This window comes from Rhyacophila brunnea, unplaced genomic scaffold (assembly GCF_057557595.1).
Source record: "Rhyacophila brunnea isolate RB1 unplaced genomic scaffold, BYU_Rbru_1.0 scaffold_21, whole genome shotgun sequence".
NCBI classification, from domain to species: domain Eukaryota; kingdom Metazoa; phylum Arthropoda; class Insecta; order Trichoptera; family Rhyacophilidae; genus Rhyacophila; species Rhyacophila brunnea.
In genome coordinates this window covers 54708-126796 of record NW_028232871.1, presented here as the reverse complement: position 1 = coordinate 126796, position 72089 = coordinate 54708, and the positions used below count along the sequence as shown (strand labels likewise).

General features: G+C 36.2%; 3 protein-coding genes across 6 annotated transcripts; 1 reads left to right on the top strand and 2 right to left on the bottom strand.

The window, feature by feature from the left end:
* Positions 1 to 20005: 20005 nt before the first annotated feature.
* On the bottom strand, positions 20006 to 22141 carry LOC147070574 (uncharacterized). Of its 4 annotated transcripts, none has more exons than XM_085948837.1 (4): positions 22000 to 22141; positions 20745 to 20862; positions 20513 to 20656; positions 20006 to 20277 (listed from the first exon to the last, which is right to left on the bottom strand). In XM_085948837.1, the coding sequence occupies exons 1-4, from the start codon at positions 22008 to 22010 to the stop codon at positions 20230 to 20232; spliced, it is 321 nt and encodes a 106-aa protein (XP_085804963.1). In that variant the 5' UTR covers positions 22011 to 22141; the 3' UTR covers positions 20006 to 20229. The 4 variants fall into 4 exon arrangements, with proteins under 4 accessions (XP_085804963.1, XP_085804965.1, XP_085804964.1 ...); XM_085948839.1 differs by having other exon boundaries at positions 20751 to 20862; XM_085948838.1 differs by having other exon boundaries at positions 20092 to 20277; positions 22022 to 22137.
* A 715-nt stretch (positions 22142 to 22856) lies between these two features.
* ball (nucleosomal histone kinase 1) lies at positions 22857 to 46472 on the top strand. Its single transcript, XM_085948699.1, has 6 exons — positions 22857 to 23242; positions 23828 to 23897; positions 27240 to 27436; positions 30821 to 31037; positions 32100 to 32279; positions 42043 to 46472. Exons 1-6 carry the CDS (start codon positions 23018 to 23020, stop codon positions 42771 to 42773), a joined length of 1620 nt encoding a protein of 539 aa, XP_085804825.1. The 5' UTR covers positions 22857 to 23017; the 3' UTR covers positions 42774 to 46472.
* A 6500-nt stretch (positions 46473 to 52972) lies between these two features.
* LOC147070572 (uncharacterized) lies at positions 52973 to 68411 on the bottom strand. The gene is made up of 5 exons (XM_085948870.1): positions 68334 to 68411; positions 63979 to 64097; positions 57749 to 57898; positions 55894 to 56071; positions 52973 to 53522 (listed from the first exon to the last, which is right to left on the bottom strand). The coding sequence occupies exons 2-5, from the start codon at positions 64057 to 64059 to the stop codon at positions 53422 to 53424; spliced, it is 510 nt and encodes a 169-aa protein (XP_085804996.1). The 5' UTR covers positions 64060 to 64097; positions 68334 to 68411; the 3' UTR covers positions 52973 to 53421.
* Between the last annotated feature and the right edge of the window lie 3678 nt (positions 68412 to 72089).

Here is a 72089-nt window from a genome sequence, read left to right as displayed (position 1 = left end):
AGAGGTTCATCGCGGCTCTCCAGAATGCGATGTTTACTCAACGGGACAGCTTCTGGAAGGGTATGCAAGGGTTAGTGGATTATGCGACCAATCCTCAAAACATCATGACAGCGATGGACCTGAACAAAAAATCGAAAAGGGTTTTGGACAACGCAAAATAAAATTTGCGTGGACATGACTCAGACCCTCACCGGGAAACGCGCCGAGATTATACAAGCTCGGCGCCGGGTGATTTTGTTCTCAGTGAAGGATACCTTCACTCGGGAGGCACTATCAAGGATTCCTCTGAGCTCAGAGGCCCTCGAACTCACATTATGGCCGGTGTATTCCCAAGGGGCGACGTCCTGTGGGAAGGGAGTTCTCCAGGGTAGGTAGGGGGTCCACCAAGGGTCCGTACTCCAAGCGGAGGTGACCACATCTGGACGACCAACAAAATTGGGGGCCGCCTAAGAGACTTTATGGGAGTCCGGATGGCCCCCAACATTGACAAAAATGATAGCTGGAGCCCGCATACCTTTTGTGCGGAAACCACCATTGGTAAGTCCTTCTTTACTTTTACGGAAAGAATTATTTCAAACGCGACAATCAGCAGAGGTCACTCTCCAGATCGAGGAGTTAAAGAACTCGAAGAGTTAAAGAAGTAGAGGCGGGTCCAACCACCAGTTTTCTCTCAATCCTGTTTCTGACCAAGAAACAAGACAGGACCCTAGGCCCTGTTTTTAACCGAAAGCGTTTGTCCTACAGCCAAAGCCATTTAAACTAATAAATTCACCATTACAAGGTTCAGCCTTCTTACAAAAATAAGACTGGCTAGTAATAATAGATCTAAGCCTGGCGTACCTCCAGGTACCCATAGCTTTTCAGCATCGTCGATTCGTTCGACTAGCCTACCGAGGGGAGCTCCTACAATCCACGTGTCTCCCGTTCGTGCTGTCAGCTGCTCCAATTATGTTTGCGTCCCTGACCAATTGGGTCACCGAACGCCTACGAAAGAATAGCTGAGAATATTCATTTACCTAGACGACTTCTTAGTAGCCAAATAATCTCGGTTCAGGTGGAATACAGGATAACCGTCCTACAATCTTTAGGGTAGATAATAAATATAAAAAGATCCTTTCTGATCCCAAGCCAACAATGACGGTTCCTGGACATCACGTGGGACACACACAGCAATCGGAGGTTCCTGTCGCCGGAGAAGTGTGTAGCACTCCGTCAGCATCTGCTAACGCAAGCACAAAAAGGCAGATGGTCCCTCAGACAATCACATATCCAATCCCTTCTGGGGCGACTCAACTTTGCATCCTACCTTGGTTGCATTGCCGACGGTTACAATGCTCCAGTCATCAATATTGTCGAGGTCTTATCCTCGCCAATTGGCGACAATCCCACCATAGGCTCAGCAGGACATCATGTGGTGGCTCCAGGCGATAGGATCCTCAGAATTGACACACATAATAACATTCAATCACTTCCTGACGACAGACGCAGCCGACACAGGCTGGGGAGCCCAACTGAATGAACATTACCTATCAGGTACTTGGAAACAAGACCAGTTGGCATGGCATGGCATTCCAACAGGAAGTAAATGTTTGCAGTTCTCTCTGCAATTCCATCTCGGGTACAAGCAATCAAAGGATCAGATCTGCTTCTACAGACAGACAACAAAACAGTGGTGGCTTACACCAACAACGAGGGCGGCACAAAGTCTGTCACCTTCCTAAACCTTTACCGACAGTATTTACCAGTCGAGCCAATATCACGCTTACTGCGCAATACCTCCGCAGAAAGTACAACTGCGTGGCAGATCATCTCTCCCGCAGACAACTCATTCCCGAATGACACCTCATCAACACCGCAACGATCCCCCTGTTTCAAAGATGGGGAGTTCCTGAGGTGGATTTATTCGCAAGAGAAACAGCACATGTCGTTGCAACGTACGTCTCACGAGACGTTACAGATAGTGGCGCTCTGTTTCACGACGCCTTCAGCTGAGTCAGCCGAGTATGGGACTTCAGACTGGCCTTGATATTTACACCACCAAACTTACTTCCACGAGTCCTAGCGCACCTGAACTCAGCAAAAGAGAAGTACTTACTAGTGGCACCGAGCTGGAAACAATGCTTTTGGGAAGCGGACTTACGACGGTGGGCGATAGTACATCCTTATACAATATCACTCACCTACATACGACACTAGTAGATACGGATGAACCTAATGGATCATAATAGCCCTTAAGCTACTTGCACAACAAGGAGGGTTTGTCGTACAATACCATCCTGGTGAATAAGTCAGCCATAGCCACATTTTGTAAACCGATGATCATTGGAGATAATATCAGCAGCAACGTGGTAGTACAACACAATATGTTAAAGGCAATCAGTGACGTCCTGTGGGGGTAGGCAGATTGATCGTCGCTTGGGGGCGGCAGTTACTCGAAGAGCGGCAAATCGAGGAGAATCATTTGGAATATATAGCAATAGCTACATTATTTCTATAGCTTTTATAGCTACTATTTAGTGTTGACAACGCGACTGGCGCATTTGCATTAGTTGGCCATTAGATATAATTAACATGATATTTAAATGTGGTAATTAATTAGTAATTCTGGTCAGCAGTAAATGTGATAACTTAGTAATAACGAAAATATCTTTTCATTAACAAATTCAGCTCACTGGTTTTTTCGGGTTCGCGATTTCTGGTTTACTGCCGTTGCCCTTCGACGTCCTCGATGACCAGAAACGACACGGGCAGATTTGCGAATAATTAATCTGATATTTTGTTAGTAATGGATCCATAGCCCATTTCTTAGATACTGCACTCATGAAGGGATGATAAAAATACTGTATAAAAAATGGGGCGGCATTTTAGCGCTGCCTAGGGGCGGCATTTTGTCTAGGGACGTCACTGAAGGCAATTTCAGTACATAAATCCAAACCCGTCAAACCACCGGTTTGGGATCCAAGACGAGTGGTAGATCATCTTAAGAAAACAACACCGGTGGAGTACAACCTATACGAAACGTCTCGCAGAACAGTTACTCGGCTGCTTCTCACATCGGGACGAAGGGTTCATGACCTCACATCAGTGGCGAAGGGTGGAGGTAGGCTGTTAAGATTCGCTATAAATAGTGCATACTAAACTTTTTTAGTCATATGTATTTTTTTTTAATGAACTAAGACTACAATTTACAGATGGTGTTAGTTAGTTTTTAAAAATCGATTAAGCCATGCCTAAACGAAACCATAACAGTTTTGGTCTAATTTGGGGAATACGACATAATTGTGCACACTTTTTCATTCATACTTATTTGTTTTCGTTGGATTAAAAATACATATTACACATATTGTTGGTTATTTTTTTTTAATTCATTAAGCCCTGACTAAACCAAACTATCTAATATATAAAAATTAATATTTGTGTGTTTGTTTGTTCGTATTTAATGCGCGGCCATACCGTTCATCCGATTGCGATAAAACTTTGTAAACTTATTGCTTGCACTTGCGGAAAGAGTATAGGCTATACTAATATATAAAAATGAATGTCTGTCTGTCTGTCCCGTATGCGTTCCTATACCATTCATCCGATTGCAATGAAATTTTGGTAAGTGGTTGTATGCATACCCATAAAGGTTTCTGAATTAGAAAAATCATCATCTTCTTCTTCTTCATTATATTTTCTTTTATTCGTATGGTTCCTATACCATTCATCCGATTGCAATGAAATTTTGGTAAGTGGTTGTATGCACACCCATAAAGGTTTCTGAATTAGAAAAATTATCATCTTCTTCTTCTTCTTCATTCTATCTTCTTTTATTCGTATGGTCCCTATACCATTCATCCGATTGCGATGAAACCTTCATCAGTTGTGGTAACACCCGCAATGGTTTTTGAATTAGTACAACCATCTTCTTCTTCTTCTTCTTCTTCTATTCTATATTCTTCTATTCGTATGCGTTCCTATTCCATTCATCCGATTGCAATAAAATTTTCGTCAGTAATTATGCCAATACCCGCAAAGGTTTCTGAATTAGTACAACTATCTTCTTTTTCTTCTTCATTCTATCTTCTTTTATTCGTATGGTCCCTATACCATTCATCCGATTGCAATGAAACCTTCATCAGTTGTTGTGGTAACACCCGCAATGGTTTTTTTAATTAGTACAACCATCTTCTTCTATTCTATATTCTTCTATTCGTATGCGTTCCTATTCCATTCATCCGATTGCAATAAAATTTTCGTTAGTAATTGTGCCTACACCCGCGAAGGTTTCTGAATTAGTACAACCATCTTCTTCTTCTTCTTCTTCATTCTATCTTCTTTTATTCGTATGGTCCCTATACCATTCATCCAATTGCGATGAAACCTTCATCAGTTGTTGTGGTAACACCCGCAATGGTTTTTAAATTAGTACAACCATCTTCTTCTTCTTCTATTTTATATTCTTCTATTCGTATGCGTTCCTATTCCATTCATCCGATTGCAATAAAATTTTCGTCAGTAATTGTGCCAACAGCCGCAAAGGTTTCTGAATTAGTACAACTATCTTCTTCTTCTTCTTCTTCTTCATTCTATCTTCTTTTATTCGTATGGTCCCTATACCATTCATCCGATTGCAATGAAACCTTCATCAGTTGTTGTGGTAACACCCGCAATGGTTTTTTAATTAGTACAACCATCTTCTTCTATTCTATATTCTTCTATTCGTATGCGTTCCTATTTCATTCATCCGATTGCAATAAAATTTTCGTTAGTAATTGTGCCTACACCCGCGAAGGTTTCTGAATTAGTACAACCATCTTCTTCTTCTTCTTCTTCTTCTTCTTCTTCTTCTTCTTCTTCTATTCTATATTCTTCTATTCGTATGCGTTTCTATTCCATTCATCCGATTGCAACAAATTTTTCGTCAGTAATTGTGCCAACACCCGCGAAGGTTTCTGAATTGGTACAACCATCTTCTTCTTCTATTCTATCTTCTATTCGTATGCGTTCCTATACCATTCATCCGATTGCAATGAAATTTTGATCAACTGTTGTGCTCACGCCGCAAAGGTCTCTGAATTGTTACAACTATTTTCTTTTTCTTCTATTCTATCTTCTTCTATTTGTATGCGTTCTTATACCATTCATCCGATTGCGATGAAATTTTGACCAGTTGTTGTGCCCTTGCCCGCAAAGGTTTCTGAATTACTACAATCATCTTTTTCTTCTTCTATTTGTATGCGTTCCTAAACCATTCATCCGATTGCAATGAAACTTGTGTGAGTTGTTGTGCCCTTGCCCGTAAAGGTTTCTGAATTACAACAATCATCTTTTTCTTCTTCTATTTGTATGCGTTCTTATGCCATTCATCCGATTGTGATGAAATTTTGACCAGTTGTTGTGCGCAAGCCCGCGAAGGTTTTTGAATTAGTACAACCATCTTCTTCTTCTTCTATTCTATATTCTTCTATTCGTATGCGTTCCTATTCCATTCATCCGATTGCAATAAAATTTTCGTCAGTAATTGTGCCAACACCCGCAAAGGTTTCTGAATTAGTACAACTATCTTCTTCTTCTTCTTCTTCTTCATTCTATCTTCTTTTATTCGTATGGTCCCTATACCATTCATTCGATTGCAATGAAACCTTCATCAGTTGTTGTGGTAACACCCGCAATGGTTTTTTAATTAGTACAACCATCTTCTTCTATTCTATATTCTTCTATTCGTATGCGTTCCTATTTCATTCATCCGATTGCAATAAAATTTTCGTTAGTAATTGTGCCTACACCCGCGAAGGTTTCTGAATTAGTACAACCATCTTCTTCTTCTTCATTCTATCTTCTTTTATTCGTATGGTCCCTATACCATTTATCCGATTGCGATGAAACCTTCGTCAGTTGTTGTGGTAACACCCGCAATGGTTTTTGAATTAGTACAACTATCTTCTTCTTCTTCTATTCTATATTCTTCTATTCGTATGCGTTTCTATTCCATTCATCCGATTGCAACAAATTTTTCGTCAGTAATTGTGCCAACACCCGCGAAGGTTTCTGAATTGGTACAACCATCTTCTTCTTCTATTCTATCTTCTATTCGTATGCGTTCCTATACCATTCATCCGATTGCAATGAAATTTTGATCAACTGTTGTGCTCACGCCGCAAAGGTCTCTGAATTGTTACAACTATTTTCTTTTTCTTCTATTCTATCTACTTCTATTTGTATGCGTTCTTATACCATTCATCCGATTGCGATGAAATTTTGACCAGTTGTTGTGAGCACGCCCGCGAAGAGTTCTGAATTAGTACAATCATTTTCTTCTTCTTCTATTCGTATGCGTTCCTAAACCATTCATCCGATTGCAATGAAACTTTGGTGAGTTGTTGTGCCCTTGCCCGTAAAGGTTTCTGAATTACTACAATCATCTTTTTCTTCTTCTATTTGTATGCGTTCTTATGCCATTCATCCGATTGTGATGAAATTTTGACCAGTTGTTGTGCGCAAGCCCGCGAAGGTTTTTGAATTAGTACAACCATCTTCTTCTTCTTCTATTCTATATTCTTCTATTCGTATGCGTTCCTATTCCATTCATCCGATTGCAATAAAATTTTCGTCAGTAATTGTGCCAACACCCGCAAAGGTTTCTGAATTAGTACAACTATCTTCTTCTTCTTCTTCTTCTTCATTCTATCTTCTTTTATTCGTATGGTCCCTATACCATTCATCCGATTGCAATGAAACCTTCATCAGTTGTTGTGGTAACACCCGCAATGGTTTTTTAATTAGTACAACCATCTTCTTCTATTCTATATTCTTCTATTCGTATGCGTTCCTATTTCATTCATCCGATTGCAATAAAATTTTCGTTAGTAATTGTGCCTACACCCGCGAAGGTTTCTGAATTAGTACAACCATCTTCTTCTTCTTCATTCTATCTTCTTTTATTCGTATGGTCCCTATACCATTTATCCGATTGCGATGAAACCTTCGTCAGTTGTTGTGGTAACACCCGCAATGGTTTTTGAATTAGTACAACTATCTTCTTCTTCTTCTATTCTATATTCTTCTATTCGTATGCGTTTCTATTCCATTCATCCGATTGCAACAAATTTTTCGTCAGTAATTGTGCCAACACCCGCGAAGGTTTCTGAATTGGTACAACCATCTTCTTCTTCTATTCTATCTTCTATTCGTATGCGTTCCTATACCATTCATCCGATTGCAATGAAATTTTGATCAACTGTTGTGCTCACGCCGCAAAGGTCTCTGAATTGTTACAACTATTTTCTTTTTCTTCTATTCTATCTACTTCTATTTGTATGCGTTCTTATACCATTCATCCGATTGCGATGAAATTTTGACCAGTTGTTGTGAGCACGCCCGCGAAGAGTTCTGAATTAGTACAATCATTTTCTTCTTCTTCTATTCGTATGCGTTCCTAAACCATTCATCCGATTGCAATGAAACTTTGGTGAGTTGTTGTGCCCTTGCCCGTAAAGGTTTCTGAATTACTACAATCATCTTTTTCTTCTTCTATTTGTATGCGTTCTTATGCCATTCATCCGATTGTGATGAAATTTTGACCAGTTGTTGTGCGCAAGCCCGCGAAGGTTTTTGAATTAGTACAACCATCTTCTTCTTCTTCTATTCTATATTCTTCTATTCGTATGCGTTCCTATTCCATTCATCCGATTGCAATAAAATTTTCGTCAGTAATTGTGCCAACACCCGCAAAGGTTTCTGAATTAGTACAACTATCTTCTTCTTCTTCTTCTTCTTCATTCTATCTTCTTTTATTCGTATGGTCCCTATACCATTCATCCGATTGCAATGAAACCTTCATCAGTTGTTGTGGTAACACCCGCAATGGTTTTTTAATTAGTACAACCATCTTCTTCTATTCTATATTCTTCTATTCGTATGCGTTCCTATTTCATTCATCCGATTGCAATAAAATTTTCGTTAGTAATTGTGCCTACACCCGCGAAGGTTTCTGAATTAGTACAACCATCTTCTTCTTCTTCATTCTATCTTCTTTTATTCGTATGGTCCCTATACCATTTATCCGATTGCGATGAAACCTTCGTCAGTTGTTGTGGTAACACCCGCAATGGTTTTTGAATTAGTACAACTATCTTCTTCTTCTTCTATTCTATATTCTTCTATTCGTATGCGTTTCTATTCCATTCATCCGATTGCAACAAATTTTTCGTCAGTAATTGTGCCAACACCCGCGAAGGTTTCTGAATTGGTACAACCATCTTCTTCTTCTATTCTATCTTCTATTCGTATGCGTTCCTATACCATTCATCCGATTGCAATGAAATTTTGATCAACTGTTGTGCTCACGCCGCAAAGGTCTCTGAATTGTTACAACTATTTTCTTTTTCTTCTATTCTATCTACTTCTATTTGTATGCGTTCTTATACCATTCATCCGATTGCGATGAAATTTTGACCAGTTGTTGTGAGCACGCCCGCGAAGAGTTCTGAATTAGTACAACCATTTTCTTCTTCTTCTATTCGTATGCGTTCCTATACCATTCATCCGATTGCAATGAAACTTTGGTGAGTTGTTGTGCCCTTGCCCGTAAAGGTTTCTGAATTACTACAATCATCTTTTTCTTCTTCTATTTGTATGCGTTCTTATGCCATTCATCCGATTGTGATGAAATTTTGACCAGTTGTTGTGCGCAAGCCCGCGAATGTTTTTGAATTAGTACAACCATCTTCTTCTATTCTTCTATTCGTATGCGTTCCTATACCATTAATCCGATTGCAATGAAACTTTGGTGAGTTGTCATGCGCATGCCCACGAAGGTTTCTGAATTAGAAAATCATCTTCTTCTACTATTCGTATGCGTTCCTATACCATTCATCCGATTGCGATGAAACTTTTGTCAGTTGTGTGCGGTTTCTAAATTATTATTATATAACATACAAAGTTTGTTGTTTGTTTGTTCCATCCAATTTTGATTTTTTTTTTATTACATATTTATAACATTAATAACGTTTTCATATTTTGGATTCGATTTTAATTTAGTGTTCTTGTGTTTGACCTTTACTCCTATTATAATTATTTTCATATTGCCATATTGTATTACACAGATATTTTAATATTAAAGAAATAATAACCTCTTATTATTTTTCAAATATCTAAGATAAATATAACCACGAAGCGACCCCGTGCGAAGCCAGGTACTTCAGCTAGTAATAAATAAAAAATATTATTCTATTTATAAAATATTCAAAGTTATGTATGATTTAATTGAATAATTTTAGATATTTTATAAATAGACATGTATTTTTTGACTATTATCTATTATGGCTTGGTTTCTCAGGGTTTAATTGAATTTTGAAAACTAACCAACACTATCTGTAAATTGTAATCTTATTTCAATGAAAACAAATATGTATGTCTGAAAAAGTTTAATGTGCACTATTTATGGCGGATCTTAACAGCCTACCTCCACCCTTCGCCACTGCCTCACACTACTCAGTAATAGTTGACAATGGATTAGTGGATAAAGGTGACCACATATATATAATATGGCCAATGTTAGGCGCAAAGACAGATACCGCCAAGCATCGTCAATTGCAATAGAAGCTAAGCACTTCCACGTGTCAGAACATCGACCCAGTAATCTGGCTACGGAAACTCGTCTGCGTGTCAAACCCAAGGAGAGAGGAAGGTGGGAATATTTCGTAATTATTTATATCTTCAAGAGGACCACCAAAACCAGCCACCAGGGTAGTTATAGGGAATTGGATAAGGTCAGTACTGTTAGAAGCAGGGGTCCAAGAACTACCAGGCAGTGTCCGATCAGCGGAGGCATCCTTAAACTGTAAAAATACCCGATAGATAATATCTTAGACAGAGGTAACTGGCGTAGTGAGTCGACATTTCACGACTACTACCAGAGAACATTATTTTGGACACACCACCATCATCGGAAAGGATCCCATTAACTTCTCTATTCAACCCTATACATTGAACGGCACGATGGTCTATACCTCGTCAATGAATCATTGTCACATACAGGAATTTGGCATACCGAACACCAGGTGATAACAAACAGATATCGCAAGGACTTCAAAGTCAATTACGAATAATGAAAGAAGTTTTACCTACCAATAAAACTCTGGAAAAAACTCGACTACAAATCGCAGTCCTCAGTTCCCAATGAATACGACAAAATATTCATCAGAATCATCAACGACTTGCGCTACAAAGAATGTTCCAGGGTTTTTGCAAGGCGGTTTCATAGGCCCTAGCCGAATTCAAATTAGCAATACCCGATGCGGGTAGAAGAATAGTTTTCAATAAGGCATATTCTCTCAGCCGGCACAATTTTCATTTGACTAGCATCAAGTAGAGTAGTTTGCGTGCCAAAGTCCTTAAAAAACCTCGATAGTAAATGCGAGGTATCCATAAAGGCATCTAGAAAAAAACCTCTTATTATTCATGTTGACTTTGAAGTCCAGGTAACTTCTACCTGGTTCCTTGAGCCATATTAAAATGATAAAGGAGATAAAGAAGAAAACTCCCTACATAAAAAAGGGACGCGCGGCTATGACCAGTAAATATAAAGGGAAGAATGACCAACGACAAGAAAAAGGAAAATAAATTAGTAGAATAGGTATAACCTCACGCGAAAAAGGAAGAGCAAACCCTATCTCACGGACTTCAAAGTCAACATGAATAATAAGAGTTTTATTGGCAGTCGGAAGCCAACAGCGGTGGAGTGAGGTTGTACAACTTCGCTTGCGTATTCGTGTCGCTATTCGCCTGGTTACTCGCGAACGGTTATAAATACGGGATACAACAAAAATATTATTGTTTGTAAATGAATTTGACAATAAACTCAACATGTGTGGTCCCATGTGATTTTGACAATCAGTGCCAGTGCTTGAGAAAAAGTGAAAAATATTTATTGTTGCACGGATAGTGCACTTTGTGCGGGGAGTGCGTCAAACGCTGTGAAGCGAGGGGTTGTCCACACTGTTTTTTGTTCACACTGTTGCGCGAATTCCAAGACCGCGTGAACGGCAAAAACAATAAAATGGAAAACACCACAATGGAATTGAATGAAACCAAAAAATCGAAGAAGAAAAGAAACGATGATGAAGAGGAAGTGGTTGGAGAAAAAGAAGAAGAATGGCAGACGGTGACCTCTGGAAAAAAAACCCAGAAGAGACTCTGGGGTCACTCCAAAGGGAAACCAAAACATCGTCATGATAGCGACGGGAAGTAAAATTCCATTAAAGTTAAAAATAGCGCAGATGCTGCATAAGGCAGGAGTAAAAGTACAGAAAATTTACAATAAAAATTTAAAGACGTACATCCAAGTAGAAGACGAAAAAGAAGCAGATAAAGTGAAACAAGCTGGAGAACTCAAAGATCTCGGTTTTGTGACCAAAGAGAATGACTCCTGCTCTTATGGAGTAATAAGAAAAGTCGATATTGATATGGACCTCCAAGAACTGCAAATGGAAATCAAAAGTGATGCAAAAGTAATCAACCTTAAGAGGTTGACAAGAAAAGGTGATACAGGAGAGCTGACAAAGACCTCGTCAGTCAGTATTAAATTTGGGGAGAAAATATTGCCGAGAACAATTTACATATATGGAATCTCTTTTGCTGTAGAACCGTATGTATTCAGGGTTATGCAATGCTACAAATGCTGGCGATATGGACATATCGCGAACAATTGCGGACGTACAGTAGAAACGTGCCCTAAGTGTGGTGAAAACCACAAAACCTGCGAAAAAAATGAGGAAATTACGTGCATCAATTGCAAAGGTAACCACGCGGCAAACAGCCAAAAATGCCCAAAGTGGCAAGAGGAAAAGAATTGCAAAGAAGCAATGAAAAAAATGAGCATACCTTTCAAGGAAGCAAAAAAAAATATGTTAAATAATAGCTATGCTGACATATTAAAACAAAAAAAAATCGTAGGAAGAGATGAAAGCGAAACAATTCAAAAAACTAAGGAAATCAAAAAGAAAGAAGAAGCGGTGGTAGAAGCTTCAGGCTCAACAATAATAGCTACAGGTAGTGGCGTAAAGCCTACAAAAAATAAGAAAAATTCAAAGGGGAAGACAGAGGTTAACGCGATGGGAGAAATTATGAAAGTCTTGCTGAAAGGGGGAGACTGGCAGCAGATCATTAAACAACTAATAATTAAAGCAGTGGACTGGGTATGCAAACAATTCAAAGAAGGACACTTAAAGGAAATTCTAGGAGAGGTTCTGGAGCAAAATGTATAGTAAAAAACAAATTAGGATTTTACAATGGAATGCCAGAAGTATGAAGCAAAAAAAGGATGATATAGAACTCTACTTAATAAGACAAAAAATTTCAATAGCATTAATCTCAGAGACTTGGCTGAGGTCTGAATTAGACTATCTGAAATTCAATGATTACACGATGTATAGAAAAGACAGAGGGGATGGTTACGGAGGAATAGCGATTCTGGTGCATAAAACACTGGCGTCTAAAGAAAAGACCCTACAAGGCCTTCCAACTGAACTGGAGGCATGTCAAGTCGAAATCAGAGGGACACAAAAACTAAAAACAGTGACAGCAATATATTGTAAACCCAATGTTACCATTCGGAAAAACGCATGGAGCAGGCTCTTCGATCAAATGGGAGAGGGATCAATTATGGGTGGAGATTTCAATGCACACCACCCAATGTGGGATCATATACTTCGAGACGCAAGAGGAGAGGATGTCGCTGACGTATGCCTTGACTCTGACTTAGTAGCGATTAACAATGGACAAAGTACCAGGGTCGCCCCTCCAAATCAGAGAGGAGCGGCACCGGATATAACATTTATCTCCAACGAGCTGGTACTGGAAACCGATTGGAAAATAGACTCCGATACGATGGGCAGTGACCACTTACCCATTATCATCGAGTTTGTGGAAAATCAATGCCAAACAGAAATCATCCCAAGAAGAAATTACCCTAAAGCAAACTGGGAACAATATCGAGAAATAATCTCAAATGACATAGACAGACTTACAGAACCTACCAGAGATGCACAAGTAGAGTATGATAAATTGGAGGCAATATTGAATAATGGGGCAAATTCAAGCATTCCGAGACTCAAAGTATGCAGTCACCCAAACTTTAGACCAAAACCATGGTGGAACTCCGAACTATCAAAGGCAATCGCTGAGAGAAGGCTTGCCTATACTCGCTTCAAAAAAATCAGTTCCACAGAAAACTACCTAGAACTAAAGAAAAAGCAAGCCACGACTCGAAAAGTAATCCTAAAAGCCAAAAGAGAAAGTTGGAAAACATTTTGTGACTCCGTCAACTCGGAAACTTCCTACTCAGAAATGTGGAGAAAAATGAGTTGGATGAAGGGCAAATCGGGAAACAAATTCAATAATCAACTGGATGAAAGCATGGCGTCACTCCTCCTTCAACAACTAGCAAGTAAAAGTGACGAAATGAAGGAAGAAATCGCAGAACAGGAAACATATAATCCTAATGATACAATGAATGAAATTCTTACAGTGGCGAAACTAAGATCAGTAACCAAAAATAAAGACACTGCCCCCGGCATGGACGAAGTTTCATATTCCATGATCGCTCAGCTGCCAGAGATCGGAAAAAATAAACTAGTGGAGATATTCAACTTAATCATGGAAACCGGCAAAGTCCCTAGGCAATGGAAGGAAACGATGATTATCCCAATCTTAAAACCAGGGCGAGACCCTACCCTAGTGTCGTCAGTCAGACCAATTGCACTCATATCATGCATGTGCAAAACGTTCAACCAGATGATTGCAAGAAGAATCGAATGGTTTGCAGAGAAAAAACAACTATTTCATCACAATACTACGGGATTCAGAAGGCAAAAGTCGACTCTGGAGAACATAGGCAACCTAGTACTAGACATCAATGCAGCACAGGTCAAAAACGAAGTAACCCTGACAACATTCCTGGACATCCAGGATGCGTATAATAATGTGCATGTGAAAGAAGTGTCAAGGGTGTTGAATGAATGGGGAATCGGTGGGAAGATCACTAAATATCTTAAGCAGTATTTAAATGAAAGAAAAATCACCATGTGCATTAATAATGAAAAGAAGAGTACGGTATGCTCAAGAGGCCTTCCGCAAGGAGACCCCCTATCCCCATTACTATTCAACATTCTTACAACTGACATATTAAAGTTAATGACGAGGGTCAACATTGTACAATATGCAGATGATTTCGCACTTTTTTGTTCGGGAAAAAGAGTAGATGAATGTCAAAGGTTAATGCAGAAGAGTCTTGACGAAATGAAATTATTATTGGAAACGCGAGGCCTCAAAGTAGCTCCCAGCAAAACTAAGGTGGTTCTTTTTGCCAGAGGCAAGAGACAAAACCAGCTTAACTTAAAAATCGACGGCACTATAATAGAAAGAGTAGACACTTATAAATTTTTAGGTATGAACCTGGACTATAGACTAACGTGGAAGCATCATATTAGTCATTGCGCGAATAGCCTGACACAACCTCTGAACATACTCAAAGTACTCGCGGGAGGTGGGTGGGGCGTACACCCCATTCATATGAGAAGGTTATACACGGCACTCATTAGAAGCCGATTAGATTACGGGAGCATGTTTTACCACTCCGCCGCCGAAACTAATTCGGTGAGGCTAGACCGCATCCAGTCCAAAGCATTAAGAATATGTGGAGGATTTATCAGGACAACACCCATTCACGTGCTCCAAGCGGAACTCAGCGTACCTCCACTGAATGTCAGGAGATGGGCACTGGCTACCAAGACATGGATGAAGTGGAAATCTATAATAGATAACCCCATATTGGCAAAGGTGAAACTCCTATACAAGCTTGTTGAAAGCAATACATACTATGAGAAAAGAAAGCTCCCTCTACTGGTAGGAATCCTAAAAGCCACAGAAAGTTGGGAGGTATTAAATACAAAATGCCTAGGTATGTATTCGCTGAGGAGGCCAGTTGGTACCTACGACCTCAGCGCTGTTATCCAACTAGAGGTCAAAGGAATAGACAAACCAAAACGGAGCATAGTATCCGATAAAGGAAGAGAGCGTGTCGAAAAAATGCTGACAGAGAGGTACTCAGGATGGAGCCACCTTTATACAGATGGATCCAAAGATCAGAATAGAGCAGGAGCAGCTCTTGTGATACCAGAAGTAGGTATAAACAAGAGCTGGAAGCTAAACCCAGCAATACCAATAATGACGGCGGAACTCATCGCGATAAACGAAGCAATTAAATACACTTTAAGCGATGATTTCTCGGCGCAATCCGCTGTCATTTTAACAGACTCTAAAAGCGCTTTACAACATCTTGCCGCAGCAACTCACTCACATAACAGTAAAACCATAGCATACCACATCCTTGACCAGATCGACGCCAAGAAAAATAGAGGAGGAGATCTATGCCTTCAATGGATCCCATCGCACATGGGCATTGAGGGAAATGAAAGGGCAGATGAGCTGGCAAAGGTAGCCGGCCATTCAGGGGTACCATATCAGTGGATACCAGAAAACCTGGACTGGAATGAGGCTATAAAGAAAATGTGCCATAGTATGTGGATAGATTTTCACCATACGGCATCATTAGAAAAGGGGAAATGGAGTAAGTCGATTCTACCAACACCACGAGAGGTGCCCTGGTTTGTAGAGTCTTCTTTGACGAGGAATGAGCTTAAGTTAATACTGAGGCTAAAAACAGGGCACACCATGGGCAAAAGATTTGATGTCCTCATGGGAAGAAGCGAATCGCAGCTCTGCGATGAATGTCATGTTTTAGAGGACATTGTACATATAGCACTGCAATGCCCCAAATATGAAGTTCACAGAGTACAGCTGCGAATTGCAGATATCTATGAGAATGTCGACGAATTGAAGGGTGTCCTGGCGGTGGGTAAGACGGAAGAGTTAGGCAAAATTGTAAAGTTATTTAACAGAATAGGAATGAGGACCTGATCGACAGATCCCCTTCTAGAAGAGAAGAGGCGATATGACAGCGAGTCGCAGTCAAAGCCTCGGTAAAATCACAAAAAAAAAAGAGTTTTATTGGTAGGTAAAACTCTTTTCATTACATACTTCATATAAATACAATTTTTTGTTTGGTATTCTTAAAAATATATTCAACTCTGAAATGAAATATAAAATCTATGTAAATAATGAATGTCATTAACTAGCACTAATGGTTTTTACTTTGAAAAACACATCGAATATTTTGGGTTCATAATAATATTATGAATACGGCCCTGGATTTTTCACAATAAACAACCATTTGACGTTTGATGTAGAAGTTGTGAATTATTATTGTAGAAGATCTTTTAGGAAAAACTATCAATTCATAAATAATTAATAGTATGCATATTGTTCCGAAATGCTGTTACTCATTTGTATTCTTCCATTAATAAACACCTTTTTAGCCGAACAATAACGTAGAATAATACAACACTCATTTGTCACTAAACTTGAAAAAATGTAATATTATTATTATTAATATGTACATGCGAAAAGATACGCTTTGCTTACACTTACCCAAACCAAAGCGAATATTCGCGGCGAATATTCGCAGCGAATTATTCGCCAATCAAGCTCGTATTGGCTTACGGGACAGAGCACGCTTGCGCGACCGCCTTGCGTCTTGAGTGCGAATTTGCAGCGAATATTCGCTGCGATTTTCGGGAACTCTGTCGACAGCGAATTTATTCGCGGCGGACAATTTCGCCAAGGGAATTAGTAAAATCAAAATGGCGAAGACATTGAGCAGCTGATCGAGTTGGTCCGGAAATATCCAATCCTTTATGATTTCTCTGACAGTGACTACAAAACATAAGAAAGAAAGATAAGATATGGGATGAAATTGGCAGGGAAATTGTTGAAAATGGTATGAAGGTCGTCATAATAATATTATGTAGGTATCTTTGTCTAACCAAAGTATGTAAAGTTTTTTGACAGGATGAATACGCTATTATAAATAAATAACTTTAATCTAAGGTCCCGATATTTAAAAAATACATATTATTAATTTGCGTCATGCACAGCCTTTAATAACAGAAACTTTGATTGTTAGTGCACTGACAGTTCTAACTTATTGCGATCGTTTGACGTTTTGGTTTCGACTTTCGAGCAGTCATATCAATAATGTTATAATTAGGTATCATTTACAATACCTACTTCAATCATATTCGGTATCGGTCACGTAAATACCCATTTTATATTCGTTGATAATATTTTTTTAGGTTAGATAGGTAGTCTTTAAGATTATTTTTTTGCTTCTAACATTATGCAGCATAGCATTTCTATTGTAGCTAAAGATATAATATACATATAGGTAGATAAGTAGGTACTCCATGTCGTCATTGTGGTATTTTGTAAGGTTTTAGACCAAAAACCTTACATACTACTTACTATCGGGTTATTTACAGTAGGACATACCTAGGTTGTGTTTGTTTTTTGATCTCAAGAGACCTCAATCCAGTGTTGCCATATTTTGAAAGTGGAATTATAGTACAGAGCCTCCAAAATTATAGTATTTGGGGATAAAATATAGTACGCGTTGTCATCTCTTGAAAATGAAAATTTTCCCAATTTTTCATAGTCGGCTCGTTTTTTTTAGAAAAAATATTTCTTCGCGGGCCGCAGGTTCCCAATTTTTCATGGTCGGCTCGTTTTTTTTAAGAAAGATATTTCGTCGCGGGCTGCAGGTTCCCAAATTTTCATGGTCGGCTTGTTTTTTTTAGGAAAAATATTTCGCCGCGGGCCGCAGGTTCCCAAATTTTCATGGTCGGCCTGTTTTTTTTAGGAAAAATATTTCGCCGCGGGCCGCAGGTTCCCAAATTTTCATGGTCGGCTTGTTTTTTTAGGAAAAATATTTCGCCGCGGGCCGCACGTTCCCAAATTTTCATGGTCGGCTTGTTTTTTTTAGGAAAAATATTTCGTCGCGGGCCGCAGATTTCCAAATTTTCGAAGACCACTCGATTGCGAAATGGCAAATGCAGAATTATAGTACTTTTATATAAAATTATAGTATTTTGGCCGTACTATACCTATTTTATATCGTACATAGTACGCGGACCAAAATTATAGTACAAATACTATAATTATAGTACGGTTGGCAACACTGCCTCAATCACAAAAACGATATTATGTACCTATATACCTACTAGGTATATATTTCCTTCATTATGTATAGGTATATTGAGCTAATAAACTGGTTTTGCCCAGTGCCGACCGCGAACCAAGATAATATCTACATGTTCCATGTACCTACCTAATATAACCAATGTTTTCTGTTTCACATTAATTTGTATACCTACAAACATTTTAAACTTAATTGAGATGTTATTAAACTTCTGTTCATGTAATATTATGTAGGTAGGTATATCTTGGTCTGCATTAGGCAATAAGATTAATAATTTTATGTGCATGTAAATATAAAGGTCATGTACCTCCTCTAAGTACATAATATTATATTATCATCATGGATACCTACCTGAATGATGTTGGAGATATACTAATGCTTTGTGATGAATTTAATTTTAGCAAAGATCTTCAACCTTTCAACGTAGGTACAAAGCACCAGAAGAAATTAAAAATGAAACCCCTGGCATTAACAGGAATAAAATAATATTTCATCATAAACATCAGTCGGGGTCATTCCACTGCTAGATGAAAGCCTCTTCTAGCTCCTTCCACTATTTTCGGTCTCTAGTTCTTCGCTGCTACATACTTTTATTGTACTTCACGTGAACAAAGAGATCAACTAAGTGAAGTGTCAATCAACAAAAGTGGCATTTGTGCACAATGTTAATGAATTTTCCAAAACATTAAGTGTGATAATATAATATACAAGGATGAATAAGGCGTGGGCGAGGGCCAAGGTCCATTTTATGATTCCTCTATTGATGTACCTATTTTTATTAAGAAAAATGTTTGCCGTAGAATGGGGTGAATACTGAATAGACCCTTTTTAAAATTTCTATTTTTCTGCTACACATTATTCGGACAAACATGAATGACTTAAAACCTGTTTCTATGGACATAATCATACTCTAAAATATTTTTCAACTACCATTTATTATCAAACAGCCAATTTTGTGTGATGTCTCTTTCTATCCAGCGTTGGGGTGATTATAGACATGGCGGGTGGATAGAATCGAATAATGGTAATTTCCTAATGTTAAAAATGTAATTAAGTACCTACTGTACATTACAAATTTATGTAGGTACATTTAAGTATGTAAATCAAAATCAAAAATATAAATTTAAATGTTATACAACACAGTATCATGTAAGTATTTAAAAAAACATATACTTACATGAACATCTATTTATCCAAGAATTATTTGATACTTGAATCTGTATTTTATTTACCATATTCGATGGATGTATGTGGTGTATTTTGTAAAATATTTGGTATGTATTTATTATTTAACTAAGCGTATTTAATTTGCTACGTGACCTGTAGCTCTTTTATAATCACAAATTATTGTTGAATGTTCCGAAAATGAGTTTATGTGCCGAAACAGCTGTCAAGGTAAATGACTCAGTTAAAGTAGAATTAACAAAAATAACTATATTTCAAAACCATTATAATCCATCTACCATGTAAACACCATTTCAAGTAATAAAGAAATAAAAAGTCACCTAATTAAATAATATTATACTAGAAAAAATATACTATCTATATACCCACTTAATTTTCATTTAAAGTTGTAAAACGCCCGGTTACTAAATAGAGGAAGGACAGAGTCTTCTGGCACGACCGAATCACATTGGAACGGTGTTATTGTCATTTGAAAGTAACAATACTGACACCTAAATGAGTCGCCTGCACTGCCAGAATCATCTGAACCCTGTCTACCTATCTATATACAATTTATTGTTATTTTTTTTCATATTTGTCCATTTTATTACAATATCGTGTTACTTTTAAAGCTCATTGTAATTCTAATAATTATATAAATATTTTTCTTGTATTCTGTGCAAAAATGATTATTAAAACTTTCTTAACCTAAACCAAGTATTTTTTATTGAATGATCCTGCAAAAATATTCAAGTACAGTTAAGTGACATATTTTGTTTCGGTGTATAAGCCATAAATAAATATACATAAATTATATTTAATATATACATGTATACTGTATGTATAGCCACGGTTGGTCTTGCACTTGTTGCTGTAGCTATGCGATCTGGTGTGGTCCATTATCCAAAAACACTCAATCACATCCCTGGTCAAACAGCGGGCAGCCGTGTAGTGAGTCTGGCTGGCCTATGGTGGCACTAGAATGATTTCAATATACACAGTCTGTTAATTTGAATATGTTTTCGACTGAAAGTTGTAAAAATATTAGAAATCAGGATTTAAATAATTAAAAAACTGTTTCATTAAATATCATATTCATACCTATGCAAAATTTTGATTCCTTTGAAGTACCTATACAAAATACGGATGAATATAAACCAAACAAAAATATTTGTTACTGGTACTGCCATAGTAAAGTAAAGTTTAACATACTTCCCTAATAGAACAAAATTCCCAATTCTTGTCGTTCTGTAGATGTTTCATTTCAGTTTTTACCAACGATCCATTAAATATGAATTGGTCATAAACACTCAAAGGAAATCTGGCACTCACTGCCAGAATGTCCATGTCAGATACCTGCATAAAAATAAATGTCATGTTATGATATTATACGTAATGAATATGAATGTATCAGAAACAACATAGATTTTATTACGAATTTTACATTTACAGAAAATTTCCTGCGCTCATTTTTGAAAGTCTCCAAGTATGACGGGTATATTCGCACATGGGTGCAGTTAATGCACCCAATGATTTTCGGGAAACCTGCCCTTTCTTGAAGTCTGAAATTAAAAAATATTTTTACCGACACAAAATAATATTCCCGTTAAATTCTTATTGAGTAGTGATACACCCCTGTTACAGGCGGGCTTCTCCCGGTGTAAAATAATCATTTAGTAGCTCAAGTCGAAACGTAACCCTGACCTCTAGAAACGGCTTCATAAAACATCTAATCTGATTCCTTGCTCAACCACGTAAGTATTTTTTTATTTATAAGTAAGGGCCTTCGTCCGGTGTGTGAAAATCACATATTGGGCGGAGGTGTAATTAAGATAAATTTAATTTAATTTAAAAAGTATAAATGATGATGGATGAAAGCGATAATTTTAAGACTAAATATAAGTATTTAAATATAATAAATTTTGCCGCGCTTGTCGGCAACGTCCAAATTTCGACGCGCCTGCGCCAGGGTCAGGCTCGTGATTCGCCGAATCAAAGATCACGCGATAAAATTTGGCCAATCACGAGAGTCCTTTTTGCTGGAATGGCGTGGGTACGCGAAGTTTGAAAAAGAAAAAAGAGAGTAAGCGTCCCCTTTCCGAGAGGATAGGACCTGCGAAACTTATTGTTAAAACAAAATATGTAAACGTTTAAAGAAAATGTAAAATATAAGAAGACCACGGTACGAGCACGAAAGACCGTGTTTTATTTATACTCCAACCGTTTGAATTTTTCTTTTTTTTGTGAATCCGGGGTTCGATGGACTCCTGAGCTAGCCGCTGGAACCCCGGGGATCTCAGTAGGTAATTTACTTGTTGTGTCTATGCGCAGTTACTCTAGTTACATGACATGTACATTGTAATATTGTATAAATTGATCAGAGGGTATCAACACAACACTAAAGACTGTCAGCGCTGTATGGCGACTGTATGTAAGTATTACTAAGCACTGCTATTATAGCATCGGACACGTTTCCTATGCATCTGCTTACTGATGCCTGGCTCATTGCGCAGAAGACTTGGCCTACCCGTTTTTGGTACGCTCCCTCTGCGTAGAAACGCAAAATAGTCAAAACCTACAATTCAAATAACGGAGACATGTTATTTCAATAGCATATTACCTTCAAATCCTGTTAACCCTTCATGGTAAATGCTTATTTATAATATGTGCAGTTATGAAACTGAGTAAATCTATCTTACCTATGAGCCATGGCAATCTTACCCTGTCATAAAGTAAGGTTATATTAAATGTCGATGTAATTTGTCGCACGCCATCTCATTATATCTTCAGCGTGTAATAAGCATTCAGAAGACGTGTACATTTTGTCAACACACAACTGTCACTTTGACATTCGTATATGTATTTAGTCTATGACTGCATCCAATGCTGCCACCTTGTTTCAGATAATTAAAATACACTTTACGCAAAGTGGGTAAAAGTTGTAGCAATTCTGAAAGCGCTATAGTGTACGTATATTTTTCATATTTAATTCATAAAAATTATAGAATATTTGGCGTAAAATATTAATATTATTTACAATTTTTAATTAAGTCTGGCGCGTAAATAAAATTATTTAGTCTATGGCTGCGTCGCTGACGCTTTGGTGTGGGGCCAAGCGCGAAATTCGCATCAAATCCAAGCGGTAGCGACAGCGACAGCGAGGGCGTTGTGAATTCGCTGCGAATATTCGCTTTGGTTTGGGGGAGGCTTAAAACGTCGACGAAAATATCTTTCAAGATCGAGAGAATAACAATATTATATCCGCCATGTTGTTTTACGACACGAACTTGAAGCTAGCAGCTTCCAGTAATACCAACTGTCTTTCTCCGATTCGTATTTTTCGTACGTAAATGATAGCATGTTTCCGTCTTCAATCTCTTTGGCCCGAACAAAAAAAAAATGATATTATTATTTGAGTTTTTCAGATAATAAGTTAAATAAAATAAATACTAATTTACCTAGCTAAACAGGTATAAACGTACCTACAAATAATAATAATAGGCGCTATCGAATTTATTCATAGATCATTATTTATTGTTATTCCTCGGGCAACATCAGTAAATTTGAAAGCAACTGGAGAAACATCGTCTTGTTGATACGTTGGTGAAAAACAAAACCACATAACCAAACAATAATTTGTAACTTTACAGTTTCGTTTGTTTCTCTAGTGATAAATTTCAAAATAGTCTCTGTAGTCATTCAGCATTTTATTTTAGAATGGCACCCAAATCAAAAAAACCACCCGCGCCCCGTAAGAAGGGGGCGAACGGTTACAAGCTTCCTGAACCGATACCGGACGGCGAGGTTTTACAAGACATGACGAAGAAGAAGTGGAGAATTGGACCCTCAATCGGCATGGGAGGCTTTGGGGAGATATATTCTGCGTGCGAGCATGATTCCACTCCCAAAAAGACAGCATTGTATCCGTACGTTATAAAGATCGTGAGTTTTATTTTCAGCATTTTTTTTACTTCTTCTAACACTTTTTACTTAATTGCAAAATAAATAATATATTACACTATTTTACGTGGTTTTTGTGGTAGTGGCGTTTTGACATCTAAAAGCAAACCAAAACTTAACCACGGTCTATTGTATAGAAGTGGTTTGGTTGTGGTCATAATATGTAATAGTTGGATCAAGTTCGGTGTATTTGGCCGCCTTGACAATTAATAATTGACACGACCTGGATTTTCACGGGGAGTTTTAGCTACAAACACATATTATAGTGTTTATGCTTTGGTTCCAGGACAAGTCGAACATGTTTGGTTAATCTTAATAACAGTTGTTTTTTTTTCTGAAACAAATTTTGTTAATACAACCCTCCACTCCGTGGATGCCCATATAATGTTATTGGGATCGGACGTTGTCAAATAAAAAAGTTGTTCTTGGAAATGTTTACACATTTAAGGGCGCAAGCGGTAGGACCATGTTACACCTTCACTTTGATATATTTAGGTTTCGTCTATATTTCTTCAATGTTTTTGGTTTCGCACCATGTCATTTGTATAAACATTATTGTTTTTGCAGGAACCTCACGGAAACGGTCCACTTTTTGTAGAGATGCACTTCTACATGAGAAATGCTAAGAAAGATGATGGTTAGTTTTTAAATCCATGTTATTCTACAATTTTGACTTGTGAATGTTGAAAAATGTTTGTTCAATATTGAGTGGTGTGCGAGTGAATGGTGTGCGAGGTGGAGGTGATGAGCATTGCCAACATAGCGTTTTTCATGCCAGATCTAGCATTTTTCGACACCGCAAACAGCTTAAAGTGTCAAATAAGCTGAAATATTACAACAATTTGCTCTAAAATCAACATGCTGGCTTGTTGTACCTTACAATAGTCAATTTACCAATAAATTATATTTAACATCCAATATTTAAATGATGATCAAGTATCATACCTAATTATTTTTTTGATTGTATGATTAGGATTTTATTATTTGCGAAATATAACAATTAATAAAATTCTCCTTCGATATATTTTGTTCTCGCTCGTTCAATGCTTAAAATTATGACTTATCTATCATCTAGCTTATTTTCTCATCCGTCTGGCATATTTTTGTGAATGAAAGTTGGCAACACTGCAGGTTGATACAAGCAAGTTCAGGGGACAGGATTATATTCTTTGGGCTGCATGTATGAGATTCCCAAATTCTTTATAAGCTATTTAACCGATTTTCCATCGAATAGCTTATAACACTGTTTGTGACATAAGCGATCTGACGTCACGCGCCATTAAAAATGGCTGCCTCAGCTGTCACTTTCAAATGTCATTCTAATTTTGCATTCATTGCAACAAACGTTTGGTTGAGGCCTGTTCGTTTTGTAGATTCTGTAAAACATTTGCGAACTTTAAAAACAGTTCCTAGTCGTGCTGTTTACAAAATACGTATAATTTTGATCCCTAGTCTATAATCTAGAATCTAGATAGTAGGTAACTGATAAAATGCCTCGTACCTATTTCGCTTGCAATATTTCTCATGGAGACATAAGATGGACTTACGTAAGATTACGATAAAATATCTCCGCTAAACCACTGCAAAAATATGTACCTACTGCTGTATCTGGCATTAAAATATACAATTGGAAGCATTCTGCGTTCTTCAAAATATTATGGTACCTACCTACCTAGTTAATTATTGTAAGATAACTGTAATAAACAAGGCACAACTCTCAAATACACTGGAAACATAAATAGTGTCATACGGTGATTGGTATAAATGATGATATTATACAGAGATCATTACATATTATTGTCTAAATCATTTGCATTTTCTGTCATTTATTCTTATTCTGTTTTGACATCTCATAATAATTGAAGTGAAGTTAGTCATAATAATATTCAGTATTGCCACCAATGTATTCAGTGTTGCCACCAAATGGAAAAGTTTACTGGCAATACAACCTTTCGTACAGTAGAATAATTATAAAATACATGTGATAAAATAGCTGATAAATTATTTAAAGTTCATAATAATTATTCATGTATAATTATTAAATTTATATGGTACCGTTCGCACACTTTCAGACACATTTACAATTTCAAAATTTTGAATTATTTATCGGGGAATGAAATTTTATAAAACGAACACCATGACACATGAGATGTCACATTCGTGACGTCACTTAAGGGGCCGCTGAAGAGCTCGACGTTCAAATATAATTCAGTATAAAAAGGACCTCGGCGTTGTAACTACGTTAATTTAAATCGACGCAAAAATCACTAATCATCGGAGATTTTATTTCAAGAAACATTATTATTATTACTGATAATTTCTGCTGCAGAGCATTATTATTTTTTTAATGAACACCTGCGAGATGTAAAGCCGATCAGAAAACAGGGCTGTCAAAATAATATTAAGCATTCATATTTTTAAAATGTTAATTTCATCATAGTTTTTAATCAAACCTGTGCAAGTACGTACTGATAACTTGGGTGGATTTTGTAGCAAACATACTATTGATATATATACGGGTATATTATTATTATAACCCAATTCAAATTGAACATAGGTTGATACTCAAATACTATTATAGTATGTTTATGATTTCGAGAAAATAATACGATGGTATAATTAATCCATATCAATTATTTGAAAACATTACATTCGCACTTTGCACAAAATTACAAACACATTCGAAGTTTGCCGCACACGTACAGACCACGTGATATTTGTTTACGCAAAATCGTCGCTTTTCAAAATGGCGAATTTGATTACCAGATGTTACTGTGATGAATCAGCATGTTCCTTTTTGTCTTTTTTTATTCGTAGGTTTGTTTACTATGTACACCGAGAAATTTCCATTTATAAACTCGGAAACGATTTTTACAGAAGAGTTTTGGAATATAATGCAACCAAAACTGGAAAAAATTCTATCATGGGTGTTGACTTACTGAATTAGCTAACCCCAGGTCCATGCCACTACGTGAACCACAGTGGATATTAAGCCATTTCCACACTGGCAACAAGTTGCTGGCAACCTCATTAAATTTTACGATACTTACCATAATTGCTTAAGAAATTTTACGATAATCATCATAATTATCGTAAAATCTAACGAGGTTGCCAGCAAATTAACTTGTTGCCAGTGTGGACCCGGCATTAGATGCACAAAACTTAAATAATATATATTATAAATACAAATTTAAAATTATAAATATATATGATTTATGTTTTCCACAGCCCTGATGAAATAAATGTGAAATATGAGTCGGATCAGTCATAGAGCAAATTTATTAACACAAACAACTTTGACACGACCTTTTTATATTAACTAGTAGACCAGATATTATGGACCACATGTTAAAAAATCATATTTTCAATTCTCAAGGCCAATTCTGTAGAACGTCCTCTTAACAGCTAATTACGTTTGTACTCATGCATACAAACGTGCAGTATATAGCCTATAAGGTTTTTGGGAATCTCATGCATACGACCCTTTGTCATCTATTAAATGAAGGTGACCAAATTACAGAACATCATCCTGTCTTGAGCCAGTCTTATCAAATCAACAATGCCTTTTACATTGAGCTACTTACAGAGGCCGCATTGGTTGGTACCTTAGGTAAAGCTTAATGGTAGCTATAAATTCTCTCACCTTATCGGCTCATTTTAAAACCTCCTCAAAAGTAATGTAATAATCTATCAAATAATGGTATCTTAACCTCACACAAGTGCAAATATGTAATTAAGTAGCGTTCGGAGGTGTAGTCTATATACAATAGGTTATCGTCAATTTTTTTTTTTAAATAAACTCCAAATATTAATTATAACCTTACTATTATATCATGGTTGCGGACGTCGCGGTGGTGATCTTAGGAACTATAAGTCTCTCTGCACTTTCAGGCATATATATCTACGACCCGATCCCCACTAGAGTTTTTAACATTCTAACTCATAACATTTTAAAATGCTATAAAAATATTTTTTTCAGTTTCCGACTTCGTAAAGCAGCATAAACTCAGTATGTTAGGAATGCCGGTGTATTTGGGTTCCGGCTCTCACGAGTACAAAGGGGAAAAATACCGCTTTGTGGTCATGGAACGCTTTGGGAAGGATTTGTGGTGCAAGTTCCTTGAGAATGAAAGACTTTTCCCGACGCACACCGTATTCAGAATGGCGATTCAGCTTGTGAGTAACTGAGAGTTTGCCTATGATATGTCAGCATTTAACGGCTTGATGGCATTTCAAATGAAGTTTGCTACATATGAATTGCAACTAATTTAAACACTAGTCCAAGACCCCATTTTTTCATTTTAACTTTAATATAATGTAGGTTCCGTCTTTGCAAGTGACATATTTTATCATATAAGTTCTGACCAGTGGTGTAATGCTAAAAAGCAGGTAACTGGGTATTTAAAATCATAATCACACCCAACCCTAAAGCGTCAATTACATTGAGCTTCTTTACGAGCTGTTTGTTGGCGAATTTAAAAGCGGGCGAATCAGCTACTGCGATTTGATGTTTACACACAAAACTTTCCATTCGCTGAGAAGCCACAAGCCAGCAACTATTTTGACAGAACGTAGTTCGTTTTTTTACCGGGAGGTTGCTACTGCGCAGACGCAGTAGGCCCATACGCCGGCGTGTAGCGTGTAAAGTTGACCGGCTTTCAACTTTTCTCGGTCGAGTGTTAACTTACCTGCTTGTTAGCTTGTTCGATGATTACACTGGGTGACTTTACAGGCAGATTGTAAATTCACCGACAAACAGCTCGTAAAGAAGCTCAATGTAATTGACGCTTAAGCCACCTACTACCGAAAAATTTGAATTTCACTACTCGGTAAAAAGTAAACACATATTCTGATAATCTGTATTGCTTATCTTACATTTTTACTTACAGTTTACTGGATATGAATATAATATATATTTAAAATTCTTGTTTCTTTTCCCAAGTTAATAATGATAACCGCAGAATTTTATGAATTCATGTGATTTAAAATTATTGTGTGTTAGTAATATTGATGAGAACTGTTTGAAGAAGTGCCTGAGAGCCGCCCACTACACCACTGGTTCCGGTTGCCACAATGCGAGGGTGAGAAAGAAAGAACTCCAGGGGCTGAGTGACTGTATTCACCTTGTGAATATCTCGCATCTGACGTGATATGCCCACCTGAATCCTCGCACCTTCATGGTGTCTGCAAGACTTTAAAAATACATATTAGGAACATAGATGCGATTGGCTTGGATGCACCGTTTTTTGATTTTATTTTACTGTTGGTTAACGTCACAGAAAAGAAAATAAATAGAACTCCGATCTCCTATTCTCCAAACGTTTGAAAGTGAAGCAGGATTTTAGTAGTGTGAGTAAATGTGTGGACGCACAAAAAATGACCTTCGTAGCACGCACAGAGCCGCATTATTGATGACTACTTTTCATTAGAAAGACTTAATACGAAACATATTTTAAATACTTACATATTACTAATATTAGTGTTTTAACGCGTTTTTTAAATTAACATATATACTTATTAATTTCACACATAATTACTTAGGAATATACTTTCTAGAAATTGAAAAAAGGAAATTAATTTGGTTTTTTAGAAAGTATATTTATATGAAATGAATGAACATAAATAACACATTGTACAGAATAATTATGAAAAATATTAAATATAATTATAAAAATCCCATTCAACTTATACGTCACATAATATATAAGATTAAGTAATAACAAGATAAGTACAGCAATATTTACATACAACAGGTAATTGTAAATAGGTACAACATTAATCGCATTTATAATAATATATTAACAGAAAGTATACGTTTTGTCTTATACCTAACTTACTGTCATCCATCAAATACACATTTTATTAATGGTGTGGGTTGAAAAAATCAATCTAATAAACAAAAATGATGGGACCCATGTAGGGCTTCCAATTATTATTAACCTGAGGAAAATTACTTACTATCCGGTTAGCGGTTAGGTTGCTTATTTACAATATATTTTTATACAAAAAAAATTATTTACGGGCAAGACAAGACGTGTACCTACTCAATTTAGAGGATTAAGCAAAAAACCCAACGCAGTTGTCGATATTCCACAGATTTGCCGTGGGATATCTGAGCCACGCGTAATCCTTAAAGACCGCCGCGCTATTATTTATTCTATGGAATTTGACTAACACTATATCAATAACAATAAAAGTAAGCCATTTAAAGGGTAAGTAAGTAATAAAGTAATTTAGGCAGGCGATTTTATTACTTGAGCGTAAGACTGAGTTGTTGATTATTTGTTACGACGCGACGTTTATGAAAAAGTTTTCACACGCTATTTTCGCTGTTTGTCTCTTTAGTTGATCATATACCTACTAATAATTTTACCCGGTTTTCGGTTAGTTTACATATCCGCGGTTACCCGGTTAGCAGGCTTCAGTAAAAACAGGGTTGGAAGCTCTAGATCTATTTACACGCTATTCATTTTTCGTATACAGATATGAAAAACGATGGTACGGACATAAATAAGAAAATATTATACACGATTTATTCAATCGAGATGGGTATCCAAAACAAGGTACCTATTTGGAATGATAAAAAGATCATAGCTATGTCAAATTGCTGATGGAGATTAGGTAAGTCGACGTAGTTTTAAAATTTGGAATAATATAGCTAGCCATGTGTTTTTTTAAATTCATAATCGGCGGCTCTCATGGTGCAGTGCGCAAGGCACTGGCCTTCCATCCCTGATGATGAGTTCCAAGTCCAAGTCATACGCCGTACTTGGTTCCGTGGAAATCTGTTATGCCAAAAGTCAATAGTATAATATCATTAATTATTCACAAAATATTTGAAATCGTTAAACTTTGTACTATGTAATTAGTGTGTTTATCTCTTCGTTTTATGATTAAAATGAATATTGACAGTAAATAAATGCACATTTACCTATGTATATTGCATATGCAACTGTATAAATCATTATGATAAACGAAAACAGTTATAATTGATTATAATATATATTATCTAATATTCCCTGTCTGAAATGCGGCCCTGTTCTTCAAACAAAACACACGTATTATATGCATACAATGGTGTGCGTTCCACTTTCCAAATACATGTAATATTGTTTGTGTGTAACGTCAAATAATAAATTATAATGCATGTTAAGATATTGACATATATATTCAAAATAAAAATAAAAATATGCTTTCTTGTGAAATGTAGTTGCGCTATTTGTTTTATTTTTCATATTTGTATCGCTATTACAACCTTTTACTGAACATATTGCCATTTTCAATTTTAAATGAACATAAAACCGAGAGCACTGAGAGCAGTTGTCAGGCCGACGCACAAGTTTAGAGTGACGTTTTCTGAACACGCGGTTTAAGTTTACCTTACTCGAGATCGGTTGCTTGCGTAGCCTTACCGGTTGGGTATTTCAGTTCCCATTATTTCTGAGTTCCCTGGTTAACGTTGTATGGAGAAATTTGTTTCTAATTTATGGTAAAGAAACATGCATTCCAAAAGGTTTCCCCCTCCCTATTCTGAATGATTTTGTCTCTAAATATCGATAGATTGACGTGCTGCAATATATCCATGGGCGCACATACGTTCATGCAGACATCAAAGGCGCCAACATCCTCTTCGGAACTAAGAAGGGTACGGAGAATCAGATATATCTGGTGGATTTTGGCCTTGCGTCACATTACTCCATCAAGGAATTCAAAGTTGACCCAAAAAAGGCACACAACGGCACAATAGAGTACACAAGCAGAGATGCGCATGCTGGAGGTAACCGTAACCACAGAAAATCTTTTAATTTTTCTACTTCTTTTCTTAGCATATTTATCTCTAGAACTTGTATGACATCGCTTGATTTAAATAAATTTAAGAAATATAATTGGGAGCACCTCAAAACATACCTATTAGAAAAATATGTGTAGATACCGAGTAGGTCTTAAATCTGCATACTTTGGATTCCGGCTAATGTGCTTACAAATTAAGTATTTGTACCATACTAATCATGCCAAAATTTACTAATATGTAACTATAATAGTCACTTTCTTTATATCAGATTCCATTAATATTGGCGACCATCTTTTGTGACTTTGAATTAAGGTATTTTACCTTTATTCCTAGGCATAAAGCCCACCAGAGCGGGCGCAGTCGGCATGAGAAGCGTATATACATAACCATAATCACACGCCTCTTGCCGCGCATTACCTCTCACCTATGTAAAAAGTGGCGCCGATCACATTTTGTTTCGTGTTTCTTTGCAAAGCTATAAAATTTAGTAATTTATTTGTCCGCTCTAAATTCATTTTCACAATGATGTCATTGTGGTATCATAGTAAGTTATTATTTGTAATAACAATAAGGGATGTAAGCGCATGGTGTAGAATAAATTAAAATATGTGTATGCAGAAAAAGCGCGCGCCTGTTTGACGACGCTCCTGCCGCCGAGTAAATTAGTGACCCTCGCGCCCCTTTCGCATGGCATTTTCGTTTTATTGTCGTGCTATGACGTCAAAGGACGCCGCGCTCGATTCTGTGTGCGTTGAAATATAAGGCGCGCGTGGCGTTATGGTCGTCATACGCTGAGTACACTCTATTGTATTCCTCGTGATTCACCGCCCAAATTGCAAAAATGAGCGTTCACCCCGCACATCCTATTCTATGGGCGCTATCGCCTAGATGGCATCAGAATCTCTCCAAATTGTAGTTTTAATGTGTACCACCTACTTATACTTTTTAATTAAACTATTGTTTATTCTTGATTTGTATTTTTGTCAAAGTGGATTGACTGATTATAATCTTTTTACTGAATGTTATGATTTTGTGTGTGAATTGTAGTTCCAACGCGTCGGGGGGATATGGAGATTCTAGGATACAATCTTGTCCAGTGGTTGGCTGGCTCCCTACCTTGGGAGATTGACCTGACGAGTCCGCCGAACGTACAAATACAGAAGGAGAAATCGATGGCCGACGTTCCCGCCTTCCTGCGGAAAACATTTTCTAAGTCGACACCTCCTCGTAAGTCTATTTTAAAAATACCATAGGGCTCACAAACCGACAGCAACACAACTGTATGTTTGTAACAGGAGAATTATTGTATGGAATTAATTGTCTGCCGATAGCGGACACTTTTTTCTAGTCGTTTCTTGACAACAATTGTCTGCGTATTGTCACTCATGCGTTTGTTGTAAGATGTACATATAAGAAAAACCTCCCATCAGTGCATATAGACATTTTCTATATTGTCGCATTGGTGATGAATAGACCTTAGACCAAGGGTTCCCAACCCCGTGCCCACGGGCACCATGGCGCCCGCCAGGCTCAGTTCGGGTTTTCGGCGTGTACAAGGAGTGATGTGCAAATAGCATTCCCCGCCTGGAACCGCGTTGTTGTCATTGTGATTGCGATTGCTGCCCCATTCGGGTCGCGACAGTTAGCTAGGAGACATCTTCGTCTGACGAAACACGAATTAGGAGTTTTGATATTCCTTCTATATAGTTCTAAAATGAGTGGACCGAGTAAAAGACAACGAACCTATAATTTTAACACTGACTGGGAGGAATCATATTGTTTCTTTAATGTGAAAAATAAATGCGTCTGTTTGTTGTGTGGTAGTAGTATTGCAGTGCCGAAAAAACATGATGTTGAACGACACTTTCAGACAATTCATGCCACTTTTGATGTGAATTGTCCACTTAAATCTGAAGTAAGAAAGAAAAAAATATGTCAACTAAAATCAAGTCTAACTGCACAACAGACTGTTTTCACTAGACATGTGGAAAATTCTAGAAAGGCCACCATTGCTTCTTTCAAAATTTCTCACATGCTCGCAAAAATGAAGAAACCTTTCATTGATGGTGAGTTGTTTAAAAAACTATTTTTGACTGGTGCCGATTGTTTGTTTGATGGATTTTCTAACAAACGTGAGATTGTCTCAGCAATACAAGACTTACAATTGTCAAATAACACCGTCACAAGAAGAATACATGCAATTTCAACAGACATACAAACTCAGTTAAAGACTGCCATGGAAATATGTGACTGTTCTCGCTACAATTTGACGAGTCAACAGATATATCAGACACCGCACAGTTAGCAGTTATGGTGAGAATGGTATTTAGTAACTTCACAGTAAAAGAGGATATGTTGCAAATATTACCTATGAAAGGACCGACAAGGGGTGAGGATATTTATAATACATTCAGAACATACGCCAAGTCAATAAATATGCCTTTGCACAAGCTGTCTGCGATAACCACCGATGGGACACCAGCAGTGGTAGGTAAAAACAAAGGATTTATTGCCCTCTGCAAGAAGGATGAATCTTTTTCAAACTTTATGTCCTACCACTGTATTATCCACCAGGAATTGTAAAATATTGCCATTTGAACACGTTATGAAAATAGTTACAAAAATAATCAATTCTATTCGAGCAGCTCCTTTGCAACACCGACTTTTCAAGGCCCTGTTAGAAGATACTGAAGATAAAAACATGATCTTATTCTGCATACTGAAGTACGTTGGCTCAGTAAAGGAAAGGTTCTTACAAGATTTGTGAGTTTAACAGCATCGCTGCCTCCGGCTCCGATCGGAGCCGCGTCACCACTCATAGTCGGTGCCGCCGTATCCGACCGGAGCCGCCTGTATAGTAATCACGAAATTGTCATTATTTCACTGGCACTACCATTGAGTGATTTATTTCTTAGCTGGCATCGTAGATGAATACGTTACCGATATTTTTCGCTAGTTGGTTTTTAATTTGTTTTTTTATAGACATTTTTCGGCACTGTGTTTTATAAGGTCCTACCTACATACCACTTATCATTATCACTTATTTCGGCAGTGGCAGCATTAGGTTATTTAGAATATTTTTCAGTATGATTTTATAAAGATAAAAAGTTTTTTAGTCAAGCATGCCACTGTTCAAAGAAAATATTAATTGGTCTTCATATTAGTGTTACTTAAGTGGTTGCTTTGAAATTTGATACTTTTCATAACATGGTGAACACCAAATCTCATAAAATCAATTAGGGACCCAATAAATTTCGCAGCGAAACTGTGAATTGAAGAAATAAAAACATTTATAAACGATAAAAAGGAAAATTATGATGAACTAGCTGACTCTCGCTGGCTGATTGATTTGGGATTTCTCACAGACATCATGGAAAAATTGAATTCTTTAAATTTGGGGAAAGACAAAAACATAGCTGAAATGATAAGCTCTGTAAAGTCATTTAAAGCTAAATTGGATTTGTTGATATCACATCTGCAGATCAATTCTCTCGTGCATTTCCCACATATGCATAAAATGCTAGGTAACAATGAATTAAACGGGTCATTATTTATTAAGCATCTTCAAGTGTTAAAAAAACAATTTGAAGTGAGATTTTTGCAGTTTACAGATATCGAGCCAATTGTTTCCTTCTGTATCAATCCTTTTACTTGCCAAATAAATGTAATGGAAATGGCCGCATGTATTGCAAATTTTGTTCAAGGTAAGACAGAAGAACTAGAGTTAGAAATTTTGGAGCTTAACCTTTTCGTCGCGCCAATGGTCGCCCCAATGTATATCATTTGTCGGCGGCGTGATTTTTACGAATCATAAATCATATCATAACTCGTTAAAAACTGTCATTAAAAATCCGAGAAGCAGTAGAACCGATAAATATACATTCCTAATAATTTTACGACATCTAAAAATAAACAAATACGACTTAAATGAGGCGATAGAGCTTGAACAAACACGTCCCATAGTAAAAAAAACCATGCATAGGTACATACCAGGCGGCCACTGTCGTACTTCAAGTGGCATGGACACTTGCGTCGATGACAAGTTTATTAGGGCATGATACGTGGGAACCCCACTTCAAACACAGAACACATTAATATTTTACAGAGCACATAAAAAATATTACGAAATCACTTTATTTATTATTGAGGGGTTATTTCAAAACACTTAACATAAAATTTTATCGGACAAGAATTTAAAATTTAATAGTTTCATGGTAATCGTAAAAACAGGGCTGAGGGCACAAAGCTACATCACATTCTCGACACATAATATTTGTCATTTTTCTTTTTGTATTTTTAATGGTAGATTGGGAACATACCCGACACCGCCTAAATGCTTTGACTTTTTTCTCAGTTGGGGGAACTTGACGTGGCAAATGTTTTAAAAGTTCGGTTTTTAACATTCTTTTTGGATTATTACTGGAAGAAGGTATATTTAATGATGTTGAAGGTTTTGAGGCACTACCATATTTTTCTATTAACGCTTTCGCTGCTGAATAGATAATGAGATTTTAATTGCCCCCTTTAAAATGCACATTAATTACATCGATCGGCCGCCTGGTCATTACGCACCGTGTGCGTCTTCCGCGTCCAAAGTATTAATTGACGAATTACTTTTATCTGAAAATCGGCCAAAGAAGTTTTTTTACCGGTTATGACTGTGTAAATAATACTAGCATTTAATAAAAATAAATCAATGATGTGGAAACCAACTTTTTTGTACCACTTAATTGTTTTTCGCATGCACGACAGACTACTCAACATCATGTCAACTTTATCGACAGAGCCCATGTTTTTGTTGTAATCAACAACGCACTTCGGTTTTATAATGGGTAGTCCTGTGGCTCTATTGGTTTTATGTGTGGGCACCATTGAGTCGTCGTGCATGGTAGTTATCATGTGTACCTCCCTTTTGTCATGCCATTTCAACACAAGCAAAGGGTGTCGGTTTAAAGATTTTATTTCACCCTTTTTTAATTTTTGAATTTTCGGCATTTGCTTCCGATTGCTGCGAACTGTCCCGCACGCATTTATTTTTTGTTTAAACAAATGTTCAAATAATTCTGGGCTGCTGTACCAATTGTCGCAAAAAAGTTTATGGCCTTTGCCAAAATAGTCCCTCATCAATGTGGTCACAACAGCCCCAGACACACCCAACTTTTCACTATCGGTAATTTCCGTTCCGTCGCCACAATAAATTATAAAATCTAAAATATATCCAGTTTCAACATCACAAATCACAAATAACTTAATCCCAAACCTATGTCTTTTTGAAGGTATAAACTGCTTAAATATAAGTCGTCCTTTAAATACTATAATACTTTCATCTATACAGAGGTTTTCATTCGGCAACATCGAGTCTTTGAACAAATTTCTGCAGTGGTCGAGAAGTGTTCTAATTTTGTAAAGTCTATCAGCGGCAGGGGTTTCACTGTCAGAGTAGTGAAGCATTTGCAAAATTAGCTCATAACGATCTCTGACCATCGTTTGGCTAAAAATTTTTCATTTAACAAAGGGTCGGTACTCCAGTGTTCCTCTATTGTAAGACGGCGGTTTCTCGTCATCAATAGGGTAACAGCGTAAAATATGTACAATTCGCTTATGGAAGTATCATACCAGTTATGAATTCGGGCGTTAGGTGTGTGGACTTGTGTGTTGGTCAGATGATCGTGATAGCCGTTGGTAAAGTTCACTATTTTACCCATTATATCTTCATTTAAAAAGTGTGTGAAAAACTCCATTTCACTTGAATTCTCATTCAAGCCTACACTTGGATTAACACCAGTGTTAAAACTGTCAGTCATACACAATTGGCACAAATGGTCCCGCGGTCCACGGTTGACGTGGAGCCTCTGGTGCTTCATGTCCAGAGGTGGAAGCCTCTGGTGCTTCATCATGTCCAGAGGTGGAAGTGGAAGCCTCTCCCACATTATGGTCAACATCAGAAGGGTCGTCCATATTGTGTGGTTCTGCCAGCCCTGTTTCTCCTTCATCATCAGTTTCCATTTCATAATCGGAATCCAAGTATTCAATGGATTCTTGGGCTTCCTCATCGGATACACTATCACGCGCAGACATTTTGATCGCAATATACAAAAATTAACTTTAAATATTTCACTACACAATGTACCTACACGAACTTATTGTCACTATTACAAATGTATATAAAAATATATATGAAGAATCTGTGAACTCGAAATTATATTATTGAAATTTAAAATACTACTTAATCACATTTTACACTAATTTCAATGGGTAAAATGCATGAAATCTCCAATATTATGATTAAAATAATTACACTTAATCACAGAATCGCGTATTCAAAGTAATTTTATAAAAGCCGAAACTGAATGGTATGGATAACCATACGAAACCAGACACACACTGTTGAAATAGTATCACCGCACTATTCCAAACAAAGCCGGAGCCGGAAATGATATCACGCGCCTGCGCATATTACGCAACCAACTAGCGGAGATATTTGAATCGACAAAACTGATTATTTGTATTTTGAAGGAAGTCGATATGGGTTGAGTCTTTGCTATATTACGAACTATTTCATAATGTTTGGATGACAGAAATCAACAGATGTCAGTAGAATAATAATGAAGCAAGTTCGTAAAACAAATTTCGTCTCTGTTGCTTACCAAATAACGAAAACACAGCAGTAGAAACTTACTGTCACCTCTAGGCGACGCTCGCGGCTCACGTATACGGCGATCACCGGCATCTCTACATGACGCGCGCGAGGAATAGGTTAAGAATGATATTTTGCTTAAATTCTTAACCCGGCACCTGCCTCAAAAATCGTATGACGCACCGTAACTACGCATGAATTTCATTATCGTCTTTGTTCTATACTAAAAAAAGCAATAAAAAATATGTCACAGCTCCAGTCGAGAACCCAAAGCCATTAAGATAATTTCGACACACTAAAAAACCGTAATAAATCAGTTATAATATCAGAAACACTCGAAAAAACGAATGCTATCCAAATTTGAAAGGACTTACCGCAAGACGCCATTTTGTTGCCAATAGATAGAGCTCTGCACGGTGTCTACTATTTCGACACATGTGCATACGTTCCCACGAATTCGAGTGTTACTAATTTTCAAGTGCATATCGATAAATCACATATTAATGTCTTCGGGTTGAGTCGTAAACAAATATAAAGGGACCCTTTTAATATATTTAAACTACACAAACACTTAACTTATTGAATATTATTGATAAATTAACACGAACTCACATATAAAAAAAAAACAAATACAATAATAAACCTATTTTAAAATTCTTTTGATGTGTGATATATTTTAAAGCAAGGTGACACATAATGCAACATCACACGTTGGGCACATATAGCGAGAGAGTTTTGTTTTTTTTCGGATTTTTTTTAGAATTCCCGCATACGAAACATCTTCTAGGCTTATCGGTATTTTGTGTCGGTAAAATGTATTCTGGCAAATGTCCCGTTGCACTTTTGGGCAATAATCGTACGGGATTATCGCTAGTTGACGCTGTCGGCTTGGGCAGGGGTGCATTTGAAATTCTCACACAATATTTGTCCACTAGTTGTTTTATTACGCAGAGTTGAAAATCGCCCAATGTTTTTTTGTCACATTTAATAAATTTATATAAATAAAAAGCATTTAATAAATATAAGTCGATCATGTGGAATGCGACCTTTTTATACCACTTGATCGACTTTCTTATACACGACAAGTTGCTAAGCATCATGTCGGACTTATCTACCACCGTACCCATATTTTTGTTATAATCTATAACACATTTCGGTTTTTCAATGTTTTCGCCAGTTCTATAGTTCACTTTTCCTGTTGGTCCAAATGATGCATCGTGGAGGGTGGATAGCATGTGAACATCCCTCCTATCGTGCCATTTCAGAGCCAAAAGTGGACTATTGTACTTAGCCTCGGTATCTCCCTTTTTCAGTTTGCTGAACTCTGGCATATCTTTACGATTTTTTCTCACTGTACCGCAAGCATTCGTTTTGTGAGAGTGAAGGTATTTAAAGAGCGCCGGACTCGAATACCAGTTATCACACCATAAGGTGTGACCTTTCCCGATATAGTCTTTCATTAGCGTTGTCACTACCGCACCGGAAATACCGAGATTTTCATTGTCTTCTATGTCAGTCCCTTCCCCACAATAAATTATAAAGTCAATAATATATCCTGTCATTACGTCACACATCACAAACATTTTTATTCCAAATCGATGTCTTTTGGAAGGAATGAATTGTTTAAAAATCAATCTACCCTTAAACACGATTATGCTCTCATCTATTCAAAGATTCTGATGCGGTATCATCGTTTCCCTAAAAATTGTTCTTGTGTGTTCTAACAGTATTCTAATTTTAGCTAGTCTATCATTTGAGGCGGTCACACTAGGATCAGAAAAATGAAGCATTTGTAGCAGTTGCAGTCGAAGCAGTTGGTATCGATTTCTAGCCATTATTTTCCCAAAAATGTCTGCATGCAGGTAAGGATCGGTACTCCAATGTTCCTCTATCGACGTGTGCTTATTTCGAGTCAACAGCATTGATACGGCAAAAAATGTATACAACTCCGGCACTGACGTGTCTGTCCAATTGTGTGACCGCGATTTCGGTCCGAGGTCTCCCGCACTGTACGAATGGTTAAAAAATCTATTTGTTCGGTTCACTATTTCCGACATTATATTTTTATTCAAAAAATGTTCAAAGAAAAGACATTCGGGAGAGGATTTGTTCAAGTCGTTCGATGTCACGCCAGATCGACAATCATTGAATTCGTGAACTATTGGAATATACGGGCCAGTTCTCCACGACCGCAAAAATTCAATTGGCTCGTCAGAGTCCGTATCGTCGACGTCATGATCAGTCTCATGCTGTTCCAATTCCTCTTCCGACATATCATAATCTGAGTCCAATTCCTCATTAGTACGCACATTTTCTTCCTCCATATTTACGCACTATAAAACTATGAAATGTTTTTAAAATGTTTAACTACAGTATTAGGGAATGCCAAATCACAGAAACCATTAAACTCACACACAATAGTTATTGATATCAGTATTAATTTTCACATTCACTAAAATGGGACACGGTAGACAGTACAAAAAGTATTTTGAAAATCGCGGTAAAATAAAATCATACGTTCAATAGTTAATCATGCCAGTTTTAATGTGATAAGTACACCAGATAGCAAAAAAAGTATTTATCAACGATTGCGGTAAATATTCAACTTAAATGCGATAAATACAATCCCGCGCAATGGCCCGCTCGGTTGAAAGTCTGTCGTGTACTGCGCAGTCGCCGCGCGCAATTCAAACTGATTTCTGTCGACCGGCAAAACTTGGCCGTACGAATTGGTTCGAAACTTTGGTGATTATTTTATATTTAGAACCAATGCTTTTAAAATATGTCATAGGTGGCAGGAGAAGGACAAATCAGGCCAAATTTACGTGAAAAAATCAGTCCCGTATGATAAATATGGAAGCGGTGACATCGATTTATACACATGCGCATTGCGAAATTTGCCTGATTAGTACAAGGTGTGTGACATCGGCGCCGGCCGGGTTAATATCAGAGGACTTTTGGAATACAGTGGACAGAAAAAAGTTCCCATTCTTGAAAAAAGCGGCATATAAAATTGAATCATTTTTCGGTTCGACATATTTATGCGAATCATTGTTTTCAAACATGAACTTAATAAAATCAAGATATAGATCTCGACTCACCGATGAGCATCTTTATGATTGTTTGCTAACAGGATTATCGTCATACTCTCCTAATTATGAGGCACTGGCCAATGATATGCAATGCCAAAGATCACATTGACATATTGATATTTTATTTTTTTATAAAATGTTTTCTTTGTATTTGTGTTTTTTGTTTACTTTGTTTACGTTTTGTAAATACATTTCTCTGTGTGTATGCAATTTGAATAATAGTTTTATTATTTTGAAACATTTTTGTTTATTATTTATTAATAAATTATGAATATAAGAAAATAAATTATGGGAAGATGAGAAGTTATGGAAGGAGTTTGTCGATTAAAAATAGGTGGTGCCGTGCCCGCCACCCTACCGATATTTTATAATGTGCTCTAGAGTACAAAAAGGCTGGGAACCCCTGCCTTAGACCAAGGCCTGAACATAAGTGCGAGTGAGTAAGCATTCGGCACGCTTAAATCTACGCTTTATGCGTTAGAGTAAGATAGAATTCCTTCCGCTGAATTTTAAAAATATGAAAACGTCACCGGAATAAATTGATTTGGCTGATAACATGCATTTAAAAACTGCGAGCATGTGTTGCTGAAATTTATTGTTTTTGTGTTAAATATAAAGTTAATGGTAATTATTTTTAGTTATTTTAATATAACATATTATGATTAACTATGTTTTGTTTAAATTTGGTGGTTGTACTGAAAAGCAATTCGATGGTATAATGTTTCATAGTTAAGTTGATAATAATAAAATCGTTCTTCTACTGTGCGTTATACGCTAGAAACATGTCTTCATTTTGCTTAAAAATAGGCCCTCTCTATATATCATTCTATAGGCCTATTCCACATCTGCATAATTCAGTGATACAGGCATTCGAAAATTTTAACACTACATTTCTAAACACAAATTATATTTTTGTGTATTTTTTCCTGTTTTAGTAATTATATTATTATTAAAACCGTGTTTCTATCACAATATCATTTTTCTTCACTACCATAAATTTTGGTATTTTAAAAAGTTACGGGTTTGAGATGTGGCGGTGAAAGTACAAGCTAAGAATTCTACAGACGGCAAAGAAGGTAAACAACTCCATTCTGGAAGAAATAAACGTTAAAGAGCAGCCCTCTAAAAATATCCACAGAATTCTACAGTTCTTTGCCTACACAGCCAATAGGGAAAGCAATAATTTTGAAAGGCTCATTTTCTCCGGACACATTGAGGATCGAAGATAATGAAAATAAGCATGTATATCTTATTGTTTCAGATGCTATCGCGACTTATATGCAGTATGTTGGTAAAATGCAATATGACGAGGCTCCAGACTATGATAAGTGCAGGCAGATGTTCGAGATGGGACTCAAAACTCTCGGCTTCTCCAATACGTGCAATCTTGACTTCACTCCCACTAAACTGAATGTGAAAACACTAAAAGGCAAGAGAGCTAAGGAAGATGATGCAGAGGTAAAAACAAAAGTTATTAAAAAGAACGTCAGATCAAAGAAAGCTTCCGTGAAACCTGCTGTCGACGATGAAGACGAATCTATGACCGAGTCACCGACCAAAAGAAAATCTGCCATCGTGAATATCGAGAAATTGAAAAACACGATAGCCACGCAGACTTCAAACGAAAAGCCTAATTTAATATCACCCAGACGACGCGTTCCGAAAGATGAATCGCCCAGTTGCAGTTTGAGCGTTCGAAAAACTACACGGAACAATTTATCCAAGAATTATAATGAATCGGCAGAGTCGAGCAGCGACGTAATAGACAATTCGTATACTGAGACGCCTCCGGCTAAAAGGCTCCTCAAACGAAAGCACGTGAAGAAGGTAGAGATTGAATATTGCTCAGATGAAGAAGTCACCATCCAAACTACCATAAAGAAGAAACACAAAAATGTGGCGATTAGTAAAAATATAAACTCTCTTCCAGAAAAGAAGAGCTGGAAAAATTCTGCAACAATTATTAATAGTAAAATGTCAAGTAAGAATTAAGAATCTTGTGAAAACACGTTGAATATCTTAAAAAAACTCATCTTCAAATATTAAATTTGTCATTCTATATTTATTACATCACATATTGTTAGGCTTTTATTATGGTTCAATATACTCCGTAGTAAAAATGTGTTTTCTTCTTCGACCATGTCCGTCCCTTAGTTGGAGCAAATGACACCACACGGCGCTTCCACGAATCCCTGTTGCTCGCTCCTTCTTGCATTTTACCAGGTCATGACAGCATCCTGTAGCTCCGTGTGTACACTCTGAATAGTATTTAGCGGCCTTCAAGGACGCTGGAATCCGGTTAGCTTAAAGAACATGCAAGTCAGGTTGAAACTCTCTTCAGGCATCCGCTGCATCTGGCCAAGCCAAGGTCCAGCGTCGTCGCCTCTTCACACACCCAGTGTCCGCCGCAAATATCGGTTCTCGAAGCTAAGTATATAATTGCTGAGCCTTCGTAAAGTGTCATGACTCACTCGCTACCCCAAAGCAGCACTGTCAGAATGCAAGCGTTCAATAGGCGGCTTTTGCTTTCAACCAAGTTGAGTCGTGAGTCCCAGACACTATCGATTTGAATGTTGCTCCAGTCATTCCCGTTCGGATAGCGATCTCTCTTCGCAACGTGTCATCTCCCGTGATATCCTAGGTATTTAAAGCTGTCGGCACTTTCGATGTTTTGCCTGTCACTAAACGGGGAAATCTGGATCAGGACACATGCTACTCGCATCATGCACACCTGTAGTATGAATGTGATTTTAGTTGAAATAAAACATGTACATACTCGGTTATTGACTCATCCCTCAATCAATGCGGTAACTATGTTCCGCATAAAATTGGCCAATCTCGAATCTCAAGAATCCTCATTTCTCGAGAAGTCATCAATAAGAATCTCGAGAAATTGTCACTAGGCTGAGCTGCCGAACGCAACCAGAACTTTAAAAAAAACAACAGAATGTCCAGAAAATTTGATACACTTGGTAAAAAGAGTGTTATCAACTTAACATTTTTCTATGCCTCAAACAAATTTAAACATAACCATAAACATAAAAACCAGTGGCGAAGACTCCATACTAGGCAATTATTTAAAACTTACCTTAGGAAAAATAATTTCTAATTGCATATTAACATACCTCTATAGTTTTTTAACCACTTTATTTTATAAAAATAATTTGATTTGCCAATGACATCTGTCGTATATGTAGGAAAGTAGGAATGTGTTATAAAGAAAGGTTTAAAAAAATATGCAACAGCGTGACATCCAGTGGCGACCGGTGAGTTATTTTACTGGGAGTTCACTTTTTTCACCTGTTGACTGCAGTAAAAAGGCATTTGCCTTCATCAAAACTTCACCAAAAAATCAAAAAAACTATTGGTTTTTTAATTAAGTACATTTAAATGAAATCATAAATAACTCACCATTTATTATTTGTTGTACCTCTAAAAACAGTTTTTCTTGAAAAAAAAATGGATTTTAAACTTTTACACAAACTGGTTGACACAAACAATTTGTTTTGACCGAATTATTAGTAGGTACTACCGAAATATCTCGTATCCGGCAGTGACCGGGATTTATTGTTCATTTGTATGAGAAATCCATTCTTCTGTTTTTCATAGACACAAATTTTTCAATTACGCGTTTGTTGAAGTCAGGAATCTCTTGTATCATTTTTTTTTCGATACTGAGCATACATAATGCGTTCAATCTTGGTTGCGCGATGGTGTTTCTACTAAAACACTTAATCCGTTTGAGTGTGGAAAAACATCTTTCGCTTTCCACTGATGTCATCGGAATAGTACAAATTAAGTTTAATAGTAAAACCGTTTCCGTAAATGTGTCAATGAGATTTTTTTCGATTAAAATGTTTAATAATGCTGAGGCACCATCAGCATTATAAAAATTATCCAAGCTGTAAATAACAGATAATTAATTTTTGAGTTTATTTTTATCTAAAAAGTCATACGTTTTAGTCACCAAATTAAAATCATTTGTAGGAAAAGATTTATGATAATTAATAAATTGATCAGAATAAAATAATTTGGATGCTAATAAATGATCACAAAATTGAAAACGGTCTTTTGCTTGATTAATTATTAAATCACACACTTGCTTGGATTCCACTAAACAGGGTAAATCATTCACTCGCCGACGTTTTGTCACTATAGGTTCAGTTAAGGTATCAGATGATTGGCGGATATTAACCATTGCCCGTTCGAAATCACTAGCACTATTTTGGATCTTAATATTATCAATATTGCGCGATTGAAACTGTTGAAATAATATTTCACACACAGGCATTACTTTTGAAAAAAAATTTAACCAAAATATAAATAAATTATTGTTTAAGTAACCCAGTAACATTTCAGCTTGATTAATTGTGTTGTAGTCGTTGGAATTATCGTTTAATAGAACGTCTAAGCACTCCTTCAATGATTCACTATTATCATGAACAGCGCGAACTGTCCGTATATTAAAATTCCATCTAGTTTGATTGGCTGATGGAATTTGTTTCTTCACTATATTTTTCAAAATCTCCATACGTTTAGATGATCTCGAGAAAAAAGGTGGAAATGCATGTAAGTTTGCAAAAAAATTTGCCACATTTCTATTTACATTTACGCTTTTTTCTAAAACCAAGTTAAATTGGTGTGCGTAACAATGGACAAAAAATGCGTAAGGAAATGTAGACTTTATAATTGATTGTACACCTCCTAATCGTCCCGACATAACAGCAGCACCATCATAACATTGACCAACAAGTTTATTTTTGTCAATTTGTAAAATTTCTAACTCTTTCAGAATTTCTGCAGCGATATCATTGGCAGTATGTCCTTTCGGATGTATAAATTTCCAAAATCGTTCAAAAATTTCGCCATCTTTTGTATATCTTATAACAAACACAAGCTGTGTTTGTGTCGATATATCAGTTGTCTCATCTGCTTGAACAGCAACAAATCTACAGCTAGCAATTTGTTGTTTAATTTCATCTTGACATACCATAAGCATTGCATCCAAAATATCGTTCTGTATGTTACATGAAATTCCTTTAAAAGCACTATTACTATCTAAATGCTCTTTCATTGACAGATCTATTTCAGAAACAAAATTCACCAACCCTTTATACACTCCTGGATTTAGAGATCCAGCTGATTCGTCATGCCCACGTAGTGCTAATTCGAATGCGCCACAGAATTTAACGCAATCAATCAATCTGGATAATATGTATCGATTTTTATCAACTTTTTCGTTAAATTCTTTGATTGATTTTCGGTATCCTGAATCCAGTTGTTGCCGTATATTCATCGTTCCTAAAGCGGCCAAATGCATACAATTTGTTAAATGTATTTGTGAAGCAGCATGTTTTTTAATTTTTATTGTCAAGTGCGCCAAATCCACTACACCTTTGATGGTCCACTCGTCACTGCCACTAAAAACAATACATGGAAAACAGAATAGTGCATTTAATTTGTCACATCCACACAGCCATGAATTTTGTTCATATTGTTTAACATTGAATGTTCTTTCATACTTTTTAGTTTTTGAAACGCATTGTTGTTTTAATTTTAGGTTAGGAACAGGTCTGCTGCTGCTTTTAATACGAAGGCGTTCTTCAAACGTATTAGAATGTTTTTTTATGTACTCAACATCAAACGGTGCCATTTTAAAAAAAACTAATGTACACAGTAACTAAAAATATCACATTGAAAAATAATTTAATAAGCGCGCACCACCGTTTTACATTACCAATAAGCGGGAACTAATGGCAACTGGCGATGTTGATCAGCTGTTGCAGCCGGAAACCACGTCAATATTACAAGCTGCAATACTATAACTTGCCAACGCGTGACAATCTCGTCTTCGTGTTAGCAAATGTTTTATTTTATTGAATGGACAATTATTGAGAATATTACCATCAGCAATGCCATTTATCATTCAATTCGAATAAAAAATAGAACTTCCGCTACATATCAGTACATATATCGCTACATATAAGCAACATATTAAGGAATGACTTACTTCAATAACATATTAAGAAAATAGGTGACCTGATTTAATGTGGCTCTTGAAAGCAGTAACTCATCAAAATTGACATTATTAAAGCATTTAGCCGTGATATTTTACGATTTCCACCCTACCACGCATGTTAAACCACCCCCACAGAGCTAGTTTGGAGAGATATCATAATTGATAAACATTGTGAATTTAGTTGTCAAACTGAAAAAAAACTTGAAGTTTATTTTTAAATTGTACTTCGCTTAAATTTGAGAAATGTTGTCAACATGTGCGGAAATTTAATATATGTACTGTGAAACGAATTTATTTTTATATTGAATAAAAATTGTCAAACAATAATTGTTGTGTGATACGGGCTGTATGGTTTTAAAACCGAAGATTTCCGACGTTATTCGAAGTAGGCATTCGGACGTGAGCGACTTGAACCGTCGCTCGCGTAGACCACGTTTCACGATAAAAAATATGTACATATTGGTTTTACGTGTAACTCTTTGCTCATTGCAAAAGCATTAATCGATATAAGATTTCCGGGCGCTTTCCGACAGACGAGCGACACGGTTTATCGCTCAAATGAACAAGTCTTTAAAATAGCCGGTTAAAAACACATATTAGAATTTGTTTTTGTATATGAATTAATGACCACGGTAATTAATAGATCAGAACACTTTTAATAAATCAAATATAAATGAAATACTTATTTAAAAAAAAAATCTTTTCGCATAAATTGAGTGGGTGGGTGGGTGTTCACCGCTCTAGCGCTCTCATGAGAAAATCGCCACTGGTGACATCTTTAACAAATTTGCCGTGAATAGTGATGCTATTTTTTGTATGAACTTTATGTCACATGATCTCAGGATATCAGCAGCAGTGTATACAAATTAATAGGCACTAATGCGTATGCCTAAATTTTTTGCGTATAATATAGTATTAAAATAATTAGATAATTTAAAAAAATTATTTCTATGGCATTCAATCACATACAAATAAATATAGATTGTTTTTAAAAATAAAATATTCTTCTTGAACCTTATGATTTTTGATGTCTATAAATGTTTAGGAAAATACATAATTCTAGTCAACAAAGTCTACTGCTTTTCCCCCTTTCCCCCTAGGGAATTTCAAAGTTTCCATTTTAGATCAAAGTCGGCAGCTTTCTTTTTCTGTTTCTTTTGTTATTTTTTCCTAGAATTTTTAAGAAATTATTTAACTTCTCAAATTCTCGAGGTTCCAGATTCACTTCTCTGATTATTTCTCTAGATGAGAAACCAGCAACACTAAAAATACCTAAGTATAGTAGGCGCTCGGTAATCCGGCACGTCCAATAGTCCGGCATTTTGCAACTCAGCTCTCCTGCTCTATAATCTGGCAGGTTTCACATTAAACTGCCGAATTACAGAGCGGAGTTATGTATGTTTACATAAACTAATAAGGATTTTTACTGTGCAAATCTGTGATAGAATTATTTCCTATAGAAATCCAATAATCCGGCATTTCCGACAATCTTCTTCTTCCAAAAAATATGGGTGCCGGATTACCGAGCGCCTATAAAAAGCCTTAAAATATTTCGACATTTTTCAATTTTTTTTTTTTGCATATTTTTGACTAGGTACTTATATATTTCGTAATTTGAATTTATTTCATATTTCGGTCCTGCTGATTTCGAGTTTACAGGGTTTTATAGTAACTAGTGGATTGTTGGGACAATAGCTCCAAACTAGGGCTATTTACTATCTTGGCCTCGCTCGCTCACTTAGCCTTGTGTTCGTTTTTATTTTTACATTCATTCAAGCCGTTAATCACCATAATATCAGTTCAGTAGTTTTTACAGAATTTTTTGTAATATGTAGTATTAATTTTTAGATTGTACATAATTATTACACGTAATTATTGTTAATAATACAAAAGTGTGATAGTTTTGTAATAAAATATTTTATAATGATATTGTATTATGTAATCGGTATTTTGTTATAATTTTTTACCAATAATGTCTGACAGGAAATTGAAGTATGTGGTAATTGTTTTATTTGTGTATTTTTTTTTTACATAAATGATAATTGATATTTTGTAAAATATTCAGAATTTGCTTTTTTAAAATTTCTCTGATTCTCGGAAACCCCAAAACTAATTGTAGTCCCGCTAAAAGGAGTTGAACCTACAAACTTGCCATGAGTGCAGCATGTCAATTTTGATTTCGGAAAAACATATAATGTTGGTGCTTGGAGTACAGTACACTCAGTAATCCGCCGCTCAATTATCCGACAACTACTATAATCCGCCGTTATTTTTACTAGTTGAAAGCACAAAATCAAGCTCTATAATTCAATTCGATTGTCAAATACAGTAGTCCGCTGCGTACAAGTATACAACGCAGATGAGACTGGTTTATTTTGGAAACTTCTTCATAAAACGTACGTTCATTGCGAAGAAAGTCATGTACCAGGGAGGAAAGTGCCCAAGGACCGCATCACAATTATGCCGTGCTCCAATGCAACCTGGACACACAAAATGAAGCTTTTGGTCATAGGGAGAGCCAGGAATGCTAAGCCACTCTAGAAAATGATTTACTGTTTAATATTTAGTTAATAAACTTGTTTACAAATATGTATAATTTAGTAAATACTTGATTTTAATTATACATAAAACCGTAATTTGCTAGTACAAATTTCTCAAAAAAACTATTTTTACGAAATACCTGTTTTAATTTTTACCATATTTTTTATGTATGCACTATAATCCGTCGCTTTCATTAATTGGACACTGTCTGGTATTTGGGGGAAAGTACTAGGGTAGGGAGTAGTAGGGAGAGAGTGCTGTTACAGTGTTGAAGTTCAGTACTTCAGTATGAATATCGCTTTTACTAGTTCAAAATATTGGCGCATCAAATCGCACAGACTAGCAATAAATAGGGCATGTGTCATTTTTTAATTTGAATATTCGCCGCTTTGTCATGCCGACCTGTCAAAAAACAGGGCATCACTATGTCGAAACAAGAGCGTAACCACATCTTTTTCATACAACAGGTTACGAAAATATCCTGAGTACAGTGCAAAATCTTTAGGTGGTAGACCGCGGGGCTTGGAGAACTACATCCCCTCCTCTTGCGTTTCAGTACTTTCAATACTTCGAAATCGAAAACCATAGACAAGATACAACACAAGCGCCGCCGCCAGGTCTCTCGTTAAAGATTTCGCAGTCTATCAGTGCATACATTACTAATTCGTGAATGCACCTGATTTCCATTTCTTATTTTCTTTAGTGCCTGCGTGCTGTGTGAAGGTCGAGAATGAATAATTTGAAGGGTCTCTGCGAGCTTATCCTAATTAATATGTAAATTTTGTAAAGATATATGAGTGATTCACAAGCATAGTGAACCAAGTCCATTCTATGTAGTTATTTTTGAGTAAGCTCTGTTCAAACCTAATATTTGAGTATTTTTTATTCTGTAAGGGTATGATTTCCCTTGCATAATAACTTAAATGTACTCAAACTAACACTTTAGAAGTGCAATCATGCCATTACAGAATAGAAACACTCATATATTATGTTTGAACCTAGCTTACTCAAAAATAACCAGAATGGACTTGGTTCACTATGCTTGTGAAACACCCATACGTCATTATGATACCTTGTCTTTTCTTATCTTAGAAGTTATTATTTCATGACCACATAAAAGTAAAAGACAAAATAATAATTTAAAGTGCTATAACTGTGGAAATATAATGTACCACAATGGGTTTATTCTCAATTTTAACACAGCAACGTTTACAATAATAGTCTTATGGTATTGATATTATATTTTATGTGGTCACGAAATAATAATTTCTACAATGAGAAAAGGCAGGGTATGACAATGACATTTTATTCTATTCGACCTTCACACAGCACCTTGGCACTTAAGTTTGAATACAAAATTATTGTGTAATATAATGTTTTTTTTTTGACCATGTCCGATCCTAAGAGTGAATGTTTGTTTTTACGAAAAATGGATGTTAGCCACTTGTTTAACCTTCAATGTCCATACTCTGACTCCAAACACGCATTGCAAGATAATAATATGTGTTATTGCCAGAGCCAAGATTCAAACCTGTAACCCACGACATTATAAGCTGAGGCATTAGCCGCTTGGCCATTGTGAACGTACAATAATGTAAATGTAATAATGTTTAGATGCTTTAAATATTATTTGACTCTGGATTAAGTTCTTTCTGTATGCGCGGTTGGCATTGCAATTTTGTTTGCATTTCTGAGTTCTGATTATGTTGGTCTCACATTCAATGTGTTTGGATGTGTGATGTGTGTGTGAATGTGTATGGAAGGTGTTTCAATCTCTATTGATGAGAATATTGTTTGTTTTATTTTGTAGACTGAATGTTCTAAGATTAGTGTACAAATTTCTTTCAGGTTTGTTTGATTTCATTTTTATTATTAATTAATATTAAATTTTATGTATCCTTTGTGCACATGATTTTTAATGATAAAAATACTGTTTATTTTATCAAATGCCATTGAGAATTGATTTCTAATTAATTTGTATACAATAAAAATGATACATTAAACATGTTTTCTCTTTTACCACCATTTTTTTATTAAACTAATGATGTTTTGTCCTTAAACTGATTATTTCATGAAGTCATTAAAGTCTGTAATAACGAAGGGGGTCAAATCTACAGATGTTGACATTATGTGAAACTATCAAATTATGAATTCGTTGCATAGTCGACATTTTAGAAGACCAATAAAAAACATGGTTACTTCGCTTTTGGCAATTGAAATAGCTGTCATTTTTTAAATTAACATAGTACAATGATAATGGTATGAAAACTGCACAATAGAAATTGGATAATTAATCAAAAAAATTAGTTCTACACGCATTCTGATTCTAATTCAGTTCGATTTTCAAATCGAAAGTTTGTTCGTGTGGTTGTATTGGTAACAAATTCATTATTTTTTTCTCCTATCGGCAACCCCAAAAACAAAATGGCGGCACGCTTTCTGGTTTGAGGTCTATTACTTTATTTATAAGACCTAAGTATGCTTTTCTCTATGTATTATTATGTGATTATTCATCTTAAACAACAGTCATTGTATTGCTTTTTCCTACCTACATAAAATAGATGTGGGAGTATCTTTCCAAAGTAACTTAACCAATAGACCAGAGGTTCTTCAATTCCATCTCTATAAAACGGTTTTTTTTCAATATCGACAGTTAATATAAACTTTTAATAATAATTTTATGGTTGCTTTATTGGTATTTTTTTTTAAAATAAATGCACACACCATGTTGCCTAGTTTCTTCTTGAATTAGCATCACGTTTTTCATATTCATTATTCACAAATCTCATGTGTACATACTAAATGTAGAAAAGAAATTTTTTAATTAGATGACAATTTGCTCAAACCGTTTGGAATTCTAAAATGTGAAGGCTTGTTACGAGGCTTACTAGAAAAATCATGATTGTGACAACACGTACCTACTATAAACAAATATAGGTATTTATAGTTAATTAAAACGCAAATAAGACTTCAATCATTATAAATGCTATGTTTTTATAATGTTTTTGATATTGTGATGAATCCATTGAAAAGCAGTTATACTTACCTACTTTGAAATGCTAATTGGTTTCACAGCAGACCTTTACCTATATTTTTTTAGAGGTTGTTACTATTGAAGGTAAGTCATTAGACAACTGAGGAGCCACTCCAAGGTATACTGAATTCATGAAATAGTGAGGTTCGACGGAATTGCTTGGCAATGAAAAACGGAATGATGGGACAGAGAATAAAACAGGATTATTTGTATCGTTTTAGCGATACAATACAAAAACAAGTTTTAACTCACGTGACGTCATAATAGTCTGTTTCTTCTAATTATTATATATGCTCTACTTGCTGTAACTCTGCTTATTTCCCTACTTTATAAATCACCATTACTGTGGAACCGGTGGGCGGTTAGAAAATTTTACTACTAACAGAGATACAAAAGTGGGCGGCAGGTATAAAAAGGTTGACTACCCCTGTAAAGTAGGGTGTATCAGTATTTAGAAATTTAGTAAGTTGTAATAATATATAGGGTAGCCAGATTTGGTTGAATGTGAATACGGGACATTTTCAATAGAAATAACTTTTACAACATTATAAGTACCTAGCATGTTTGTTGAAAACACAAAAAAACAGTTTTTTTTTTAATTCAATATTTTATTTGAAAAAAATGGAGCAACAACATGATTTATATGGCTAAGGCAACACTCGTGTTTCGTGTTACTACATGTTTGTTATTTTTTCATAATCGTGAACACGACAATGTAATTATTGGTAATTTAAAAATCTGCAGATATGAATAACAATTTAAAAAATAAAACGTTGCATTCTTCGAGGAAAAATCATTTTATGCCAAAATTTTAAATATATTTCGAAGTTTCCGCAACAGTCTAGTGATGACAGTTAAAACAATAGACTTTATATAGGTAATATGTATTTTGAAATAATATTTTCATTTATACGCTCTGAATATAAATTGTTTTCAATAATTGGGTACACATGGGACATTCAAGTGTCATTGGGGGAGTGGTACAAAGTATTAAAAAAACTGGACACATCCCTTGGGCATGCACGTTTTCCTCTGAAATAAGGTGGTTACGCCTTTTGTATCATAGCAAACTGCGCTTCTCCCTCCCGAAGTTCAGTCAACAGTCGCTTATAGTTGTGCACAATGATAATGCTGTATGTGACATATGCTGAAAACAAAAAAAATATCTTTAATGACATAATGAGCATGGGTTTATGCGACAGTCAGGAACGACTTCGCCTTATAAGCTGATTACACTCAAACCGAGATCCGAGGATAGTAACGAAAATAATATATTGCACGAGCATGTGCACTGGATTATTGGATAAAATGCCTGCCTCTCAATCTGAACCATTTATATAAAAAAGGTTTATTATGAAAATAACCATTAGGATATCTACTATAATATTAGTTATGGTCTGCGTTTTGGCAGAAATTGTACCTAATTTACTGCCAAGGAAAGTCTCGTTCTCGTTCAATATATTGTGTCTGTGCCCCGTAGTAAAGCGCACACATTAATTGGAAAACAAACAATATAGTACGCTATATACCTACACACACGCACGTTCTTGCTTGATGGTTTTACGCTCATTCCAACATGTCTCAACGTGTGTACCATCTGGCTTGATGGTTTTTTGTTCGACATCGAACAAATTGCGCTATCCGAAAAAGATTGAAGGTCCGTAACTTTTGCTCGATGCAGTTTGAGTGTGGGAGTGCGGACGCACCGGCAAGGCTCGCGTGGCCTCGCTCTCACTCGTGGTCAAAGTCGTGGCGGTGCGACGGTGGCCTCACAGCGTCTTTGGTCGAGTTGCTCGACAGCAAGTCTGTTTGTGAGTTACTCGTGGACGCTACGACGAGCATGCTTCCAAATCAACATGCTCGATCGAGCAAGAACGTGCGTGGGTACTAGGCTTTAGGTGTATGGATTTTACCCATTCGCAGCATTCGAAATCACAACCCATGGATTGAGACGCGATCATTCAAATCCACCTCCGCCTCACGGCGGGCGCATGTTGTAAGTATACTCTTTGCATTTATATATTATATTATAATATACATATTATAATGTTTCATTTGATTAAGGTGGATGCTTATACTATCAGAGGCGAAAAGAGGCACCTAACGAAAAAATACGAAGCTTGCAATTTGAGATTTTTTTTGATAATTTACAATTTCAACTGTAGTAATTAATAAATATGTATCTGAAAACACTAAAGAGATTTTTTTTTAAATTTAAAGATAAACTGGCAATTGTAAAAAAATGTAATAAAGTGTGAATTCGTTGCAGGGTCAAATCTTATTATTACATTATATTTTATGGCCATATTTATTATTAAAATTTAGTTTATTAAGTTTTAGATTTTATGTGGTGTAGATTTTTGACAAATTCATCGTTTTAATATTTTTTATATATATTTTAAAAAACATCGATTTTAAAAAAAATACAAATGTGTATAACTTGAAATCCTTTTTATTTATATCAAATTTTATTTTAGGCATGGTCGCAATATTGAAGCTCGAGTTGATATAATTAAAAAGGATTTCAAGTTAAACACATTTATATTTTTATAAAAATCGATGTTTTTTAAAATATATATAAAAAATATTAAAACGATGAATTAGTCAAAAATCTACACCACATAAAATCTAAAAATTAATAAACTAAATTTTAATGATAATTATGACCATAAAATATAATGCAATAATAAGATTTGACCCTGCAACCAATTCACATTTTATTACATTTTTTTACAATTGTCAGTTTATCTTTAAGTTTAAAAAAAAAAAAAAATCTTTTTAATGTTTTCGGATACATATTTATTAAATAATACAGTTGAAATTGAAAATTATCAAAAAAAAAAAAACAAATTGCAAGCTTCGTATATTTCCGCTAGGTTCTCTGCTGGCATGCGTCTCCCCCTTAATTATCTGTCAATGATAATGTCCTCTGGAAGAGGACGAAACCGGTACAAAAATTTGATTAAAAAGTGCAACAAGTACTAAAAAAATGTTTTATTTAATTACAAATAATTAATCAAATAATACAATGCAGTTCCACCATGAATTGACAGTTAATACTATAAAAGAAATTACAATGTTTCATTGCCAAATGAACTTGTTATCAGTGTTGGAAAGCCATTGCCTGTATAGAGATTCACCTTCGGTGCTAGCATGCAGAGCCGGCCTGTGACTCTCTGACCACCCCTTTCATAGAATAATAAGAGTGGACACTGAAAACTGTTTCACAGATACAACTACAGTCGAGCTTGGTTATTACGAAGAAGATGGGACCGACTGAATTTGCTCGTTATAAGCATTACTCGTTATATAGTTATATAACATTTTTCGCGCCACATTCTATTTAAGCATAGAACATAAAAAATCTAAAACCATCGTAAAAACCCCGAAACAAGCATGGCATTACATAGCAGCCTGCTGTTTTGGAGCCCTTAAATTATTATAAAGAATAATATAAAAAATTAAATAAAAATATAAAAACTTAAATTATAAAGAATTAGGAAAATTGATTCACTTACCCAGGTTCAGTGAGATAGTTACTACTAACACACAAAGTATAATAGTTAAATTTTGGTTGGCCAAGGATATTTGTTTCCACGGGAATACAGCAAATACAGTAACCAATAAGATGACAAAGCCCAGAGCAGTTAAACTGGATGTGATTATCATCCACGATTGAAGAAAGCTCCTTTTATTCTGAAAACCAACAAAACAAATTAATGTATTCTACCTACTTCAAAGGCGCCTAACAGTAGCGGTCGGGTAGCACTGGTAGCAGGGTAGTTTTACCATGAAAAAGGTCGGTAGTTCTGTTTTGTTTGAGTACATATTAATTGATATGGTAGGGTATTTAGAGCTTCTGATATTTGTCTACTATTGTCGATTCTCAAGATTTACGGGAATTCGAGATCAGTTAAAGTATTGATTTCTCGAGAAAAATTAACTGAAGATTTTTTTGTGAATATACTTTCGAAAAAAACTCCATAATACCACTTTTAGTTTGTCATACACTCTGACGAAATAATTTATAATAAAACGTTTAATTTTTGGAAATTGACATTCCTACATAGTACTTATTTAATTTTCATCGCGCATTGGTAAAAAAATGTGCATACGTTATTAGAATATTCACACACAGAAACAGATGGGGTGGGGTGGGGTTATAGCTAGATGACAGAAAAACGTTAGATTTTCTCAAAACTAACAAAATATCTTGAAACTAGCATTTCAAAAAATAAGTCATAATTTATTATCAATATTGTTGTTTTTATTTAATAAAACGCCATTTTTTTGTAGTACTTATTCCACTTTTAGTGTATTCCACTTTTAGTGCGTTAGTTTTTCACGAGAACAACGAATGAAGAAGAATTTTATATAAATCATTTCAAAACTAATAAGAATTAACGAAATTAAAGAACTACAAATTAATCCGGTTACAAAATTATGTTGCTAATCTGTAGATTTAACGCCATACGCCAGATGCAAATGCTATATCTGGTCAGCGCTCGAAATAGAAAAGTTTATGAACCGGAGCGCCGACAATTTTCCGAAAATATTAAAGTGTGCGAGTTTTTTTGTTATATACCCAACTAGTAAACGATTTAGATAGACAATGATTTTCAGCTGCACAGCTGGCGATAAAAATCTTTTTTTTACAAAATACATAGCATGTATTTTAATATAAAATATATGCATATTATGCTGTCAAAAATGTTATTATTTTTTTTCTTTCTTTATCTGCCGCGTATAAACAGTACAGTCTACCCCCATGAGACGACACTGGTTTGTACTTATAAAATAATGTATTATTTACTATGCTTTAATTAGTTCAATTACTAATATCATACAATAATCAAAAAGTACACTGAAGACGTTGAAAGGAATCCTGGAATACAAAACCCAAATCCTATGGAATAATACAAAACTGTCATTAATCAGAATGTATGTGAATGTGTTCGATATGTCAAGTTTTTGATAATAAATGTAAATTAATATAATGATTTTCATGATCATCTCTGGTCCATTTCGAGCGCTGGATCTGGCAAGAAAAACGGCGCAGGCAAAGCTGCACAGTAACCGGCCGCATATTCAGACAAGTAGGTATTACTATTCGATCTTTATTATTGTATTATTTTACAGGAATTTAACCCTTTGTACAGTAGGAACTCTACATTAGATCCATTCTTGACATTAATCTTATAACGTTATTTATAATACATATTATTTAGTTTTTATAATTAAAAGCCTCTTTCAATTTCACTGAATTTATGGTAGGTATTATCGTGAAAAACTTACATTTTATCGGGAATGCGAGTGCTTACTGGCACATTTTACACTAAAAACATGCTCTAATCTTAATATATAAGTAAATACCTTATAAACGCCAATCATCAGAACTGATGTGAGTAACATTCCGAAAATAGATCCAATCAATGGTACACACTTTTGCATCCCGACGTCAAACACTTCTGCCGATCGTAATATTCCTACCGCGTCTCTGCAGAAACTCAATATGAAAAATGTCTGCAAAAATAAATAATATATTATATAACTGCCGAAATATTATTATCATCCGAATACATTGACCGCTATAATATGTACCTACTTAAGTTTGTATGAAATCCCCTTTCAATCCACTACAAGATCATTGAGAATGTTGGTAAAATCATATCATAGACCAGGGATGGCGAACCATTTTCCTTACAGGTGCCAAAATATCCAAAATATTATATTTTGACTGTCTGACGTGCCGAGAAGTTTTTCGAGTAGTTCGAGCAGGCAAAAATAATTTTTAGAATTCTATTTAAAAGTTCAAAAATTATAAGCAATTGAGTTCTTGAGTATAATTACAATAATATGAGATCCCCGGGGGTTCCAGCGGCTAGCTCAGGAGTCCATCGAACCCCGGATTCACAAAAAAAAGAAATTTCAACGGTCGGAGTATAAATAAAACTCGGTCTTTCGTGCTCGTAAGGTGGTCTTCTTATATTTTCTTAATTTTTAGTTTTACAAATTATATTTGGGATTTTTACAGTTGTAGTCGTCAGGTCCGTACCTATCGGAAAGGGGACGCTTACTAATTACTTTTTTTCTTTTTCAAACTTCGCGTACCCACGCCATTCCAGCAAAAAGGACTCTCGTGATTGGCCAAATTTTATCGCGTGATCTTTGATTCGGCGAATCACGAGCCTGACCCTGGCGCAGGCGCGTCGAAATTTGGACGTTGCCGACAAGCGCGGCAAAATTTATTATATTTAAATACTTATATTTAGTCTTAAACTTATCGCTTTCATCCATCATCATTTATACTTTTTAAATTAAATTAAATTTATCTTAATTACACCTCCGCCCAATATGTCATTTTCACACACCGGACGAAGGCCCTTACTTATAAATAAAAAATACTTACGTGGTTGAGCAAGGAATCAGATTAGATGTTTTATGAAGCCGTTTCTAGAGGTCAGGGTTACGTTTCGACTTGAGCTACTAAATGATTATTTTACACCGGGAGAAGCCCGCCTGTAACAGGGGTGTATCAATTCGCCCCATCTGGATTAAAGTCGAAAGGTACGCCCTGATCTCATCGGCCACCCAACCAATTCCTTGTTCATCCGTTAAGTACATGGCATGATAACAGTTTATAAAAAAATTCAACTACAATCTAACTATTCTAACAAAAAAAAAAAAAACAACTAACTTTACGTATTGTTTCTATATTTATTTTAATTACTATTTTCCTGCTCAAAGCAATGCTCCTGAATAAGTCAGAGTTTGATTTATTTTCCTTTCTTATTATCATTTGTCATAATTTATTATTATTTTATTTTTCTCCTGTAATGTCGTGCGTTTATTTTGTTTTCGTAATGTTTTTGTTATTCTTCTCGTTCTTTTATACTGGTCAGCGGAGGGGTCGTGGAGCTATAGTCTTCGACTCTTGGGCTGTCCAGTTTTTTGTATTCCGAGAGGCTACATTTGTAGACGTTTGGCCCTCGTTCGGAATTATTATTTCGTGTTATGTTTTTCTTCTTCTGGTGCAATAGGAGCGTACCTCGTTTGGCATCGTCTGCCTTTGCAACCAGGGCGTGGTAGTGGCGTTACTATTGAGCCAGGCTCGTTCCGAGCAGCGGATATCTTCCTGTGGAAAGTTTTCCACTGATCTGCTGGTCTCTGGAGTATCACCTCATAGATGGACAGGTACTGTGTCTCCATCTGTTCCTATTACTGCGGGCAAGGCATCGTATAGCGGTACAACGGCCAGGCTCGTTGACGGCGGCACGGCTTTCTCACAGGTACTAGGATGGATTTTCACAATAAGTATCCCTTTCCCTTTCCTTTTTAGATGGTTACACTTCGGAAGTACCTCTTGTTGTTTCACGATATCTTTCAGGCGTCACGTCCCTAGTCTCTCCATGAACCTGCGCGAGAAAGGAGAGTGCGCACTCTCCACACCATCAAGCTTTGGTATCATGAATTTTCGGCTACACTGCCTTTGGATGCGCTTACTTCGAGAGGTGGCTCTCTTTGTGCTTCCAAATTGTCTTCATCTGTATTTATTCTTTTTCTTTCTTTAGTAATTTATTCGTTCATTAGACTTCCTGTACTTTAAATTTATTCAAATTTACTTTATTAATTACTCCTACCCCCCCATACATTAAATAGCTACTAATTTTATATAAAATCTTCCCATTGTACTTATGGTACTTACTATCACATTTAATATTTTACCCTAATACCCATAATTATTTAGCAACATTGTATTGACTGTATAAATCACATTGATATTAAAAATTGAAATATTCCACCCTCTCATTATATTTATTTCTGAATCAGTACACTTAAAACTGTGTAATTAACTTTATTTTTAGTGAAACCCATTTTATTTAAAAAAAAATTGTTGTTTCGTTTTACGCGCCCGACATCCTATTCCAAAGGCGCACCGCGCCGATTTGCGGTGCCTCTCACGTTTTATTATTATTATTTTTTTTTCATTATTGAAACCCCGTTGAGAAATTTACGGCTTATTGAAATTGTTTGCGATTTTCAATGTTAATGTTTTCGAATTCATTCATATTTACTTTATTTGAACGGAAAGAATTGGCGTCACTTTGCGAAGTGTTATTTTTAAAACTAGAATGTACATTTTTCGTACTAATGAACTTAAGATTACAAGGCTCAGAAAGTTGGTCCTTAATTAACTTTATATCCGTAATTAGAAGAATTTCCGGATGTTTTATTCGTATAATCTACACATTTCACTTCCAACAGCAACTCGGCGTTCACCCTTGACTCGAGGGTTGACGACTGGTCCTGCTTCATCTCCTCGTGGTCGAGCCTGCGCCCGCACAGATTCGATTCATCTCAGCTTGCGCGCCTTTTCAGCCCTCTTGTGAGGCTCCCTGGCCTCGCGTTTCCTTTTTCTCTCCTCACCGAACATCCCGTGGTCGACTAGGGTACACGACATGTTAGTGATACCCTAGGAAAATCGGCATTTTGCTCGCCGTTTTTCGTCGTGAGTGGGCCGTGGCCTCTACGAGCCCTCCTCGCTGGATACCGTCGATGATGTGTCTGGTCTCCATAGGTGGGATTTGTGCAGCCATTCGTCGTACTGGAGACGCGCTGGTGCTACGGTCTCCAGCACGACGCTAGGCGCGGTCAGCTCCGTATGTGGACTGTCTTCGAACACCAGAGGAGGGCTCTCCCGGTTTGATGTTGGAGACAGCACTTCTTCTTTGATAAGGGTCACGTCGGAGTCCGCTTTTTAGTTAACCATTTCTTGGTTGTTCCGGCTCCTGGATCATAAACTTTTATTTAGCGTTCGCGGGCGTAAATTTTATTTCGCGGGTTCGGAAGAATCCATGCGATTCTTCGAGCCCCACGTTGGGCGCCATTGAGATCCCCGGGGGTTCCAGCGGCTAGCTCAGGAGTCCATCGAACCCCGGATTCACAAAAAAAAGAAATTTCAACGGTCGGAGTATAAATAAAACTCGGTCTTTCGTGCTCGTAAGGTGGTCTTCTTATATTTTCTTAATTTTTAGTTTTACAAATTATATTTGGGATTTTTACAGTTGTAGTCGTCAGGTCCGTACCTATCGGAAAGGGGACGCTTACTAATTACTTTTTTTCTTTTTCAAACTTCGCGTACCCACGCCATTCCAGCAAAAAGGACTCTCGTGATTGGCCAAATTTTATCGCGTGATCTTTGATTCGGCGAATCACGAGCCTGACCCTGGCGCAGGCGCGTCGAAATTTGGACGTTGCCGACAAGCGCGGCAAAATTTATTATATTTAAATACTTATATTTAGTCTTAAACTTATCGCTTTCATCCATCATCATTTATACTTTTTAAATTAAATTAAATTTATCTTAATTACACCTCCGCCCAATATGTCATTTTCACACACCGGACGAAGGCCCTTACTTATAAATAAAAAATACTTACGTGGTTGAGCAAGGAATCAGATTAGATGTTTTATGAAGCCGTTTCTAGAGGTCAGGGTTACGTTTCGACTTGAGCTACTAAATGATTATTTTACACCGGGAGAAGCCCGCCTGTAACAGGGGTATATCAATTACCTACATAGTTTGGGTCTTTACGCACAAATTGGCGCTAAAATTTCTCGGATCAGTTGATGCATACTCTCGGGGTCACAATTTTATTGCTATGGCAATGTGTGTCGCATAAAACCTAAGGACCCTTCTATGCAATTTAAATTAATTATAATGCTTATTCTTCAAGAGTATCAGCTGCCTGTAATTTTTTATACAATGCGATCTGTCATTTACGCATGATTTTCGTGAAGAAAATACGCAGTTTTGATATTGAATAATTTCCTATATAGTTAGGTATTTGTAAAACCTTTTGTTAAAAAAATATAGGTACTTATATCTATTTTTTTCTCTTTAACACAAAACATTCGCGTGTCGCGTGTCGCGTGTCGCGTGTCATGCTTTTGGTGTGCTTTATCATCTGGATGTGTAATTGGACCCATCTTTTTTGAAATCGAAAATGGCATTGCAGTTGCAGTAACTGTCAATGGAGAATAGGTACGAGTAGGTACGACAGAAACATGATTACTATTTTTTTCTGGCATTAATTAGATGATTTTGATCTGGATGAAATTATGTGGTTCCAATAAAATTGTCTTATATCCATAGAGCTCGTCACACAATCAACTTATTGAGAGAAAAGTTCAGTCCGTGTAATGTCAAGAAATGGGTTTAGGTCGCCAAGATCATGCGACTTTTTTTCTCTGGGGTTATGTTATAAATCGTTGGTTTACTAAATTACTAATACAGAATACTATAGTACACTAAAAGTACTCAATGACTTTAAAGCCAACACAATTATTCGTGTCATTGGTGAAATAAGTGCTGATTTATGTAGGAAAGTGACCAAAAATTGGTGTTCACAATATATATTATTACGATTACGAGTACATTGATGTTTTATACCGTTTTGTATTTATTTCAAATTAAAAATATATTTCTCTTATTTGATAACCCTTTTAGGCATATAAATAGATCGGCCACGTGCATAGAATGCCGGAGGATATAGAATGTACGCAACCCCTGATGGTAAGAGAAGAACGTGGACGGCCGAAACTGAGATGGCTGCACTGTACCACGGGAGATTTAAAAATGCTACGTCAAAGCAATAAATTGGAGAGTTTCGGCGCTGGATCGTCCAGGATGGAGGAAGATTTTGAAGGAGGCCAAGATCCCCCAAGGGTTGTAGTGCCATAAATGATGATGATGATGAGTGATAAATGCCACCTTATTTATTATTTTAATTCCTATCAAATATCAAATGGCGAATGGAAATAACCGCTTTGACTCCAGATCATTACACCAGTCCATTTTTGATTGGAAATGGTGGCCTCGCTGGCAGGCTCTTTGAGCTTGGTCTTGTTACCCGTTTCATATGTCCATGTGGCGGAGAAATACAGGATGCAAATCACATCCTCTGGGAATGTCCTAAAATGTGTACGGAAAGGGAAGAGCTGCTCAAGTCGGTTCAACCAGCTGTTGGGCCCATCGGACCGTCCGACCTGGCCGCCACAAAGGCCAATTTTGTTGCATTTAAAAAATTGCGGCGTCATACTGCCAACGTGAAAATCTCTTCACTTAGAATGTTCGGCATTTTTGTATTAGCTTTAATTTGTTACTTACTACAATTTTTAATATTGCCTCTACGTGCTCATCTCTACCATTATGGGTACCTTAACTTAAAGTCATGTAAATTCAGTCAAAGCACATTTGAGTGCATGGCGACCTTAGTCTTGGGTAACTCCACCTGAGACATTCCCAGTCATGAAAATAAAAATAATGCTTCACATAAAACGTAGGGTTCCGTGATACGCCCGATTAAGAACGGGTGTGGTGCAAAAACAACCCTGAATATTTCATATATGAAGTGACATCTTCGAGTGGCGAACAAGATCCACACAGGAATATTATTGTATCATGATATGATAACGGTACAATAATTAGTGCAATTGCACTTGCATCAATATTGTTGACAGTTTATATTTTCTCATATGTAACTTCAGTATGGATATCGATAATTTATTGGAAAATGGAAAGAATATCATAGAAATCTTACCATATTTATCCATGCGATGAGAAGCGATCCCGACTTGAGGTCGCAACCGCAACCGCACGTGTCTACGCGTGGAATCCTCATGTTGCTAATAATTGAGTCTCAGGATTATTAAACAAAGTCTGAAATAAACATTTTGTTGAATTAACTTATTATTTCTTATATATAGTATTATTTCAGTACGTTCAGGAGAGGAACTTTACTACTCGTTGATGAATTTGATCCTTTTTTATTTCCGAACGTACAATATTTTGACCATGGCTGGAACACTGTCCGTCCCGAATCCAGATCCGAAAGTACGAGCGTGACTGACAACGAACCAAAGCACACGATAATAATCGTCGCAACTAAGGGTACCTACCCAACCATTTAGTGGCTGAGAGCTACTTTTTATCTTAATTTTCATGGCGATCGACTTCCAATAAGAATCTTTGTTGTAGGTTTTTTTTAATTCATCAAAGTTTAAAATATTCATTTTAAAAAGCAAAACATCGTTAAATAGATGCATTTTTCATTAATTCAAATATATTTTATGAATATAATGTATAACTGGTCAGATATTTGATATTGTGTATCATTGGTAATCTTCAAATAATTTGGCTTATTGCAAAACGCAAACAGTCATCAAGGTGATCATCCGTCAAATGTGTTCGATTTATTATTTTGGATTTAATAAATTTGATAGAGAAAATGATTCACATAAATATATTGTAAGATAGACGTCCTTTATTAAATATGAGTATATTTCTGGATTCAGTGGTTTCTATAATATATCAGAAGATTTCAATTATGTCGACGTAATGTCATTTTGCATTTCAATCAATTGCTATTTGAAATCCCGCACATCCATTGGAAAAATCAATGCGATGGTTTGAGATAGTACAAGAAATGAAAATATAAATATTATTAAATACTGCAAACTTGTAGAATTTAATATTATTTATATTTTCATTTCTTGTAAAATGGAATTCTATCAAGTAAATGCTAACTCAATTAATAGTTTGAGATAGTCTTTGGACTCTTTGGACATTATTTTCATTACAATTTAAAGGTGATGATAAGAAACTGGAAGTTTTATGAAGCTCATTAAAATCAGTAAACCTCTTGTTAAATTGATCCAATAATTCTTCAAATATAGTGATATCATTTTCATAATTATAAGAATCTTCGTTTCTACCAATCTCATCTTTCAAATTTAAAACATGAGAACAAGTCCTCTTCATAACCATATTGATAATTTAATTTTTAACGAATTGACTGATGATATCATATCGGTAATAGTACTTCATTTACCTTGTAATTTAGGATTTATCTCATTCAATTTTGATGTTAGATTTTTGATGTCACTGATATCACGTCATGTTTTTAAAAACAAATAAATTTTTAATGGTATTTACGAAAAAAATAAAACCTCATTCACAATAGTTGCACGGCAGAGTAAAGAGTTACAGCATTTTGAACTTAGATGTGTACAGAACAGGACAGTGAACACAATAAAACGTATTTTCATTATTATATACCTATGTATTCAATTATATGTAGGTATTAATATAAGGCACCGAGGCCAAACGGCCTTTTATCCTTGTCATTTGTAGTACTCCCGTTTGTACATATTAACGAAGAGCGCATGGCCCTTCGTTGTGGGTCTAACTAAAAGAAAAAAAATAAAAGGAAAAGAACTGGAAAAATAGAGGTTATAGGTACAACGGTTTCTCCTTTGAATTGACGAAGTCAGCACTGCGAAATAAATATTTTTTATATATAAGTTTTTACGTGAGTCACTTGAAGTGATGTCTTTATAATAAATTCTAACATATTTTTTAACTAATCAGCACTTGGGTCTAGGACGATTTGGCACCGCGAACTGGCCTCCGCCGATTGGCCTCCGGTAATTGGCCGCCGGTACAATCGGACGCCGGCCCAATTGGACGCCGACCCAATTCGACACCGACCCAATTGGCCTCCGGGAGGATTGGACGCCGCACAGTTGAATTAAATGCGCAAAGGAATAGACGTACGTTACGATTTGTTGGAGTAAGTAAGCAAGTCAGTTTAATATGCTTCTATCTTCTCAGTAGTTGTACCTTATATATTTCGCACTTGACACATTTTTAATAGGCCGAAATCCCGAATGCTGAAATCCCGAATGGCCGAAATCCCGAAAGCCTAAATCCCGAAAGCCGAAATCCCGAATACCGAAATCCCGAACGCTGAAATCCCAAATGGCCGGAATCCCGAAGGCCGAAATCCCGAAAAATAAAAATAATACAAACATCAATAATTGCGCAATTTTTGCAAGAGACACAAACACCCATTTTTTGTGGAAATATAAAAAAAAGTGTAAAATACAAACATCAATAATTGCGCAATCGCGAATTGCGCAATTTTTTCAAGAGACACAAAATCTATTCGTTTTATAAAATGATCTCTCCTGAAAAAAAATTGCGCAATCGGAAAACCCATTTTCCGCAAAAATGAGATTTGTCTCTCTTACAAAAATTGCGCGCGCGATTGCGCAATTATTGATGTGTGTGTATTTTACATTTTTTTTTTATTTCCACAAAAAATGGGTTTTTGTCTTTCTTGCAAAAATTGCGCAATTATTGATGTTTGTATTTTTTTATTTTTCGGGATTTCGGCCATTCGGGATTTCAGCATTCGGGATTTCGTCCTTCGGGATTTCGTCCAGCACCCAGTACCTAAGTAGTTTATCAATCAAACTACTGAAACATTTATACTTAGCAGATAACTTACTTAATATTTTGTTTTTAATTTCATACTATCTTAAAATACGCATTTATGCATAATAATATACATGTTTAAGCTTTATTATAATATTAAGTCGATAAAACGCTGAAATATAATGTAATTTTCATTCTAACATCTAACATTATTTTTAATATTTGTTGTAAATATAAATAAGTACCCGTGTATAGACAATAAATTAATTGATTATGCACATCTTTAAGTTTTAGCGAGGGAAGACTTATTTTCTTTTAATAAACATCATAAGGCATAATAATTATTCTCAATCTATATTAAAAATGTGTCAAGCGCAAAATGTATAAGGTACAACTACTGAGAAGATAGAAGCATATTAAACTGACTTGCTAACTTACTCCAACAAATCGTAACGTACGTCTATTCCTTTGCGCATTTAATTCAACTATGCGGCGTCCAATCCTCCCGGAGGCCAATTGGGTCGGCGTCGAATTGGGTCGGCGTCCAATTGGGCCGGCGTCCGATTGTACCGGCGGCCAATTACCGGAGGCCAATCGGCGGAGGCCAGTTTGCGGTGTCAAATCGTCCCATTCCCTCAGCACTTTGTTGGCTTCACTAAAGGCAAACAAGACAAAATGTCTTACTCTTACTTTGCATCCCATTGGATTTTATTTCCCATTTTCCAAAACTTGGAAAATACATTATTTTGTTCAACGGCTGAAAAAATGTATTGCACAACTTCTGACAGTACTTACCCACATACATCAAAGTATATTTTCTTGATAATCTTTCCTTTAAAAGTTTTATAATTTTGACCACTATTCGTTTTTGACGTAATAATAATTAGTTTCATCAATGACACGCCGTTTTTAGAACAAATAGATTAAAATTTATACTCTGAAGAGTAAAAAAATATGTATCGCAATCAATGACATTGTCATTGATCGCAATAAATGGAAATTCCACGAATGTCCGTAAGCACGAATTGTATGTACAGTGCCGCAAACTTATCTGAAGAATTGATGGGGGAACCACAGTCGAAAACTACACAATCAAGACTCGCAACTCGACAGAATCTGAAATTGCAATGGCGTCCATATGGGTTCTAGTAGTTCCATTTTTTACCATTATTCAGATAAGTTGGTTGGACTGTTCACTGTATGTTGTGTACGGCATAAATATTATGGTATACGGATAAACAGCGTGCAACGCATGGTCAGTTTGGACTGTCTACTGCTACCTATTGTTAGAATATCAAAATACTCGTAATATTTATTTGGCGAGTGCATGCATAGGCGTATGCTGCGTAATTTAAACCGATTTACGAAAAAACTGCGTTATCGCGATAACGCTCGTTTTCCGGATATGGGCTCAATTTGGATGCTGTAGGCTGCAAGTGTCTTAAGAGAATTTCGACGTGGCTTGCCGATTATTCAAGTCACCGGATTCCGGCGTCCTGCCAGGCCGCTAAATACCATTAACAGAGTGTATCTATACAGCGGAGCTGCGGAACTGGGGCGGTTATAGCCGAAGTACGAGTAAAAAATAAACAATATAATATGTGTTATTCTATATATTGTTATGGGAGCCGTAAACATATACTTAAATGGGTCGATAATAATGTTATAAAAGCTCACCGAAAATTCAAGTAGGGCAATGTCACGCACAATCCTATTTAAAATAAACATAGGAGTTCAGATACCACGTTCGCGACTAATCTAATCTAATCTTACTAAATAACTCAACCAATACAACAGAAAAGATATAAGAACCGTCATTGGCGCACCCAAGATTTAATATTGGGGGGGCCCAAGGAGGAGAATGTAAATTAGTCCCATAGGCTTCTTCTTCACAGCCTAATTTCTCGTTGTCTATTGCACTCGGTGTACCTACACCATGGTCCCCACATCCTGAAACGGGCCCTCAGGCTAGGATATTTGGCGGCCCCCCTACCTACACGTTTTTCAAATTGTGTGTTTAGTTCAAATTAAGGATACAGTGAATTATTGGCGATTTTCAATACATCCACTTTAATAATGGAGCTGTCGAGTATCGACACATAATAATCAAAAAATATATTGCACAATTATATAAGTAATTGAAAATGTTCATGGCCATGAAGTATATTAGCGCCGCAGGCGACTTTTTTTACTATTAAAGCTAATTTATGATGTGTGTTTATCTCACTTATCTGGTCAACCCAACATGCCGGGCCCCCCACAGCCTGGGCCCTCAGGCTAGAGCCCTGTCAGCCCTCTCAAGCCATGACCTACACCACTCCGGAATTCGGGTGGACACCGAGAATTTTTTGACAGTTCCATTAGGGATTGGGTTTCTAAAAAAACGTGACATTAGTGTTTCGAAATTTTTGTGTTAGAAATTAAAATCTAAGAAATTGTTCTAAAAAGTGTGCTGGAGAATTACAAATCATTTTATTGCCAGTGTTTTTATTTGTCTAAGCCCAAAGGCTTATTGGCTTTCAATTTCAATGGTTAAAATCATTCTGATAATTTTCATGTTTGGGGTGTCAGGGCCCCTTGCCCCCCCCTGGGTGCGCCACTGTAACCACCTCACTTCAGTGTGAAAAATCAAACATTCGTACTTAGCTTCCATAGAAAATAAATGCAAAGTTTTTTTTTTAAATGCCTGTTTTTAAAGGTCTGGATTTGATGAAAATTACCATATTGGTCTAGTACAGGTTTTAGCACTGCGGTAATGTTTTCGAAACTATAGATTCTGTGTAAATAAAACAGTGCGTAGATATAATGTTAGGGTTTCTTGTCTTTGCGAGGGTAACAAATCCTTTAAATGGGCCTAACATTGACGGGAGCACCATCCATACAAATTCCTCCATGATATTTTAAAATTTTCTAAATATGAAGAAATAGAATCAAAAACATCTTGTCATGTCGTACGCTCGGTGAGTTCTTTGCAGCATAGATATTGATCCACTATTTTGTTTTCATTTATGAAACGAAAACCTGTGAGGCCAACGGTAGACGCGTGCGATCGATTCGGCAACATCGAAATCACATTAGATCTTTCATCGGCTTTCATAATTTCATGAAGGACTTTTTCGGTTTTCGCTATTTCGCGGATTTTTCTGCTTTTATCATTATTTTCGCGGTGCACTTGCAACAAGCCAGCGGTGCACCGGTTAAGAACCACTGGTCTAGAGCCACAATATTTATGCTGAATTCCACCGAAAAAAATGTTTTTTTTTTAAATTTACACCACCACCGACTGTGGTGGGCATGGCCCCCACATCATGAATGTTTGGCGGGCCCTCTTACCTATCATCAGGGTTAAGGGGAACGTGATGTTCTACAGTAGTGTTCCCAAATGGTATTCCGTGGATTTATCTATATTGTTAAATAATTCCCTTGAATTCTTGATTTGTCGGACCTCATATCATATTATCGATCGTTATCATACTATGAACCACTGGTCGTGATCCCCTCTTGTGGTAGCCAAGTAGCATTCGACCCTTCGATATTGGATAAATAACCATTTTTATTTTTCTAGAAACACTAAAAATAATTGTAATATAAAATGATACACGTGAATTATTATCATGTAGTTACGTATATCATATTTTAGTAGTAGTTTTAGTTTTAGTTGTAGTATAGCGCCACATGCGATTTTTTTTTATAATATGACAAATTTCTGGTGTGTGTTTATCTCACAATTAGACGAGCCGCCACGCCGGGTCCTCTTAAGCTCGGGCCCCCAGGCTGTAGCCCTTATCACTCCGGAATTCGGGTGGACACCGAGAATTTTTTGACATTTCCATTAGAGATTGAGTTTCTAAAAAAACCCGACATTAATGTTTCGAAATTTTTGTGTTAGAAATTTAATTCTAAGAAATTTTTCTAGAGGGTGCTGGAGAATTTCAAATAATTTTTTTGCCGTGTTTTTATTTGTCTAATCTATTACAATGTTTTTGGGGGGGCCAAGGCCCCTTCGCCCCTCCTGGATGCGCCACTGAGAACCGTTAACATTAAAGCAATGTATGAATATGCCAGTGTTGTCAGATAAAATATTACGAAATTAAAATTGTTTACGAATGTTTGCTCTGAGCCTAAAATTATCTTCGATCTAGTTTTTAAACATGTATTTTTCACCAAAAAGGAAACGTAAAACAGTTTCACAATGTTAAAGTTTGCATTGTGGCCAAAATATCATCAACATTACTTAAATTTTAGTAGACATGGCAAAACTGGTGTTATCTGACAATCGATACCTATCGTAAATTTATTGTAAGACGTACCTATAGCGATAAAGATAAGTGACATTATCGAGTTTATGCTAAACATATTCACGTGAATGAAGTGTACCTACTTCACTGAGATAATTTGAAATTGATTTAACACGAATTAGAAAAATCCTGACTTTTTGTAGATAAAGTAACATGGAAAATTTCTTAGGCTCACTGTGACAGATTTTTAGGAAACTATTGAGTCTTTGATTGAAATATGTAAACATCCCCGCAAATAATAATTATTGCAACTATTGCAATTATTGCAACTCACCGGATCTCACCACATCTGACCGCATTTCTTCATTGATTTTTCACACGTTTTTCATGCAATTCGCCCGCTACGAAAAGAAATTCCCTCACACGAAACTAATTATTGCGAGGGGTGGAAGTTTGATGGTGAAATTTTAAGCTGCTTTATTCTTTAAGTGCCCACATATGCCACGTAGGTCAAAATAGAGATTTTATGGTATTTATAGAGCATAAGCCTGGACATTCCTTAAACGTCGTAGAAAATCTATTTATATAATTTTGAAGCCTTATTATTTCTTTGTATTTATGTTAAACGCTTGATGAATGCATAAAGTATTTTTATTACACAAATTGGCATTCCTCTCAATCTAATGGTTTAGTTTAGAACAGTGCTGTCGAACTGGCGGCCCGCCAGTTTTTTTTGCGGCCCGCGAGCTGTACAGCAAATTTTTCATCAAACATTGGGGAGAGAATTACCCGTCATACATTAAAATATGAAAACATTTCATTATAATACTATACATAAAAATTTTTTCGAAATAAAGAAATATATGTATTGCATAATTTTTCCAGCCTGAAAAAAACATAAATTTGTTAATTTGAATTAAAATATTATGTAAGTTACAAACTTTTGGATATAGAGAAATACCCAAAAATGAGAGATTTTGGACTTCTAACCATTTCTATGTTCGGTAGTACATATATCTGCAAGCGTGCCTTCTCTGATATGAGATACATAAAAAACAAAATATAGAAACAGCTTGAAGGACTCCACGCTTGAGAATATAATTAGACTTGCCACAACAAATGTTGATATTGACATAAAAGAAATGGTTGCTCAACAACTAAGACCTCAATTCTCCCATTAAATAACTTACAAGTA

Excerpts from the sequence above, each read along its gene's own strand:
- LOC147070574 (XM_085948837.1), bottom strand. Across the intron at positions 20,657-20,744 it reads GCAGGAAATTTTCTGTAAAT|GTATCTGACATGGACATTCT; the intron begins GTAAAATTCGTA and ends ATTTTTATGCAG. Across the intron at positions 20,278-20,512 it reads AATTTTGTTCTATTAGGGAA|TGCCACCATAGGCCAGCCAG; the intron begins GTATGTTAAACT and ends AAATCATTCTAG.
- ball (XM_085948699.1), top strand. The coding sequence starts at position 23,018 with ATGGCACCCAAATCAAAAAAACCACCCGCGCCCCGTAAGAAGGGGGCG. Across the intron at positions 23,898-27,239 it reads AAATGCTAAGAAAGATGATG|TTTCCGACTTCGTAAAGCAG; the intron begins GTTAGTTTTTAA and ends TATTTTTTTCAG. Across the intron at positions 32,280-42,042 it reads TTCTAAGTCGACACCTCCTC|ATGCTATCGCGACTTATATG; the intron begins GTAAGTCTATTT and ends TTATTGTTTCAG.
- LOC147070572 (XM_085948870.1), bottom strand. The coding sequence starts at position 64,059 with ATGAGGATTCCACGCGTAGACACGTGCGGTTGCGGTTGCGACCTCAAG. Across the intron at positions 57,899-63,978 it reads TCATCGCATGGATAAATATG|ACATTTTTCATATTGAGTTT; the intron begins GTAAGATTTCTA and ends TTATTTTTGCAG. Across the intron at positions 56,072-57,748 it reads TGATGATTGGCGTTTATAAG|AATAAAAGGAGCTTTCTTCA; the intron begins GTATTTACTTAT and ends GTTGGTTTTCAG.